At 40.2% G+C, this 53,772-nt stretch overlaps 2 protein-coding genes across 6 annotated transcripts; both read right to left on the bottom strand.

Moving 5' to 3' along the window:
• Positions 1-808: 808 nt before the first annotated feature.
• On the bottom strand, positions 809-39,082 carry fmnl1b (formin-like 1b). Of its 2 annotated transcripts, XM_030754731.1 has the most exons (27): positions 38,385-39,082; positions 25,967-26,050; positions 24,221-24,304; positions 23,170-23,243; positions 22,687-22,770; positions 22,433-22,558; positions 19,248-19,335; positions 18,830-18,906; positions 18,460-18,553; positions 15,522-15,596; positions 13,608-13,718; positions 13,326-13,475; positions 12,537-12,638; positions 10,946-11,171; positions 10,076-10,339; positions 9,563-9,687; positions 7,270-7,472; positions 6,924-7,158; positions 6,470-6,538; positions 5,687-5,767; positions 5,422-5,551; positions 4,966-5,129; positions 4,768-4,869; positions 4,559-4,642; positions 3,197-3,311; positions 2,482-2,561; positions 821-944 (listed from the first exon to the last, which is right to left on the bottom strand). In XM_030754731.1, exons 1-27 carry the CDS (start codon positions 38,535-38,537, stop codon positions 939-941), a joined length of 3,186 nt encoding a protein of 1,061 aa, XP_030610591.1. In that variant the 5' UTR covers positions 38,538-39,082; the 3' UTR covers positions 821-938. The 2 variants fall into 2 exon arrangements, with proteins under 2 accessions (XP_030610590.1, XP_030610591.1); XM_030754730.1 differs by lacking the exon at positions 2,482-2,561 and having other exon boundaries at positions 809-944; positions 38,385-39,081.
• Positions 39,083-42,405: 3,323 nt separating this feature from the next.
• On the bottom strand, positions 42,406-53,218 carry LOC115798897 (uncharacterized). Of its 4 annotated transcripts, XM_030755900.1 has the most exons (8): positions 53,065-53,214; positions 49,886-49,919; positions 48,454-48,530; positions 47,195-47,300; positions 46,103-47,086; positions 45,269-45,421; positions 44,387-44,479; positions 42,406-43,105 (listed from the first exon to the last, which is right to left on the bottom strand). In XM_030755900.1, the coding sequence occupies exons 5-8, from the start codon at positions 47,084-47,086 to the stop codon at positions 42,785-42,787; spliced, it is 1,551 nt and encodes a 516-aa protein (XP_030611760.1). In that variant the 5' UTR covers positions 47,195-47,300; positions 48,454-48,530; positions 49,886-49,919; positions 53,065-53,214; the 3' UTR covers positions 42,406-42,784. The 4 variants fall into 4 exon arrangements, with proteins under 4 accessions (XP_030611760.1, XP_030611757.1, XP_030611759.1 ...); XM_030755897.1 differs by lacking the exon at positions 47,195-47,300 and having other exon boundaries at positions 53,065-53,218; XM_030755899.1 differs by lacking the exons at positions 47,195-47,300; positions 53,065-53,214 and adding an exon at positions 50,414-50,677.
• Between the last annotated feature and the right edge of the window lie 554 nt (positions 53,219-53,772).

Raw genomic sequence — 53,772 nt, forward strand, 5'->3', positions numbered from 1 at the left:
GTTGTGTCTACATATAACAGAAAACTGTATCTTTAGACACTTTGTTACTAGCAGCCTGTCACACAAACATAATTTGTTCTAATTTATTTAGCTGAGTCTACAAAAAATACCAACAATAACAGTTTACAGGCATAAGAAGGTGAGTCTGGTGTGCACCGTACTCACCATAATAAGCAAACACAAAAAAGCCAGAAGAGTATAAAATGATTTATTTGTTTAAATGCAGAAGCAATGTCGAAGTTTGTTGTTCTTACACATCAGTATTAAAAATAATTTAAATATATTACATCTTTCCCATAATTTCTACTACAGACACAGAGAGAGATGCTGTGATTACAATTCATCTAAATTAAAACCTATTTAAAAAATAAAATAATGTCTCAAGCCTTTAAAAGAAAATATCAAAATGATTTATGATTTTCTGTCTGCTTCTTTAACGCCTTTGAGGATGAATTTTTAGGCGAGGCTGTGGTGTCTTCGTGGCAGCAATGAAGCACTTGTGCTACCTCTCAGCTGAATGGCTCATTCTTCCATGTAATTGTCTTGATTACCTCGTACGACATCCACTGTCATTAGCGCTGAGCACACTAATAATTCGCCCTCTTTAGCATTTAATTACTCAAATCACAGTCAGTGTGAAGTTTATCGTGAGAGGCCCTAATGCAGCAGAAATGTGTGTGAGATTCACTTTAGCTTATATGTTGTTGCCTCTTTGGGGATCTCGCTGCATGCACGTCCACCTCTGCGTTCGTCCGCATGCTTGAGAGCGATCAGACCGTCACCATAGGGAGTCAAATATGTTGTGCTTGTAAAGCTGCAACGATCAGTCTGTACTGTTGTTTTTCAGAGGGAGATGTCTGAGGATACCTGCAGCTGTTGTCCTGGTTTCCACCTGGCGCTGCGTCGGCTGCCGTCTGCCCGTCTGTACGGCTGATTCCTTAAATCTGAGGAGGAGGATGGAGAACAAACATAAATAATCCATCTGAGACAGCAAGCTTGAGAACGGCTCACTGAAAGATGTCAAAGGCGCTTTGTCACAGAACTACATGGGCTTGTGGGGTTTCGTTTACTGTGGCATAAAATACATTTTTGCTCATCAAACAGCTCAAAAATAACAGGAAAATGTGCAGATGTCTGTAAGTAAGGCAACAAAGAGTCACTGCCAGCCCATCCTGGCTCTATACACAGCTGATTTCCAACCCCGCAGTTTTCATATTGGACACTACTAGAATAGTTTTGCAGTATTCACAGTTCATAATAATAATACAGAATTTTGTGGATGTATTATCATAGGTGTGGCCATTTTGTGTCATTTTCTTGCATTTTGTGCCTTTTTAAGTTTTTTTTTTTTCTCACATGTACTTCCATCTTCCTATGCCCACAGATTTGATATGTCATAAATGAATTTTAAAGATGACCTATTCTGTTCATTTCCAGATCCATGTTTTTATTTATTTTGTCAGAAATCACTGGACCAATCATCTGAAAACATCACTGGCACGGCGGATGGACATTACACTTGATACTTGGACTCTATTAAAGTAGCGTTGCAAGATTCACAGTTCAATCTATCATCCATCTTAAGCTGCTGCAGCGCCCCCTGCTGTTTAAGCCTTCCTTCTTCTGATTGGCTAAACAGAATGTTTGACCTGTAGGTGGGTAGAGATATCTTAAACTGCTTAGAGAAGTTTGAACTGGTGCATACACAACCATCATGAACCTTACTATACATTTTAAAGGACTAATAGAAGTATATTTTAACAGCATTAAGTGGCACATCACAGCTCCCAGAATAAATAAATAAAAGCACATTAAACATGTAAACACCACACAACTTGGACCTTTTGTGGGTTTGAAACCAGTGCTAAATGCCCTTTACTTTAGGGTTTACTCTGAGCCCATTCTCTCCAATAAAAGAAGGATCAACCACCATGTAAGAATAAAATGAGCCCTGCTGAGTGCATTATTTACATTAGTACTGTAACAGTACATTTATGACAGGAAATAAAGAAAAGCATTACAGATCCCCTTTAATCATACTGGTGGGACACCAGTAAATGTTTGAATTGTTGTGCAAAGCAAAGACAAGCTCCCTACAATATGTTCTCGTGTTTTAGTTTCAGCTCTTCTCCTTCTCTTTGAAAGCCGTTTCAAGTGTGCCAGAAAATCTCTGGAGAAAACTCAGCCAGTAAATCCAGTAAACAGCACCCAAAATATTCCTTCGAGGGCAGACCGTCTTGGACACAGAGAAAGAAAAACAGACCATTTCCGTGCAGTTTCAGTTAAATGTAATGTAATTTCATTATTCTTGTAGTTACTGTTGTTAACTGAAGTAATTTGAAAGGTGAGTTTGACTGGAGCAGATAGTTCTGGGCTCAACAATTAGAAGTGACCTCTACACTCTGTGTATCCACCGTCTCTTCCTGGTTATAAATACGATGACAGCATCACGGGCAGCAGGGCCGGATTTTAAGACATCACCTCTTCACTGAAGACGGAGTCGCAGAAGAGACGAGAGGAGCGTTTGGCGGAGCGAGCCGTGAAGGGCACGGATTTAAGAGCTGAAGACGGCAAAGAAAAAACAGGGACAGGAAGAGAGGAGGGACAAACAAGGACACAGAGAAGGGACATAAGCCTTAGAAGTAGAAACTAGAGAAGGTTTGTTGAACTGAGCAGATTAAAAAAAAGAGCAGTCCAGAAGAGGAAATATGAGAAAATGTTAATAAGTGAAGATATGAGATTAACAGCGGCTTAAATGAGAAAATTAAAACACTGAGGCACATTAGTGTGACAAAGCGAAGGCAGGGGGTAGTCAACTTAGCATAGCATAAAGACTGGAATCAAAGGGAAACAACTAGCATGCTCTGAAACACGACACCTCCCATCACCTCTAAAGCAGTTATCATGTTGTATCTCGTTTATTTAAGGCCTCAGTCACATAGACCACGTAGAGACTGATAAGTCGCTGGTTGCTCAGAAAAAAACCTGGATTCTCCAACCAGTTGGCAACTGGTTGCTGCTGTTTTCTCTAGTGGCTGGTGGTGGCCGGTTTCTTCCCTGCACCTGTACACTATGCTAAGCTAAGCAAACCAAATGCCAACTCTCATCTCTTAAAGAGACACATTCTCAAAAACATCAAACTGATGATTGTTTCAGTTCACAACAGATTCAATATGAAAGCCAGGTTGTTGTGTACCTGTGATGATGTCCTCGATGGCTCCATCTTTCCCCTCCCTCACCAGAGGAGTCATCTGCCTCTTCTTCAGCTCTGCTATCAGGTCCATCTGGGGCAGTTTGGGCATCATGGGACCCTGAAACTCCAAACATATCTGAATCCAAATTTCTCCTTCTTTTAAGGGATAATTCTGCTTTTTTACAACATGATCTGAATTCATAACTTTGTGACTACAAATATATTATAAATGATAGAAACTGCAGACAAAAGTACCAGAACAATTGTCCTTTAATGTAACTGATCACCTACAAACTACTTAATTTGCCACCTAAATAGACCTGCTCTGCTTTACAAAAGCCTGAACTCTCCAATACCACCTTTTTAATATTTGACAATAAAAAGTTGCAGTCCCATAAGTTGAAAGTTGACGCTGCCCCCAAACAAGACTTGTTCCACATCCAATACTGCATATACTTTATCGTAGTTTATCCCTCTTTGGACTAGTTGTGTATACTTGAGATGACTGACTGGTAGCACCACACAAGGTTTTGTTGACACTTTGACCCTTTGGTTGCTTGGGTCTTTGTACCTATCCATTTTCCCTGGACCAAGAACCTTAATGCCCTTGTGGTGTCTGTACTGCTATATTAAACTCTATATATGTATGTATGGTTTCTTCCTTAAGGCCTGTATAGATTTAGTTCAAAAAGGGTAACTTGAATTCAGCGTAAAGGTTTGACATCAGCACAAAGGAATGCCCAAAGGGCCCCTTGTAGGCTCGCTTGCTTTCCATATAAGGAACTGACCATATGTCCAGCTGTAGGTTATCTATTTGGGGATGGTTGGAGCTGTTTCTTATAGCAATATATGGGAAAGTTAGGAATGTGGGGGGTTTGACCAACACTATATAACCTTTGTGATCTCTTTTCTGAACTGAGTTAGGAAGATTGGGCCTCCTCTCCCAGATGGCTTAAGAAGCATCTGTTTTGACACTGTCTGTTTTTTGCAATAAACTCTGTATATGCATCAAGACTTTGTCAGGGAGGTTTTTTTCTTCAAGAACACACCCATCAAAGATACGGCACCCATGTTTCCACCAGAACAGGGAAACAGGCTTTTTTCTCCATCTTTCACTGAGAAGAATCACTTTTTTAAGGTTCAGAAACTTTTAGGGTGACGTTTCCATTGATGAATGCCACTCTAGCATTTTATGGTTTTCATTTTTAAAAATGTGTAAAAAGGGACCAGGGATTGAGGCAGCAAACTACAATGAAAAAGTCTACTGTAAGATTTTAAGGTATTGCTGCCAAATGAGACCATAAATTAGCCTAATTATTCAGGAGCAAAACAACCTGTTAGAGCTTGTTTTAGTACTTGTCTCACCTTGTTCCCCATGAGTTCAGGTTTAGTGGGAGTCAAAGGAGCTTCGTGTTGTTTGTTCCTCTGCTGATTGTCCAGCTCTGCTTGCTGTCAAATGCAATAATAATGTTTTTAAGGTCAAACAATAAGCAATCCCCGATAGCTGCAGGTATGATGTAAATGCTGTTTGTTCATATCAGTGCATACGGCTGCTTTACTGTCTGTTATCTGACCTTGTATGCTTTGATGAACCTGACAAAAATAGGGAAGAACATGGAGGGCGGAGTGGACTTGGGGTTCTCTCCAAAGTACTCCACAGCTGAGTCATACGCATCCTGCAAGAGAGATAAAAGATTCAGTTCATGACTGTGATTGGCCATGATCTGACAGGTACTTTCTGTTTCTAACATCGACACAGATGAATCTGAGACCTGTGCAGTCTTTCCATCAGCTATGAGACAGCTGAGCAGCTCAGTGTTGCTGCTGAGAAAACTCTGCAGCACGGGGTTGTCTTTTTCTAAGGAGAACTCCCTCTTTGTCCCCTCCATGCCTTTCTCCAGAGCCTGCAGGTCCTGCAGAATACTGTCCACAGAAACTGAAAGACACAAAGGCTTCAGTGTCCTTTAAAGGTGAGGCTAGAGCTTCAAATGCTTATCACTGCTGATAAAGCAGTCATCAGATTAGGAGGCATTTAAGCTGATTTAAGGGTCACGAAAGGAGAAAGAAAAGATAACCTGCATGGATAAAGTGAAAGTAAAGCTTGGTACACACACACACACACACACACACACACACACACACACACACACACACACACGCATATATCTTTGTAAACTGTAATCAGGAGTTCAGGTATCATTATGGTTATTAATTACACCAGTGCTTACCAAGTGCAGCCTTATCCAGGAAGTGCAGCTCTGTGTAGAAGGACTGCAGCTCCGGGTAATTCTCCTGAATGATGCTGACGATGAAGTGCAGCAGCGTCTGTTTGCGGTCTGTAGATTTGGTGTCCAACAGCTTGGAAGAGCCAGCAAAGAGTGGAAAATATTCATTAAATATTCTAATATTCTTGGATTATGTACAGGAATAGAAACTGAAGCAAAAAGCCATCTATAGCTGCAGACAAAACAAAACAAAATTCATTTTCCTCACCAAGTCTAAACTTTGCAGACGGAAGCCGTATGCTGCGCCTCGCTTGCTGCTGTTCATGTAGTTTCCAAACGCCAGGATGATCTTTGCATCAGAAACAGAGTCAGAAAAGTATGTTGTCAGAAGTGACACAAAGTGACAACACGTGTGATAACAAGCCCACACTGACTTAAAAATACACCTGCAGTGACAAAGCATCTGTCACAGAACAGCAACTTTTATTTTGTAAAACTTTAAACCTGCCACAGAGGCGAGAAACTCTCCCTTTGCAGAAACAACTCTGTGGCTTTTTAAATGTCACCTGGAATGAAATTTGGGACTAACTTAAGAACTGATGGTGAAGAAGAAGCCACATAAATTCCTCAGGGTTAGAGACGCAGGTTGTTTGGTCTCACATTAAAGCAAATGTGTCCTTGTTAGCGTCTGCAACAAGCTAAGCTTTGCAGGCCACTTTCTCAGAAATGTTTAACTGAAGCTGAATTCTACCAGCATGGCTTTGTGCACATAATATTTCACAAAATAAAAAAAATAAATAAATAAAAAAAATTAAGCCATCATGGGAGCTTCTCTTATAGCCACTGAGGCTGGCTTTAAAACTCAGCCAATCCCCATATATGTTAAAATATAGTTTTCCCTCCATAGCAACTGTACACTGGATGAACATCCTATTGGAGTCAGGACCTTATTGAGACAGGGAATCAGAAGTGTGGCAGTTCTAACTGACAAACATTATTACTCAGTCCCAACCTGCAGCTCTCCAATATTTAAAATAAAACTGATCATCACCTCAAGGATTTTCTTCAGCTTAGTGGAAGATCTGATCGACATCGAGGCTGCGATGATGGCGTTCAGTTGCTGTAAGAAACGATGTAAAGATCAGTTTTTGTCACATCCACTTTATTGTACACTTTTAAATGACTACTTCTACATTTTGGAAGTGTGTGTATTTAACTTTCCTACACAGAGTCACATAACGGCACAGTAAATATGAAGCAACAGTGCTGATAAGCAGCAGTCCCCCCCCCCCCCCCCCCACCCCCCCACCCAGGTGCTCATCTTTATCCTAAGCTAAGCTAAGACTCTGAATAAATGTCTTTTATTGTGGCTTTGCTTTTAATCTGGTTATCTAACCAACTGCCTTTTCCTCCTGTGAAATCCCTGCTGTAAACTCTGCTTCAGTCTTTTTTCAAATACAGTTCAACTCAAGTATTCCCCTTTGGACCCCCACCGGCAGACTCACAGGCTGTATAAGCTGGACGCTGATGGGGAAATTGCCCATGAAGGTGAGAGTGCTGATGCGCTGGGAAAGCCGTGGGATCTTGCTGAAGCGCACCATGAAGCGGTCCTCCTCGCTGAGCTCGTCCAGGGGCTTGCCCTCACACTCATAGTTGTGGATGAGCTTCATTTCATACTCCGTGGGGATGAAACGCTCCAGCAGCTCGAGGAAGTCCAGACTCAGAGCTCTCTGGTTATACCTGCGGGGACGGCACTGATTTGAATATAACGGCTCTTCACTATATATTCAGATTTTATTGTTTTTATGGTCACATTACTCAGCTGATGCACAAACAGGGTTTAGCACGTACGTCTCAATGGCACAGCAGATATCAGAGGCAGCCATTCCTTCCTTACGCAGGGTGATGGCCAGGTTTTTGGCCCTGTTGGGCTCCATTAGAGACACTTTACTGGGACTCTTGTGGGCCATTTTCATCTTTATGGTGCCCAGCTCTACCGGGGCGGACTGGGCTTTGGTCTTAAACTGCTCCTCAAAGGCAGCCATGTTTAGCTCCTAATAACAGTTTAAATACAGAAAAAGAGGGAAATACTCAGAGATCAAACATTAATAACTTTGTTAAAGGCCAAAATGAAAGGTTATTCATGGAGCTAAATCCTGAGTTAAAAAGATGTGGAACACATGCAAATTCTTATGGAGCCATTCCTTTTGTCTTATGATGACAGAACTCTTAAAAAAAAAAAAAAAACATATAAATGCATATAAAGAATGACTTCAGTATGAAAAACAAAATGGTTGGCTTTAGAGTGCAGGAAACTAAAACAAAGAGAAAACATTTATTTTAGGGTTTTTCTGCTTTGCAAAAAGAAGAATTTATCAAAGATTTCTCTGAAAGTAAAACTTTTTGTTCACATTTATAATTTGTGTGTAACATCAAAACAATTCCTTAAATGAAAATGACAAAAAACACGAGTTATAACTTCTGCCTTAGTTTCATGGACTTGACTGGAGTATGAGCACCACCTAGCTGTTTATTTTGACTAACCAACTCTTAGTTATTACATATTACTTTAGTAGGAAGAAGCTGGCATTCATTTGCATTTTGTTTAGCAGATTTTTTCTGGATTAAAACCCAAGCTGCAACCTCCAGGGCTGAAAATGAAGCCAATGCAAAAGTACCAAAAAACTGCAGTTCCATTAAAGGCCACTTGAGACTTGGCACCAAACCCGAGTTAATCCCGACAGACTCCCATGTTAAAATGTCTATCCCAGCTGACGTAGGGTGAGCGGCAGGGTACACCCTGTACAGGTCGCCAGCCTGTCGCAGGGCTAACACAAAGTTCACAAAAAAGGGTCTCTATGGATAGTTTCCTCCTTCATATCATATGTTCAGGGGCTGAGTTTTTTTTTTTTATAACTCCTCCAACTGGATACTGGGAAGACTTAAAGTTTGAGGTGCTGATGAAGATGAAGGTATAGCCAGTCTGCTAGTCTTCACCCACATTATTCAAGTTACTGAACTGGACGTCTTCCTAGTGTTTGAGGTGCTGATGCCTTTTTGGAGCATTTAAAATTAATTAATACAATTATCTGACCAAACAACCAAAGAAATGTGTATTCCAGTTTTGATCATTTAAATTCTAATACTTTTTTTGGTATATTTAGTCTGTCACTTAGAGTTAATTAGCAGGTCAGCTTGCTCAGAGGTCCCCACCCCCTGGGCCGAGGATCATTTGGTACCAGGCAGAACTGAAAGAATAAATAACTTACATTTTTTCCATTTTATTTATTATCTGAGTTGAATTATGTTTTATTTTGGAAAATGGGTGGATTCTCTCCATTAAATCTGTCTATGACTCACTCTTGATGCATGTCAAGACACTTGTCTCAGTTATGATACGTTACCCACGAGCTTCACTGGTTCCTGTGCCTGTCTAACAAACTAGGTTGGTGGACCTACATAAGTAATGCTTGTATAAAGCGTCGAGTGCTTAACTAGAGCATCCATCCATCCATCCATCTTTATAAGAACTAGTCCATTTATATTTAGCAACACCAAAGACAGCAGTGAGGCAGACCCAACCAACCCACAAGCTAGCAAAAATGAGTTGCAGAGAAAACAAGCTCAGGGCTCACACTGATTTAAAGTTATGGTGATTTGAATTTTTCATGCACTTGTTTTTATGGTGTATCTTATTTTGAAAGCATGTTTAGACATTACCATGGCAACCAGAGAGCGTTGGGGTAGACAGGATGTTACTCGTGTTATATTGTTTGTGCGATGTTAGGAGGACACTGCTGATAAATTTGCATATGAGTACACAGTGGATTCACGTGTATGATTATATTTAGAAAATACAGTTTTTATGCCGGTCATATCTTTTATTTTGTTGTATTTATCCTTAAACTTAAAGGCCAGGAAATATTGTCTGACATTAAATCGGTCCATGGTGCAAAAAAGGTTGGGAACCACTGAGCTTGCTAACCAAGCAAGCTAGATTTGGCTGATACAGTAACTGAGCACAGCACCAAAATGAGGCTCCAAACCGTAGTACCTACAGTAAAACCAGTGGGTGCTGTCATGATGTCCATCACTTAAATACAGTCTATGCAGAAACCCCGGCCCAAACGTTTAGAGTACAAACCTCTAAGATTTGCTCATCATCCAGATCATTGAAGATTGTTCCTGCCACCTGGGTGGATTTGAGGGCCTGCCAGTTGAACAGTGGCATCCGGTATTTGGTTTGAATGGGCTTCTTATTTTTACTGTCTGTAAGAGAAATGATCTTCTTAAATATTGTTGGTTTCACAGGAAAAGACACTGAAATCTTAATGAGCAGGTCCCAAAGTACATTTGAAACATGATTGCCAAGGCATGATTTAGAAAAAAGTGTAACTTCTTCCACATTTCTCCACTCTCTGTAATATTTCTTGATTTTCTGTAAAGTTTTCAGGTCTCTACAAGCAGTTTGATAAAAACAGGAAAACTTCAAGAAACCTCGAGCAGGTTTTCTCTTACTGTAATCGTTTTCAAATTTACTGTAAAACAACAGTCTCTTCTTTGAGATTTATAACACAAGAAAATATGAATCAAATTAGCTTAACAAATTTTAAAAAGGCTTACTAAGACCATCATTTTACACTGATTGTGGACTCACTTGAGCTCCCACCAGTCACGTTTGTTGACGGCTGCATCGTACCACCTCCAGGAGGCAGGGGAGCTGCTGGCAGTGGTGGAGGATGAGGAGAAGGAGCTGTCGTTGAGGATGGAGTCGGAAGTGGAGGAGGAGGAGGAGGGGGAGGAGGAGGAGGAGGGGGAGGAGGGGCTTGTACTGCCTCTGCTGGTGGAGAAGCTTCTGTTGTGGGCTCTGAAGAGGTGGGAATAGCCTGATGGGGGTTCCCTGTACTGACTTCATCTGCAGCTGTCAGGGAAACGAACAGCACTCTCATTTTCTCCCATTCTTGTCTCAGTATATTTAGTAAGCAGAATCAGCAAAACTGACTTTGTCCTACTTCAACCTACATCAGTAAAATTAAAATGATCTGACAGTATAATTCTCCATCTAAATTAATGCAAAGACTCCAAAATATTATTTTCAAAGATAATGGCGCGGTTGCAGCCAAGAAGAAAAAACTGGGAAATGCAATGCAAGGATTTTAGACCTTCCTACTTCCTACTTAGACCTTCCTACTCAGAATTAACCCTGAAGTTACCTGGAGGAGCCCAAATCTTGCATGTAATACAGGCCTCTGAGCAATAATAAAGGGAAGTTCTGAATCCAGCTCATAAAACGTGAATTGCTCATACACAAAATGTAAAAAGAAAATATTCTGACAAGCTTTTTAGATATCATCATTAACTTTATTTCAAAGGATGCAAAAATAGTCCTTAAAACTGTTTTTTTTGTGTCACATTTAATGTATAACTCAGGGGACGGACAGTTTAAAGACTCTTAAGACTAGTGTAAGGGTGTGTATATGTGTGGAGCTTTATTTTAGTTTGGAGGTGTGATAAAAACAGCGCTGACCTTTCTGCTTCACGTTCTGCTGGACCACCTGAACGTGTAGGCGTCCAGAGGAGGAGCGCTCCATTTGGACAAGACCCTGCTCCACCAGAGCTTGAACTTTGACCTCGAGCTCTCTCAGGGCCCGAGCGTCTTCTTCTCTCTCTCGATCTCTCTTGCGCTCGAGCTCCCTCTCTTGTTCTCGCTGCTCGAGCAGAGTCACCTGGGAGCGAGACTCACGCAGACTCTCCTGTGACACGTAACGACATATGTCGCACACAGAACAAGTTGGAGTAAGTTTTTTTTTAACATGAAAAAATAAGAAAAGATAAACGGCAAAACAACATGTATGCTCACAGCACTTTGCCTCATTAATATGCAAATGTATGCAGACTGCAACACCAAAATCTAATCAGATCATCTGCACCCGATGGAGTACCTGCAGTGTGAGTGCTGCTATGTGCTTTTTCTTGACTTAGTCTCTCCCTAATTTAAGCCAATTAGTTCCTCCATTTTCAAAGACGTACTTTAAGGCCAACATGTTTGTCTCTGCATGTCTGCTATTAATCTGAACTCATCAGCCTGAAGTGAGAAAGAGAATTCAACATCTGAGGAAGCAGTTTCACCTCGTTAACATGCAAATTTATGCAGAAAGGTGCTTAAAAATCAAATCACATCATCTCCTTCTTGTGGGGGACATGCGGCGTAGGTGTGAGGTTTCTGAATAGTTATCGTGTTCATCAGAGTGGGTCACAGTTTTGGGATACAAAAAACAGGGAAAAATTAATTGGACCTTGATGGAAAAGAACAAATGACTGCAGGTTACTAAGATACAGGCAGGGCTGAGCGATTGATTTTTTCCTGTCTACATAAACTCAAGTGAAAAGTTGGCTCACAGAACAAACGAAAAGAAAAGCACCACACGGAGAGCCTTTATCCTTCCACATGTTGGGAATACAAAGGAAAACACCAGGACCGGCCGCCTCTGCAGAATATTTCAGACTCTGTGGTTCACAGCCTCAAAAGTTCATCTTTCTCACCTCATAATAAATACCAACAATTCTATAAAACAGAGTCGACTGCTGCTTACAGGATGCTGAGCAGAGGCCAAGCTCTGAGTTCTCAGTTACAGGAAAGCCAATCACAGTTATTTCAATCACCTATTATGATATCACAATTTAAGACTCAACATGCACAAGCATGAAGGGATTAGGGCCACATTAAGACAAAAAGAGGAGAATATAATGTATATATATACATTTACACACGTTAAAAGAGAGGATACAGAACTCTAACAGGGGTCTGTTTGAAGCCAGATTAAAAAAATAAAGTGATGACTAATGAACTATTTCTCACGGATGTTGTTGGAAAGTAGGCAAACATCTGGGTCCAAAATAAAAGCACAGAAACATTAAATGGACTTTTACACAACAAGCTACATTCAGCCCTTCACCTTGTTTCAGGCACTTTTATCCATCATACAGTGACGGATGCATCAGGGTCAGCCAGCCACTTTTTTATGTTGGATTTGGTGTTTCTACTATGATCTGACTGCTGGCCTCTTTATGTTCTTGCAGAAAAAAAAACAGGTAAGCATGAAATTGCTCTTCTCTACCTTCAGGAGCTCCACTTCCTTCGTGGTCTGAATGAGCTTCTTCTCGAGCTCAGACGCTTTCTCCATCGCCTCCCTCTCCGTGTCCTGAAGCCTGCTGCTCAGCTGTGGCACCAGAGCAAAGTGATCATGGGTAAAATATATTTACACAGAAAAAAAATGATGTTAAACTGTGTTACATAATACTATTTCTGTCATGTATATAGTGCCACAGTGGTTGCAGTTTATTAATACTGAATACACAAACCAAATGTCATTAAAATCCATGGAGTCAGTGACTATATAATCTCTCCCATTTGTAGCACAACACACTTTAATATTACATTAACTGAGTGAACAAAGCGGACCTGTTTATTCTTTTCTGTATTTTCAGTCATGCTCATATGAAACATGGCCAAAGGTTCAAATAATGAAATCAGTGTATGTACAAGTACATCCCTGAGAGCCAAAAGCTCAGCTTGCAGAGCATTTGATGTAGCATTTGACCGGTCACCTGACACACAGAAGCCCCACCCACCTGCTGTTCTAACCTTCTGTGTGTGAGGGGCAGCCAATCAGGGAAAAGGCTGACTTAAAGGGTGACAGAGGGGCTGTGTTTCTGTTAAAGTGTCTTTTGGGAGGTAAACACAAATATCAGCCATTTTTCTAAATGCACATAAGAGCAGTGACCTCAACACTTAGTTTTATTAAAGATCCATCCTGGCCAAACTAATGGAAAATGCTGTATACTGAAAATCAACAGAAACGGTCCTTCAGCTCAGTTTGTAGTTACTGCGTTTTGAACATCCACACCTGTGTGTTGTGTTCCTGCAGTTCCTCCATGTGTTCCAGCAGAGCGTTCTTGGTCTCTGCATCCTCCAGCAAAGCACCCACATCAAACACGTTGTCCAGGTAGGCCTGGATCTGCACCAGCAGTCTGTCGCTCTCCGTGAACCTCAGATTCTACAGCGAGAAAAGACCGGATTCAAGCACGCAGAGGTTTGAACATTTTTACCTAATCGTGAATCCATCTGAGTCTCAACTAAATTTAAAGGTGTTAATGTAACATACTACAAGGTCAAAGGTTACACTTGCCTCCAGGTAGTCATCCAGGCCGTGCTGAGTGAACTCGTACTGGAGGTGGACTCTGAAGTTCATGTTTTCCACTGAGTGGACCACGATGTTGATGAACTGCATACAGGCCACCTGGTGGGCAAAAGAAATGCATTTATGTGGCAGGCAGCATCCTCATCTGCACATTACTATGAGTAGTAATGATTAACCTCTCAACATCCACCAGGTCAGGTAAAATACTTTTAATTTTAAGGCTGTTTTTTTCTTGCCAGAATTCTCCTATTTAATATCACAGATTTAGCATTTTGCTAACCGAGATAGCTGATAAGTCACCTGGCCTACTCGTCTAATTATAGTCACGTTGGCAGCGACCAAAATGTCAAACTCAAGGCTTCAAAAAATAGCATCACAAACCGCTGAGTGACATAACAGTGGCTGCACTGAAATTTTCTATACAGTCTTTATTCATACGCTGACTGAAAGAAAGTCTTATGGAAGCCAGAACATTAAGATTTCCAGCAGCAGCAGCAGCAGAGCTAATGAGACTGAGGAGGCCAAACTGCCGATACTAGCAGCTGCATATTTGACATAAGCTCAGTCAGAGCATTTCACCATACCTGAACAAGCACACCTGACATTAAAAGCTTCACATCTGCTAACAACCTCATTGACATTCCCTTTGGTGGAAGCCGTACTTTATGACCTCAGGCCAGCTGCTCCTCAGTGAAGCTGGTGATTGTCCAGAGTTTCCCAGTTTGAGTTCCAACTTTAAGAGCTGATGTTTTTAAGTTTAAAGAGGCCAATTAAAAGTTCTGCAAAAAAAAGTCAGCCCGAGACAGCTGGCAGCCGTTCCTGCTGCTGACTGAGGAAAGCAAAACTGGCTTCTCTAATTGTTCTTTTTTTTTTTTTCTCCAGCAAAGAACTGCGGCCATAATCACGCGTCCTTTTCGTTTATCAAGAAAAATAAATAAATGCTGGTTTCAGCTTCTCAGGGGTCAGATCATGTTGCTTTTCCTTTGATTACTGCAAACTGATTCACTGTGGTTATTAGATCTGCACCTTGGGCTTCAGGAAGCTGCACTTTGCATTATTATTTGTTGCTGACTCATTAATTGATTAGTTGAAGACCTTTTTCACCTAAAGTAACCTTAAATAAACATTTTTTCTGCAGATTTGCCACACCATTAAACTGAGTCTGAATTCACAGCAAACTGTGGATGCTTTTAATCATCAGCAGCTGCTGTTCTTACAGTTCTGATCTTGTTTAAAGGAAAGTAAAGCACAAACTTTTAGGAACACGCTGCCAAGGCTTATTCGCAGCACTCTGCATATTATATATAATTGCTCACAATCTGTCTAATTAAAAGAAAAGCTGTCATTTTATAAAAAAGCTCAGCCTGAAAGCTTTCAATTATAAAAACTAATTAGCCATATTCTTTCTTTAGCTTGTCATAAATTCTCACACAAAGAAGATTTTTTTTTTCAGAGGCAGCTTCTTTTGTGTGCAAGACCAAATGTGCAGCTAAATCATAGATTTATTTTATTTTCTCTGGTGGTTACCAGTAACACCACCAGTTACATAAAGAATTGATTTTACACATTTATTAATCACTTTTGAAGCCTTAATGGTTTCACTCTTACCTACATGACAGATTTACTGACGCCCGCGTTACTCGGGTCACATCATTACCTCATTACAAAAGGAAATCAGAGTTCTGCAGCATCTACTCTTAAATCACCTCCCACAAATTGACCTATTAATTTAGCTTTATTGTATCTATTTATCTTAACTGTTGTACACACTGTTGTTTTTTATCTGCTGTTCATATTTTAACTGTGCACTTTTCTTTTTGACTGTGATCGATTCTGTACAAATAACGTTGTGATTATGTTGTGTAGCTGAAAATGTATATGAACACACAGTCAGTGACATACCATGAAGTCAATATTGCTGTCTTCATTCTGGAAATACTCCATGAGCTTCTCGAATCGGCTTTTTTCTCCACAAACCTGAAAGAATAACAAAGATCAGATCAAACAGCTTTTGTTTTTCTTATTGTGCTCATTGCAGGTTTATTAAATCCAGGTGAAGTCCCTGGAGACTCGCTGCTTGCTGTCTTCACCGTGTGTGCACACATGGGGGCAGTGTGCTCACACGGAAACATTATTCCCGCTGGCTCTGTCTACACTTTATGATGCAGTGACTGTAATATGTGGGTCTCTGCAAACAGCCCAGTGTTGAGAGAGGACGATCATTTGGCTGATGTTTGTGGGGAGTTTCAGCTCAGTTCAGTAATAAAACCGGTGCAGGATGATTGCAGCTCGCTCTGCAGGCACAAACAATCCTCACTGTTTGAGTGTCACATGATTGGCTGGGAGCAAAACAGAAAAAAACAGTGTTTTCCTAACTGCTAGCATGTCAGCAGGTTCCTTGTCTCATCCATTTCTGTGTAGTAATCGACCTGCCCCGCTCATGCCCACTCATGTCCGCTGAATAATGCAGCAGGCCAACCCAACAGCCAGCACAACCCCAAACAAAGCCCACGTTCTGCTACTGAAGGACACATGAGCCAGCTCCTGGCCCCGGGCCCGCCCGCCTCTATCACTCTTCCTATCTTCCTCCAGCTCTCGCCCACACATGCATGCTGACACTGCTGCAGCACCACAAACAAGCGTCGCACACGGCAACACTCGAGTCACCGCTCTGATAATTGACGCCGCACTAATCAAACAGGTGAGGGATGATGCTGCCAGAGGGTTTACAAATGGGCAGGGGTTTAATTCATCGCTTCATCTGACCCTGATGAGCGAGTCCACAAACAACCAATAAACAATCACATTCCCATGAACACACACGGAGATGACAAAGATCAAACAGGACTATTATGTTTTCCCTTATTTTCTCTCTCCTATAAACTGTTCCTAAGGTGGCTGCTTATTAAACACGGCCAAGGTTTCAAATAATGAGGTCCATCTGAGCCAAACTCTGCCTGCTCAGCAAAACTCATTGTCCTGTATTCACTTTGAAACCTGGAAAAGTCATCTTTCAAATTCAGTTTTTACTAGTGCAGGTTTGCATCAGTTACAAAATAATTCTGAACACAAACAAAAAAGTTGAAAAGTGAAAATACATCCGTTCCTCCACAACATCTCTCCAGACTCCTCAGATGAGCAGCAGGTTTACTGTGCGGTAGCAGAGCTAACCACTGCACACACGCCATACAGTAGTATTAGTTAAATCAAATGTTAAATCAAATGTTTTATTAAAAACAAAGGCACTCATGTGTTTGCATATTAAAACATGTGTGTTCTGAACCCACTAAGATTTCCCTTTAGAACCAAATTTAACTTTTCAGCCTTGACAGCCAAACACAGTTTGATGTTTAATCAACATATAATTGATCATTCAATTTTCTATTAGCCCAAAAAGATTAATTTTTGTATTTTTTAATGTTGGAGGGGTGCCAACCAAACAACATCCAAGAGTGTCTGATGGTTGGTGGGTGAGGCTTCAGACTGCTGCAAAGACAGTGGGTTTTTTTGGTCTCAAGAACATCCATCCATCCATCCATCCATCCATCCATCCATCCATGCCCTGCCACTTATCCAGGGTTGAGGCAGCAGCGGCCTAAGCACAGATCCACCTTTGATTTCCACCTGACACATCAGCAGATCCATTTTGTCTGTTCAGCTGTGCCCAGCCAGGCCCCATGCCACTAGATGCTCTCCCACAAGCTCCCCAGGCCTGGCTCCAGGGTGGGGCCTTGGTGACTCTACCTTGGGCAAAGTAAACTGGTCCCTAGATTTTTTGTTTTTCCACAGAGGTCATCTGAATCACACTTTGTCTGGCTCCTCATCCTGCATCAATTTGCCTTGGGAGACCCTCCCAGGAGCAAAAAGCCCCCAACAGTATAGCTCCTGGGATAACTGGGATACACAAACCCCTCCACCACAATTAGGTGATGAAATACAGCGGGAGCTGAAAGAGCTTGCTTTAGGCAATGACCAAACAATTTAATAAAAGTAGCCGATTAAGCAAAACTGATCTGTAGGCTACTTCAAAGGAAATCATTGCACTGAATGGTGCCACTTGTTGTAGGGCAGCTTTCTAACCTTTCTAACCTCCTACAGTAGATGTTTTCTAATAATAAGCGCTCCAAGCTCAGGTTTATGCTTCTGTGTCACTGCAGCCGCAGGAAGCAACAGGTGCTGCCTTCTCAGGCAAAGACAAGAGAAGGCCAAGGAGAAGTGAGAGGCCGCTCAGCAACTGTTTCACATATTTACACCTCTTTAGTCAGTTTTGTATGGCGGAGGAACAGCTGGACGGAGCAGCTGATGGGGGGCAGCGCGGCCTGGGGTCCCCCTCCCTAACCTGCTGGTATATGGGTGCAGTGACATGGGTCTATGTTAAGCTTCAGATCACTTAAAAAGATGTGTGAATGTGAGATGAGTCATCACTGGTCATCACAGAAAGAAGAAACCACTGGCCAGCTTCGTCTGATCTCCCTGTTCCTGTGTGGGTACTCCAGTTTCCTCCCACATTAGTAATATACATTACAACATCTGTAATAAAGGTCTCAGAGTATCTGTGATCACTGTAGGATCAGGGGTGCAGAAGGAGCACTTCTGATCACTGTTAGTAATGTTCCCTTGACTATAAAAATCTGGCTAAAATAGCACAGGAAATTACAGGGAAATCTGTTTCTTTTATGTATCTGGAAGAAAGAAAAATCTCATTGTTGATTTTAAAAATCATATATTGGTTGGGCTTAAATGAATATTAACCACACAGAACAGGAAGCTCTTAAAGTGGCTCAGCTACCAACCAAACCCCTCAGAATTAGATGGCTGTCACCGCAGCGACCCGTCTGACCTCTTTGAAGTTGTCGAAGGCAGCAAGGATGATATCGTGACCTCCCCTCACCAAACACACGGCTGCCAGCAGCTCCAGCACCAGAGCTTTGGTCCTGAGAAGGAGATTTATTTCATAGGTTAAGTTACTTTACAAGTTCATATTTTTGCAAAAGAAAATTAATAGTAATCTATTTTGATTGTAAGTTTTTCCTTTTTTTAAACACCAAAGCAGTCATGAAATATCCAGCTACAACTTTAAAATCCCTCCTGAACACTAACACCTTTCAGACAATCACATCAGTAAAACTACGGCAAAGGTTTTTATTTTCATAGCTGATGTAATTTTTAGTTCAGTATAACTGTGTTTTCAGGCTGTGCGTGGTGTTAACCTCGGGTTTCTGTCATTGAGGCTGAGTGTGATCTCGTTGACGCAGGAGGGATGCTTCATCACTTGGTTGAACCCCGACTAAGGAAAAAATACAAATGGAAAAAAGTGTGCCAGCCATTCATCTACTGTAATGAGATTTAAGAATTAAATGAAGCACATGACTGGATCAAGTGCCCGTAATCACATTCAAGCATTCTTGTGTGCACCAGAAAATAATATGAACTGTTCATATCAAACACTATAAAATTCAACTTACAGTATGACCAGTCATCAGTATTTGTCCTAATTATGATCTAATCTGACCCTCCGTTTGGAAATCTGACTTTCACACGTTTCTCCCCAACGTGTAAGAAATATATGGAAGTCCAACTCCGCAGATAGATAATAATATTAAACTGTGTGTAAGTGGCTTGAAGTACCTGGTAATTCATGATGGCACGTAGACACATGATGCAGAGATGAACATCATCTTTCTGGCTTGCAGCACGTGAGTTCCTTGAGGCTTTCCTGTTTTAGAGAGAAAATCAGCCATGTGAGTCTCACCATAGTAATAGAAGTATATTTAATGGATATAATAATGTGTTAACCCCCCCACCCACCCCCCATTAAAAAAAAAATGGGGTTCAACAAGATGTACCCCAGTATTTCATGAGCTATCTTGCCTGATTTCATTCCCTATGCTGACAGTATGCTGTTTATTCTGACTTTATGATGTAAGCTGTGACTCTGACCGTGAGCACCACAGCTGCTCTGCACCATCCAACACAGTTACTGTAAACTCACCACAGCAGGACAAGCTGACCTGTTTATCCTGCACTAAACTGCAAAGTATTTGAGTGACACACAGTACACCTGAAAAAACCCTTCACAACCACATCATATACAACACCAACATCTGATTTAAAAAAAAAAAGAGGACATTACATGTAAACTTTAAATTTCCAGTTTAATAAATGTCCCTGAGCAGTCCTTCCCTTTAAATCTAACCTTTCTGCTTCCTCTCCTGTCCTCTTTCTTCCATCCTTCTCCCTCGCTGAGTGAATTTTCTGGACCTTCAGCTCGCAGACACAAAACTGCACACAAACAGTTTGTGTGTTTGCTGATAGAAACGATGCATCTGAAATGACCTGCCGCTTTAAAAACATTTCTGCCTTTATGCTCGCTCCTCTTCTGCAGCACAAGCTAGATGCTGAAGTACCAGGACCACAACTTACAGACACGACCTGAGTACAGCGCTATAAATGATGCATGAATTATATTTTTATACATTTCATCTCCTTGCATGTGATAAGCTCCAGTGATGGATACACCAACAGGACTGTCTTTTATGTGTTGTTGTTCCTCCATTTAGGCTCAGGTCAGTTAAATGTTTGAAGGCAGTGACATGAAATAAAAGCTTCCCTCAGATGTTAAACCTAAAGTAACGAGTCGGTTTTGAAAATGTGAGGAGTAGATAGTACAGATATTCGTGTGAAAATGTGGGGAGCAAAAGTAAAAAGTAGTTAGAAAAATACATATTCAAGTGAAATAGAGATACTTTACTAAACTCTATTTAAGTACAGTAATTAAGTATTTGTACTTTGTTACTTCCCAGCTCTGCATACAAGATCTTGAATAATCAGGCCCCATCTTATATCAAAGACCTTATAGTCCTATATCACCCCAACAGCACACTTTGCTCTCAGACTGCTGGCTTACTTGTGGTTCCTCAGATACTTAAGAGTAGAATGGGAGGCAGAGCCTTCAGCTTTCAGGCCCCTCTTCTGTGGAACCAGCTCCCAGCTTGGATTCAGGAGACAGACACCCACTCTATTTTTAAGATTAGGCTTAAAACTTTCCTTTTTGATCAAGCTTATAGTTAGGGCTGGATCAGGTGACCCTGAACCATCCCTTAGTTATGCTGCGATAGGCCTAGGCTGCTGAGGGGTTCCCATAATGCACCGAGTGTTTCTTTGTCATTCACCTCTTTTTACTCTGTTTATACTCAGCTCTGCATTTAATCATTAGTTATTAATCTCTGGCTCTCTTCGACAGCATGTCTTTTGTGCTGTCCCCTCCCTGAGCCTGGTTCTGCTGGAGGTTTCTTCCTGTTAAAAGCGAGTTTTTTCCTTCCCACTGTCACCAAGTGCTTGTTCATAGGGGGTCATTTCGACTGTTTCTCGGGTTTCTCTGTATTATTGTAAAGTCTTTATCTTATAATATCGCCTTGAGGCGACTGTTTGCTGTGATAAAAAAAATCTAATTGATCAGAATGATCTATAATCCCACTGAATCCCTATTTTCAAACCAAATTCTTTAAACATGATGGAAAGCAAGAAATGAAAATAAGGCCAATGATTATTACCCATTTCATCACATTTTTCAGTTCTTATTTTCAGGAGAAATTATGGCAAGAAATCTCAACGATATCATGAATTAAGATTAAAATAATGGATGTATTTAAAGATCAGCCTTAGACACTGTGATCGCCACAGATTCTCTTTTAAGATGTGCTGTGAAAGAAAGTGGCACCTGCAGTAAATGCTTTAAATCACTCTGCTGACGACAGCAAAACCACTGAGCACCAGTAAAAAGTGTGCACACATACTCTGATAATATTTAGCATCACTTACCGAAATGTCTCACATTCACACATAAACACAGACACCATCTGAACAAAAGGCCACTAAATGCTTACGTACTGAAGTATCTTCACTATGAGAGGAATGCAGCTGCTTCCCATCAGAAAGATAAGAAAGATGCATCTACAGCTGCTGTGGGACGTCTACACACAAGCCAGCATGCCCACAGCGTAGCGTGGTTTATCAGCCCAAACTACCCAAACCAACCTTAGACGCCTGGACATGGATTTTTTTTTTGTCCTATTATTATTATTATTATTTAATTAGATTTATTTGATTTGAGATTAGTTTGGACCTTATTAAGATATCTGTTAAGATACTGAGCCTTGCACCATTTTACTTTTTTAAGCCATTTTATATGTGGCTGTGGCTCCCTTATTTACAAGTTAACATATGATTTTTATATTTAAGATGCTTTTTTTCTGGGATAAATAAATGATCCAAACAACTTGGTGAAGGTCAGGAGAAGGTCATGGCTAGGGTTCAAACAGGCCTCTTAAGAATAGTAGCATTCCCTAGTGGCCTGTTGGGAGTGACTGATACAGTAACTCCCACTTATGCATTAAACCAGTGCATCACAGCACACACGCCAAAGGACACTTGTGTAAATTAGCTCCATTGGCAGCTTTGATGAAGCAGTACTAATTGACACCCCGGGGATGAGAACAAACTGCTATGATTAGATCAGCTTAATGGAAGCAGGTCCCTGCAGCCATGTTTAAAAAACTCAAATAAAATTTGAGATGAGATACGGAGGATGGGGCTGCTGTCCACATACCTTTGGATATTTTTGGTGAAAACAGTTATTATTGAAAACTTTATGGCGATCAGAGTTAGTTCTACATTTTGCTTTTCTCATTTTTGTTCTGAATAGCATTAACATTAATAAATCATTATTAGATAACATAACCTACATTTTAATGTAATGCACAGACATTCAGACAAATGGAAGTCCGCTGTACATTTATCAGCATCGATCATACCTGACTGTGAAGCCTTTGCTGCTCCTCAAAGTGCTGTGTGTTGGTGAGTTGCTGGCACTTCTTCTCAGATCTTCCACTGGTTTGTCTGCGGGCTGCGTGCCATTGTCCAAAGTCTCCACCTCATACCTGGGAGCCACAGTCAAAGTAATGTTAGCTTTTATGGCCTTCTTGAGCAAGTCAGTTTCAATCAGTGGCTGTGTGAGAGAAACAGCTCAGCTGTGATTGCTCTGGGACGTTTTTGAGCTGATACCTACGTGACAGCGCTGTGGGCGACAGACAGATAATCCACGAGAATGTCCAAACCCTGGTTCTCCTCATTTAGGAACTCCTGAGCCCAGCTGCAGGAGGATGAAACAAAAAGAATTTAACTACAGTAACATTTACGGATTTAAAATCTTTTAAAACCTTCAAGAAATAAGGAGAGCACATGACTCAGAGACACAACCTATGCTCTAACATTCACTCTCAGGCAGAGCAAGGAGAGAAACGATGAAGGAAGTGTTTTAAATAATATTTACGTTGTTATTTATTGTGTTTGTATAAAGTTTAAGGTCAAAATTTTGCTCATAGCCAAAAAATGTTTCATTAAATGTGATGCGGTTGGTTGGAATATTAAAACTTTTATGTCAGGCTCCAGTTTAATTTGTGTGATATAATCAGCTTCTTAACTCCAACAACAGTACAATATTATTTTCTCCATGTGTGTGTGTGTGTGGGGGGGGGGGGGGGGCACTCACCCGATATGATTGGTCCTCAGGGAAATCTCCAGCTCTCTCAGGATCTGTGTGGATTCCTGGACACGTCTCTTAAACTGATATAGCACATATGCTGAGTCTGTGGTCAAGAAATGCTTAAAGAGATCTTACACTCATTAACAGCTCTATAGATTAACTGCTGGATTCTGGGGATTCTAAAAATGACGTATATATTTATTATTTGTCCTTTAGGTGCTGCTAATCAAATGCACTTGATTAAGTCATCATCAGCAAGTATGAGAACCTCTATAAAAGCATAATTTTTGCAGTGTGCTGGTCTGGAGCATTCAGATGTGTGTTAACGCAATCACACAATCTCCCTGGGAAATTTAAAGCCACAAAAATGCTCAAAGAAATTACAAAAGACCCAAGAGCGCCATCTCAGACTCCACAGGCCTCTGCAGGTGAGGATTTGGGCTTGAGCTGAAGCACCAGTGTGAAGGAGAGTGGGCCAAAACACTCTTATTAATGTAGTTGGACGTGTCGATAATGAGTGTTGGAATTACTTAATAAAAGCTTGGCTTGCAAGGGCAGCTTGGTGGTTTTCTTTTATTATTTTTTGCTAAATTAAATACAAACATTTCAAGCAAATCACAGGTTGGCTAGTTAGTGAAAATGTTAATGTGCCTGCTCTGTGAAGGCTTTTCTTGGGTTCTCTGCAAGACTTAATACAGGATTACTTTATATATTGTCTTTATATAACATAATGAAGATATTTGATGTATTTGCTGCTGTGAACATGGGTGCCCAACATTTTTAATAAGCACAGATGAATAATAACAGCCCACAAAATAACTGTGCCTGAACACAGAGGCCCAACTTTATCAAACAAATATTTGTGTGAATAGTTAATCAGAAGGATTTATCAGATAAGCCTGCAGTGAAATATTTGTGGTGCTCTTCTATTTCCTGCCACAAAAAGCTCAAGAATTTTATCAAAAAGTCAAAAATCGATAAGGCCTTTTTAAAGGTTTTTTTTTTTTTAAAGCCAAAGAGAAATTGAAATGTTTGGTTTGAGTTTGCTCCGGTGTACCTTTCGACTGACTCCTCCATGATCCACGTAGCTTTTCAGCTTCTCCAAATAAGCAGATGGTGGATTCTTCACTTGAAAGCGCTCCTAAAGATGGAGAAAAGAAGCAAATAAGAACTGTAATCATGTTTGATTGCAGCGCTGCAGCCACGGGCAGAGCTCAGCCGGAGCTGCACGCAGGCAGTCTGATTACACCGCCTCTCTTATGCAAATGCATGAAATGATTCAAGCACCGTGCAGCAGCTACAGTCACACACACGGTTCAGCTGAAGCAGCTCCATTCATGGCCTTTAATTCAAGAAAAGAACCCGTCAGCTTGTTTATGTGTTAAAAGCTGAGCGAGAAGCTGTGTAACAGCGACAGGCTTCCTCTGTCACTCTCACATCAACGCACACAGGTTGTTATGGTCCATCCTGTAGTTACTATGGTGACATACAATATTGATGAGCTTTCTTGTGTGCGTGTATTTATATATGTGTGTGCGTGTTGCTTTCTTATGTTTGCTATTCAGCCGTCCTGCAAGACGTTATAATAGAGCCTCATTTATCAAACAAAACTTCTTGTATTACACCATCGCATTACATTTTACACCGTGCCTGCAGCCTGTAGCCTGGCAGCAGTGCGTGTCACAGAGAAAAATTACCCACAGGGCCTTTGGGTTTTGGATTGTGAGAGCTCTTTTGAGCATTTGCACCAAAAATGTAACAGCCTGGAAAGAAGTTTAAATCTCTGAGGCATGAACGACATCATCAGAGTTTGAAGCCTTGAAAGCTGGCGTCTGCGCTTGTGTTTGAGTTTGACTGGTTATCGAGTTGTCGTCTGATGTCTGTTTACACTTCAAGCCTATTAAAATGAACTGAACTACAGAGCAGGATTTAGAGCGGCGAGGGAACCTCATGTTTAAATGAGGGATGTCAGATTTTCAAAGGTGGACCACTCCTTACATCTCTATGAGAAGATGCCGCACTGCAGACACCTTATGTTTGAGAAAAGCGATCGGTTTGAAATAACTGCCTACTGACTAGTGCAGGGGTGGCCAACTCCAGGCCTCGAGAGCCGGTGTCCTGCAGGTTTTAGATGTGTTCCTGATCCAACACACCTGAATCACATATAGAAGTCATTAGCAGGAATCTGGAGAACTTGACTGCATACTGAGGAGGTAATTCAGCCATTTGATTCAGGTGTGTTGGATCAGGAACACATCTAAAACCTGCAGGACACCGGCTCTCGAGGCCTGGAGTTGGCCACCCCTGGACTAATGTATTCTAAAGTAGTGTGTCCACTCATGGAAAAGCCCACAGACCTCAGGTAGGTAGTAGGACGGTCTGAGGCAGTCTTTCCCTGATGAGCATTAATAAGAATTTATACATCTTAAATGGTCCTAAATCAGAGCAGCTTCTGCTTGTAGACCTTTTTTGTTTATTTGTTCAGTACTTGTTCTCTGACCATTAAAGGCCACTGGGGCTACAGCAGAGAGAATAAAACTAAAACTGTAATTGTATGAGGGTCCAGCCCATGTCCTATACAATACTGATATTGACCTACACAGTCAGCATTCATATAGTCCTTTTTAGTCTTTTTGTCATTTATTTCTTATCTGTTTGGGGGAAATAACTGCCAGTGATATGTAAAGTAACCCCCCTAAAACATGAAAAAAAAAAACATTTTAAGTTAATATAATTAAGCACAATAAAAATGAAGCAAATAAAGGCCATTAAAAAAAATTGCAGAAAAAAATTCTAAATCTACCTGGTCACAAATCAGCTCCCACTTCTTCTCGTTGTCATACTGGTTGAGGATCTTCACCTTGTCTGGAGGAAGATTCATCGTGTTCTGGAAGCAGAAACAGATGTTAAAAAGGTGAATCTGTGTATTGGATGCAGAATTATAATCATTCTGATTACTTCCAAGTCCGTCTGAAATCACAAACGTCACCCATTTTGTCAGTCAAATGTTAATGTGTGTTTTAGGAAAAAGGTGTGTCCCACATTGAAGTTTGTGATTCTAAAAGATGCTAATCAACTAAATTATGATGGTGAAGCTGGTAAATGTTACTCAACACAGGCTGTTCATAGTTTCAGCATATTAACATGATGCTACATTTAAAAGTGCACACTCAGACCAACAAAAACCAACAACACTATTCCAAGTTTTTTTAATGTAAATGTGCCAGTTTTCCTCATAAATCTATGACTTTAAACTCAAATCCTGAGTTATTATCGTAGGATTTTTACTCCCATTCCTCCCTCAAGTCATTCTCAGAGATAAATTTATGGGACAAACTGTCAGAAATGTGTTTGTTTCTTTGTGTGGGTTTTGTTTTGCTTTTCTAAAGAGACCAAATAATGATATTTTGTGAGGTTGGACCAAGCTCATCACACACAAAGACACTGCAGCTGTACATTATATCTGCAGTAGATAACGTAATAGCCTTCAGCCTACTTTGCAATCAGATTTATCAATAAGGAGGCACTGAAGGCCAGAATCAATGCACCGTCAGAAGGATCAGGACTTTGAAAAGGCAGCCATGTAACTGGCTCACACTGAGTTGGGTGTTGCCTTCAGGGCTGAAAAAATTAATCACTGACATGCCAAAAACTGCGGTTCCTCCGGTGGCCACTTGGAGCTGTGAGTCTGTGTGAGAATGTGGAGACTTTAGATGCACCCATTTACATTTTAAAGGCTTAACACAGGCTATTGTAATCAATCACTGGCTCCTGGGCTTCATCTGCAATAGCTGGAGTCACTAAGCTGAACCTGTTGGTGCACTTTAATGAAATGATTTGATTAATACTGCGGCTTGCTGTGTAGAAACAGACCATCCAGGAAGCTTGTGATTCAGTTTTGCTGAGCCAAATTCTAGTATTTCATTAATCTGTTACTTAGCACTAAATAACAGGAATCTGTGTCCCCGCGTTGCTATTGTGCAGGTACTGGATGCCGTTTGCTGGCAGTGCTTGCTAGCATTTGCTTTGAAACCAGCGGATGATGTCATGGAGGCTACTTCCATCGTTTCTACACAGTCGATTGGCCCAGTCCACAGTAACCTATATAATCATTGATCTCGTTGTGCTCTGAATTATTTACAGACGCATTCTGTGCCTAGAAACAGTCATGTTAACGTCTGACTATGGAGAAACAATATGACCACAAACACTGTCTCTCCTCAGGGCCCCTGAAAACATTTTCAATAATTAAAGACTTTGCTACAAGCCCTGTTATAAGCCTGGCAGTGAGTCACTCTGAGAGTCAGAGGTCTTTGGCATTATCAGCTGTTTGTTGTCGTGTTACACTGCAGCATCATGCTCACATTACTCACGTATAACCTACATTTCAAAGGAGGATTTGAGGTCACAATTGGTTCTGAAGAGCATCAGCTGATCCTGCACTTTGATAAAAAGCAAGCCAGCAAACTGCTCGTCCTGAACTCCTGTCAGCCGTTTGAAAGAGCAGTCAGACTTGCTTGTGTTTATGGTAACTGACATCAAATTATAAAGGCTTCTGAGAAAAAGACAGAAAGGATAAGAGAGTGTCACCGCACTCCTTCCTTTTTCAAAACTGAAAGCATGGGTGGTGTCCCACATAACAAAGACAGACACATGAGCTGCAATAATTATAACCCAGACGTGTGAAACATGATACTCCCACTCAAGGATGACACAAAGCTACTCATATCTAATCTGACATCCTGAGACACTCATGCCTCATCACCCAAGTCAGTGACAGAACAACAGCTGATCATCAGCTGAAACACAGCACCAACAAACACATTCAGACCATTGTATCTATTAAATGTAAGTCATAGGTTTTTGTTCGTCCAGAGGCCTCTACTTCTGCGACCAGGCGCACTAATCTGAGGAATGGGGTCAGTAGATCAATGCTGGACCTAAATCTGATAAATCAAGCCTGATGAATGAAGTGATAGATCAATAGCTGGTTACATGTGGCCGGATGGAAACCAATAAAAAACGCTGGTGTTTTCCAGGGACCCCTTTAAAACACAACATCAGCAGTCAACAACAAAACTGTGGTGTAGTAACATCACACTGAGGATGTGTCACCCATCTGACCCAAAAACACAGAAGCGGTGTCGTTCTCAGAGCTGAAATCATAGCGTCTTCTTTGCCTTTTAGCAGAGAAGTCGCTCCTGATGTAATCGACCACATCTGATGAACCAGTCCCAAATGCCTGACTTGATTCTAGTCAGACTGAGACCACAATCCCAGCCCTGCTTACTAAATCCTGAAAAAGAAATTCCTGGCTTTTTCCTTCTCATCCTAGACTGATACGCATACTAGACTGGCTTTGTTGTATTTTGTTCTCTGCCATCGTGCAATGACCCGAATCCTTGTGGGTGGCTAACTGCATGGTTAAAAAAAAAAATCAAGCAGGTGTAAAAACTGCAGTTCCTCTATTGGCCACTATACTGCAAACTACTGGATGTTTCTGTTGTTAGTCATCTACTTGGATATTAGTCAGGTGTAGAGTGAGGGGAGTGGCCACTTTCAGATGTGTCAACACAAGCCATTGTGTTTGAGGTGTTGGTGCTTTGTGGAGCATTTTAATATGAATTATGGTGTCAGAGGTGGCAAAAGTACTCACATTCTGTACTTAATTAGAAGTACAAGTACTTGTGTTAAAAACTACTCTGGTAAAAGTTGAAGTACTGGTTCAACTTCTTTATTCAAGTAAAAGTAAAAAAAAGTACAGGCTCTGAAATGTACTCACAGTAAGAAAGTAAAAGTAGTTCTTTGGAGGATGTTTCTACCTGCTATTTTTCTGTAAAGCTAAATGAACCTCATTATATATTATTGTAATAATATAAAATAATATTAAATGAGAACACAAACATTATTCCGATCTAAATTTGAATTCTATTGAATGCACTCAGCTTGAATCTGTTATGTAGGACACAAACGGTGAAAGGGAATTTAAACACACTCTATTCTCTGTGTCCTCCATAGCAGAGGGTGACTGTGCCTCCACCTAAACACCAACATGAGGATACTCAGGGGTTACAGTGGGATTCAGAAGGTGGAGGAACCCTAAATTCAGCTGTAGTGGTTCTGCATGGGGAGAAGAATCACAACTTTCTATTGTGAGCTGCAGTAAATGATGTTGGTGTGCAGGCTGTGATCAGCTGACCTGCTGCTGCTGCTCTCTCCTTCCTCTCCTCTGATGGTGGTGAATTACACTAACAAATGATGCAAGAAGTATGTTCTTCACAGAGGTGGGAAGTAACAAAGTACAAATACTTCATATCTGTACTTAAATAGAATTTTCTGGCATCTGTAATTTACTTGGTTATTTATTTTTCTGTCTACTTTTTACTTTTGCTCTCCACAGTTTCACACACATATCTGTACTTTCTACTCCTCACATTTCCAAAACAGACTCATTATTGTAGGTTTAACATCTGAGGGAAGCTTTAATTTCCCATCACTGCCTTCAAACATCAAACCAATCTGCGTCTAAATGGAGGAACAACAACACATAAAAGGCAATCCTGTTGGTGTATCCATGGAAGGAAGAGGACAGGAGAGGAAGCAGAGAGGTTAGACTTAAAGGGAAGGACTGCTCAGGGACCTCTGATAAACTGGCAATGTCCTCATTTTTTTTTTAAATCAGATATTTTATATGATGTGAAGTTGTTGTTGTTTTTCATATTGTGAAATGTCCTACAGAACAAACTGAGGTACGCTAACTTTGTGGTGTTCAAATACTAGTCAGCATAAACAGGTCAGTTTGCTGTACTGTGGCGAGTTTACAGTAACTGTGTTGGGTGGTGCAGAGCAGCTGTGGTGTTCATGGTCAGAGTTACAGGTTACATCAGTGCAGCAGAGATGAATTTGAATTTAAATAAATCTGTTTTATTTCATTAGTATGTTCCTCAGCACTAATTAGCTGATGCACGTGCGCTCCATTTCAGTATTTCTATGTTGTGTTTCTTAAGCAAAGGGATAATATCTTCCAACTCTGACTGTGGTAAACATGAGTTTTAGACTTTTGATGACATTGATCCAGATTCTGATCAGTTTATTGTAAAGATACAAAAACCAGCAGAAGCTACTGCAAATGCACCCATTTGCACTTGCACACACACATGCATGAAAAGCAATAGAGAAGAAGTGAGGTTTCAGGCAGAATTTTCCAGTTCTGGCCTCCAAATGTTTTGATTTTGATGTAGTAAAGTAACAATATTCCCACAAAAATACTAACCTAGGTCCTCATTATTCACACAGGTGCTGTTTCAACCATGAAAAATTTTTAAATCTTTAACGGCAACAAAAGATTTTTTGCTCGCAGCTAATAATATAAACAGGCAGTCTACGATGCTCAACATGGACCTAGGCAAAGCTATAAAAATACTTTACATAAGTGAGACATTGTAACTACACCTAGTACAGAAATCATCTGATAGTGCAGAAAGATAATGAGAGGCATATCATGATGATATAAACAGACGTGCTGTCTAATGTTTTTTTCCAGGAGGAAGCAGCCTTACAGTCACATTCAGACCCTGGAGATCAAAATTCCTCTTTCCATAAACAGCGACACAGATGGGATGAACTTTTTTCCAAGCAACATAAACCAAAAATAATTTATACAAATTACAATGATTTTTTAGATATTTGTTGATCTGATATTTTTAATTCTTGGTTATATTTGACCTTTAAATAGCAGAAAACAAATGATTAAACGATTAAGATTAAAAATTGGTGACTTTTCTCTGTTGATCTGTTACATTTTTAACCTGTTTTTTGCAGTTTAAACAAACTTTATTTTTTATGTATTTGTTTTTGTAACTCTAATAATTATTTTCCTTTGTCAGCTCTTGTCATTATCTGTCCTTGCTTGTGATGATGCAGATTGTGTTCATCTAAATAGATTTTGTTTCGTCTCCTGTTAGCAGGATGAATCTGACTTTGGCCTTTTAATGTGATTTGGTAATAAATATAAATGCAACAATATAAAAAGATAATCTTGTTAATAACCAGAAACAGCCCAGCTGGCAGTCTGCACAGCTTGTTTGCCAAAAGACTAGAAAGTCTCTTAATTTTATTTTCACTGAGTATGTTCACCTGCACAAACAATGCAATATTCAATCTAATTGGATAATCATGTCCCCGGTGCATCGTTAACGGCCCGATCCTCTCTAACATCACTGGGTCAGCAGGGAGTTGTGTTTGTGACAGTAATGTGAAGCACAACCTGTGAGGGACTGCAGTCATCAGGCTTCACATGTTAATGAGTTTAATTTTCATCTCAAGCTTGCTGCTGGCTGCATGCCCTCTACATCTCATTTTTATTTCTTAAGACATGTTAAGTGTGAAGGCATGTGGCTATCTCCATGGCAACCTGCACCAAAGCTGCCTCAGTACTTTGTAGGCTCACGAATCCCTCCAGCCATGGTTTAAAATTAAGTGCCTTTAAAAAATAAAATCAGTGACCTTTACACCTGCCACTACACCACAAGAGAATTCAAGACTCTGAGGCTTAAAGTGGTAGCAGAGATGGAGGGTAGGGTGCCCTGCAGGCAGAAGAAAGCTAAATGATGCATGATGATGACTTCCTATTTTTATCCTGACTATGCACTTTTCAGTCAACCACCTGTTGCAGTATTATTTGATATTATTTGCACTGGTTGTCTCTTTATGATTTGTTCACAGTTGCTAAATGTCAGGATGTTTGAAAAAAACAATTACATTTGAGACAAGATATATACACTGTTGTAACTACACTTTGTGGAGAAATGCTAATTTAATAAATATTGTCTTTGGAGGCATGTGCCTCGGTGCAGCGGCACATTTCCCTCCAACTGTTATTTCTTTTTATCGTCTTTATTAGCCCGTTCTCTCTCCCTCATTTATTCTTTGTGTTAATTGTTTTGATTGTGTTGATAGTTTTATGTGGAGTTCACCTGCCTCACATGAACCCAGAGGAGGCAAAGTGCTCTGTCTCTCCTCCATCATTGCACGTTTGGGAGCGGTCCTGTTTCATTAGTTTAGTTTATTAAACTCATTTTAGAGGAAAATCATACTGCTTTTTAAATATTTTTTTTGTATTATAAGAACTGCAGCAACTATATGGCACCCTGTATGCTGCATTCCTCTGAGCCATGAATTTAGAGATCGTAACATTTTTGGGGGCTTGTCCAGGATTGGTTGGATTGGATTCAGGACCACTTCCATCCAAAGCACGGCTCATACCCACCCAGAAATTTTAAATTATTGTAAATTAATTGTTAGTGGAAGAAAATGGATGAAAATGGATGTGATGGATGGATTGTTACATGGTGGAAAGGTCACTAGTCTGTCGCAGGGTTAAAAAAGAAAGTCAGGTAACCATTCACACTCACATTCAGAGCTATGGACAATTTAGAATCACCAATTAACCTAACCCCTAACTAACTGCATGTCTTTTGACTGTGGGAGGAAGATTCAAACCCAGGACCTTCTTGCCATGAGACAACAGTGTTAACCACATTGCCACCATGCTGCCCTGTAAACAAACAAAATCACGATCAAAATTATTTTAGTCAATATGTCATGGTCCTGGGCTGGTGGCCCAGTGTTTTATGTGCCTTTTGTGCAGTTCTGTTTTTGCTGTAGTTTCTGTTTTTATTTCTTGGTTTTTCTAACTGTTTAGGTTCTCAGTTTGTTGTACTTTTGTATTTCAGCTTTGAGTTTAGTTGCTTTTCATTCTGTTTTCCTGGGTCCTTGTCTTCCTGTGTCTCTGTGTTTGCTCCTCCCTGTGTTCTTTTCTTTCCTGTGTCTTGACCCCGTTTAGTCTTTAGTTCCCTTCGAGTTGTTTCTTTGCGTGTGTGGTGTTTAGGTGCCCTCTCCCGTAGCTTTAGAGTTTAGTCTCCCTCCCTTGTGTTGGGGTGTCTCTTGTGTCTGTTATTCCCCATGTTCTGTTTAGTCTGCCTGTGTCATGGTTGGTCACTTCCTGTTTTATTTTGACAGTCTTGTGTTCCCTGTACTTTGTGTTTAGTTTTGCGTCCTCTGTGTTATTAGTTTCATTTGTTTCACCTGTTGTTTCCACTTGCCCTGATTACCAAGTGTGTGTATTTAAGCCCTCAGGTTTTCTCTGTTCTTTGTTGTCTGTGTTTTTCCCTCTTAGCTGTGCGTTCCCCAGTTTAGTGCTTTGTTTTCACCTTTTCTCCCAGGCTTGGGTTTTTGCCTTTTGTGTAGCCTTGGTTGAGATTCTGGTTTTTGTATTTTGTGTTTTTGTTCCTTTGTGCCTTCAGCAAATAAATGCTGATTTGAGTTTAGTTTTGTCTCCATTTGGGTCCATCCCTTTCTGCCACACAGCCATACATGACACAATATTGAGATCATGATTATACAGCAAGACACTGCACCAAAAACCAGAAGAGTTATTCAACTTTATAAAAAAGAAAGTTGTCTTTAACTGAGTGGATTTCCCTGTGCTTTCATTAGAATAGAATAGAAAAAATAGATAAATAAATGTAATAGAATTAAAGCTCACAGCGTGGGAGTGCCTGAATTCATACTTCTACAGAGGGGCAAAGGGCAAAAATAGAGGAAAAAGATGTGCTGAAAGGTGAAACGAGAACATTACTGCAAGATGATATGACACTTGATTATCTTGTTTTAATAATGGTTTGAAGGAGAAAGTGTACTCTTATTTGAAATTGGATTAATTACACAAAAATGCAACTTACTCTAAAAAAACCTCACCAGAAGGCAGGAAATGAAATGTCTGAGAATCGAAATGAGTTAGAGCTGAACCCTCAGACCCTCCAATTAATGCCCCCCCAACACCAGAAAGAAACCTAAACATATAATTTCTAGTCCTGCAAAAAAGTGAAGACCATCTAAAAAAAAAAAAGAGACTTCCTTGTTTTTTTTTCTCAACTTTGTGCATCAGTCTGTAAGTACAGTACACAAATCTGCAGATGTACATTTACAATTCCACCCACTTGCTGCACTCCCTGTTGGGAAATATGCAAAGTGTTATGTAAAACACTGAAGGCAAAAGTGCTCCCTGTAAACTTGGACGTGACTGAAGCCTTTGTGCAGTCACTTTATCAGAGTCACTCTCTGCTGCATGTTCACTGCAGGTTTCTGCTGCTTTAGCATCGATTCTTTCATTTCAGCCTCACTTCAAAGCATCACAATGTGAGTAAAGCGTCGATAAATGCTGACTCACAAACAAACCTGCTGGCTTATTTTACACACAAATACTTGGTGATTACATGCAAATGCACACGTGTGGCTGCACACACACAAAGCATTATCCACCTCCCATCCCCAAGCCCTCTGACACACTCTCTGCTTGTTCTTCTGAGGCGCTGCAGACACAAACTAGCAGCAGTTTGCGCACAAACAAGCAGCAACTGGTTTGTATGCAGACAGAGTATCTTCACCACTAAGCACAGGAGATTTGATTTGTTATGCACACTCAGCACAAGACATAAAGGTGGGAGAGATAATCTGTATTTGGAAGGACAGAGAGATGATTTAGCAAAAAGGCAGGGAGAGTGGGGACACCTGAGCATTCATACAGTGCTGCAGTAGCTGGCACACTTGCCGCTGGCACATTAATTCATTGCAGTAGGCATCCCACGACCCCACTGTATCTTACACACAAATCCTTCCACTGCAACGTTGGCTGAGTTTACTCTGACACAGTAATGCTATTCAAATGAAAGCAGAGACGCAGACTGTAGTTTAGGTTTAGATAGGGATATTCAAATCCTAAAAAAAATGGTTTGTGATTCAACGTGACTTTTTGATAACTGGAGGGTTTACAAAAGTGAAAGTGAAATCATAGCTACGCATAAAGTGGCAAAAAGTTGCTGTTCAGTGTTTTAGTAAAGAGCTGAGTTATCAATATAGACTGTACATGAAAGATATAAGGACAACATGTCACCACCCGCTGGCCAATTTGGACTCTCCTGTCTTCAGAAGTGACTGTGTTTGTTGTCGCTTCGTTATTAAGTTGCACAGTTGCTTCATACAAACATGGATGCCTGCTAATTAGAGCTAACAGATGAACAAAATACCAGCATTTTACTCCAAAAGGTGCCCACACTACAAGCACAGCTGAGAATTGATGTTCAGTGATAAACTTTAAATGGAGGAGCTGCAGCTGTTTGGTTGAGCATTTTAACATATCAGTCTCTGGGGGGTGAAGATATCTATTAGCAGAAATCGGTGGGCTCTTGTATTCGAGCTGAAGATACAGTTTAAGTTCCAGATCAAGACATTCAGCTTTTTAAAAAATGTTTTGTGACATATGAAGTGTCAAAAAAAAAGGTTGTATGAAAGTACTCAGATCATGCAGGCTAAACTGGGTAGTTCGTAGAGAGGTTTACAGTAATACATTATGTTGAACTAGTGCAGCATTAACTGTGCTGTTCACGGTCAGTGTTAAGTTACATCAAGCTTTATACTCTCTAGAGTTTGGAGCCTTGACAGCTCATGAATTAATTGGCTAAATCCACAAAGAGTTGTTAATCTCAGAGCAGCAGCAGCTCAGGTCAGCTGATCACAGCTTGTACACAAAGAAAACAAATCTACTGGCACTGCTACTCCGGCTCTTCAGTTTTCCTGCTTGCCAGATCCGACTTTGACCCCTTGGCATCACCCATTAGTCACATTTTGAAGCTTGGGATTTTGCACTTCGGCCACAATTTCTGGAAGCATTGCTGAAACTGCACTTACAGCTCTGCTCTGAGCTGTTGTTAAACTCTGACATCACAGGAAAATTTAGGGTCAGTTAATCGGACTCTCGGGGCTGCGGTTCATGTGATCCTGCTGAGGGAATTTCATCCCATCTGTCCACTAAATATCAAATAAATCAGCTGAAGTGTTTTGGAGATATCTCACTGAAGGAAAATAAAGCATTAGCTTCTTAGCAGAGGTAATTACAACTCCGTCTCTCACAGGCAGCATTTCCTGCTCGCACACATTGATTGAAGTGCTTCACTTGGAAGGGAGTGGCATTTATCAGGGTGTTAACTGATTGCCTGCCACTTTTAGGAGCCGGTTCTCTAAGTATGCTCACTGACAGCACACCTGGGGCCTGTTACATTTCAGACTATCAGCTCATCATTGCACAACCCATCACTGTGATAAGACTGAGAGAAATGAGAAATGCGGTTAATCATAGAGGAAGCTGTCCGACCACATACTGATCATAGCTGCTGTTTCTCCTTTGCTTTGAACACGTCACTGTGTAGGCATGTTTAGCCATTGCCATTCCTCATATTGTTATTAGAGGTAATACGCAGCAGCTCAGTGATGAATGACGTTACAGTCCAGGAACACTTTGGAGACTTTTGTCATTCTGACTCTCACTGAGTCAAGAAAACAGGCAAGAATTTCCATGAAAACACAGGATGCTGCTGAAAGTGAAGAAAATGACCTTCAAACTATAAAGACCGAAAATGTTTGCACACCACAACAACAGCCTTCCCTCTACTGGTTTCCACTAAACTAGAATTTAGTCCAGTTCAAGCTGAGGAGCATTAGTGAGGCCCGGGTACGAGGCTGAGCTCCCCAGGAGCCAACGTGGAAGTGATGTTACCAGTAGAGGTGTCAGAGATTTGCACTTTTCATCAGCTTTATTTTCATTTTAGCTTCAGCTAGTTTAGATTCTTAGTTTCTTTTCAGTTTTCAGAAAACACTCTGACATTCAGTAAGTGTCGGCTCGCTTTTCTCAAACTCTAGTCTTGGTTAAAAAAAAAAAAAATCCTTGTTTTAGACTTTCTAGTAATGAGAATTTGTGTTCAAGAATGGTTTTTATATTTTCTTTTTATTGATTTGAATAAAAAAAAAAAACAATTCTTGATACAGAGAGAAACCTCGAGGAAAAAAAGCACACTGAGTGGAGGACTCACACTCCCTGCAGTGTCTCATCATCTGAACGAGCTGAGACTTTTCAGTGTTGACATCAGGAGGCAGGTTAAGTTTGTTAAGTTCACCACGCAACAACACTCAGTAGACTGAAAATCGCTGTATTAAGAAACCTTTAATTGTTTCATTGCAATGATCGGATTGATATTCCTTGTGTTGTCTGATTGTACCTCTACTGTACATGGAAACAGTCTCAACACCCGCCTGCTCACAGTCCAGTTTTTGCCAGTTTTGACCGGGGAGATAACACTGCTGTGTTTGCTCATTCTAGTCTCTGTTGTTTGATTTTAGTTGACTTTAATATCCCAAAATGATTGTGTTTTCACTGACTTTGTGTTGAGTTGTGTGCTAATTCTAAAATGAGCTACTCAAAGAAAGATCACCTGCATGTCCTCCTCACTACTAGGATAATAGTTTAAGTGGACATGTGGGCAGGTCAGAAGCTTAGTGTGAACTACTCTAACTAACGTAGGAGCAAAGCAGTGAACTGTTTTCTGCAGGGACTAAATAAGTGAAGCACAACCAGAACACAGACTTTGCTGTTGGGGTGTCTAAGAGTTGGGAATCAGTAACTCGGAGCTTCTGTGAAGCCAAATCCACCACAGGAAAACCATCTATGATCCAAAATACCACATTAATCTAAAAAAAAGGCAATATATTTATTCTACATTATTTTATCACGTGTATCCATTTAATATCATAGTGTAATTAGATTTTAGGCCTGTGTCTACTGAATTAATATCCCTCTTATTCATTTTCGCTTACTGCGCTCCTTTCTCTGCTTTGAGCTTTTCTACTTTACACTCATTCCTTTGATAAGCGCCCCCTACAGGAATTAGTCAAGGTAGGTGATGCAGGATATCGCCTTATTGTCATTATACCTTTCCCCATGCCTAGGGGTGTCCTCATACTTTTGGCAACTCACTGATCTTCTTGAATTGGTAAAACTATGAAATATTGGATTGGTTTATACGCGCTCAGCTGTTTGTAAGCTGAGATAGAAAAGGAAAGAATAGAGGTATATTTTGCTAAGTTGTAAACAGATCTGACTCCCTTGTGTCGTTCTCTCTCCAACAGAGAGCAGCGAGCCTAAAGCTGCAGTAAGCCTGAGTATAAAGGAGCTCTTATGTATCTTTCCACAGTGGCATTGTGTACCTGGCACAACGATAAGCTTGTCCTCAGGACGTGCACATTTCCAACATATTCCAAATTCTTTGTCTTTCTATTGTTGCACTCTTGTTTATCATACTTGCAGCAGAGTCATGCACTTACTGACTCACCAGCACGACACTGAAGCGCTCCTCCAGCTCTTCTTCAGGTGGCATCGGGAGTTTGACCCCGGCTGTTGGTTTCTGGGGTCCCGTGGACCCCGGGCCGGATGTCTTGCTCTCCTTTCCCTGAGAAACCTCGAGACTTCCTGCTGCATTCCCCATGACTGTCAGTCCAATAGATCCAAAAAACACACATATACACAAAGACTCACAAGCAGTCAGTGCCAGATGCTTATAAATTAAAAGATGAGGGACTATCCAGTCATCCAAAGTTAAGTTCTGTGTAACTTGTGACCTTCCATTATCACCACAACTCTTCTGTGCTGGTTTACATTCATGACTTTTCAGTTTTCTCTGACAAACAGAAGAATGAAATCCACCCCAGCCTCAGAATGTCAGGTCAGACCTGGCTCAGATCCCTGTGCATTATGAAACCCTAGAAAGAGGGAAGGGGATATCCTGACAGGGACGGACAGACTGACAGCTGAGCGAGTGACAGAGGCAAAGGCGGAAGAGCCCGAGGCAACTGTCTGGGAGGAGGCTGCAATAAAAAAAAAAAAAAGAAAATCAGCAGAAGAATCTAAAAAACAAAATAAAGGTAGCACTTCTATCTGGAGGAAACTCAGGAGGAAATTACTCCCAAAGCTGCTGCAGGTAAACACACTCAGCTGGGGATGCAGGTGATCTGTGGAGGGTCTTCATCTGCTGCTGGATGCTGGCATCAGCGGGCCTCTGAACTCCATATCCAGAGTTAAAGAAGAAAAAAAAAAGAGAGAGATGAAAGAAAAGGAGGGAAAGGCAGAGATCCAGCAGGCAGCGACTCTGTCTGTCCGACAGGAGAGACTGAAGGCAGCACTGGCATTCATTCTAACAGCACAGAGCACTCTGGGTCCTAATGCCTCCATGTTCACCTGATGTTAGCAACCTTCACGGCAGGTGTGTCAAACTCATCTTATTTCATGGCTCACATGCAGCCCATCTAAGCTCACACCAGCAGAACCACAGAATAACACAGAATGTGAAGAAGTACATCCTGAAAACCACATTTTCACATTTAATGAGCCACTCATTTACAAAAAGATGATGAACCACTAATGTCTAACTAACGCTAATGTCTTAGAAAAAAATAAGATGAACTGTATTTTATCCAAAAGTTGGGAAATTCCTGTGCTACAGCCAAAATATTAAATATTTATACCATTACAGCTTTTCCTGGCGTAGACTCATCTTGTGTTAGGTGTGGGCACAGCCCTGCTGATCTCAGTCATATGTTCTGGCTTTGCCCCAGGCTCCTCCCCTTTTGGGAGTCAATCTTTAGGACGATTACATTTATATGCAAGAGGAATATTGATCGAAGTGCACTAACTGCCTTATTTGGGGTTGTCCCTCCGACAACACCAATAACAACGCAGCAGGCCAATGCCACAGCATTTGTTACACTACTTGCAAGACGCCTAATATTGGTCAATTGGAAGAGAGCTGCTCCTCCGTCTCATAAGCAATGGATAGAAGATGTTCTGTTCCATCTGAAGCTTGAGCATCTGAAACATACAGTTAACGACTCAATTCAACAATACAACATCACCTGGCAGCCATTTCTTTTGTATTTTGAGACAAAGATCTCCTGAGCATGTAGCCCTCCCACCTGCCCTCCCCTCCATATCCTCCTCCTCCCTCCTCCCTTCCCCTACTTCCTGTTACATATATGATGTCAGCACCTGTTGTCATTTTGTTTTTGTTTCATTGTTGTTATTACATGTTTAAAACAAATAAAAAGATTTGAATAATAATAATACCATTACAGCTTAAACAAGAAATATAAAAACAAATCATTTCTCATTAAGATCAAAACAACACAAGAAAATGGACCTTAATTAAAAATAAATGAAGTAAAAAGTGAAATAAATTATATCAGAAGGAGCTCAACATGTAAACATCTAATGAATCTACAATAAAAATAGCAAAAAACTATTTTTTTTTAAATAAAGATATTATGTAACAGGGTGTATATAATACACTACTGCACTAGAATCTATTTAACACACAACAAGCATAAAAGTAAGAATTCAAATGTAAAAAAACAAGTAAAAAAGTGAAATCAGGAAGTGTGCAGTAAAATATGGAATCTAAAAACCCAAATATAAAAATAAAAAAAATAATAAAAATGGCTGACAGATGTAATTTTTTCAGTACTGTTTCATAATTTCCATATTGATTCTTTTTGTTTGGTTTAAAAAGGCGTTTCATTGACCATTTCCCCATTGTTTCTTATTTTTTCTGCCTCTAAGAATATTTCTGATATGCAGAAGCTTCAGTCCGTCTCGCCTGACGCTCCGAACTTTGTGCTGCAGGACTTTGACCATGTTTCTCTTAAAAAGGCATTTCCTAACTTTGCCTGATGTGTTTCATGTCCCATCAGGCGGGATCAGACTCTCGACCTGCGTTATGTGGCATACAAATGCTTTTCTACCTCACCTGGAGACCTCAACTGTGTCCACCTTCCAGCCTGATACAGATCAGTCCTGAGGAGGGAAAAGAATCAGGAGATGAACCCTTTGGAGGGTTTTGATTCCGACTCTGAAATAGCAAAAGCTCTGAATTGTTTTTATTCTCGATTTGATGTACAGAGACAGGAAGTAAGTCATAAGCTTAAAGCTGGATATTGAATGCAAAGACAAACAGGAGTCAGGGACCAGATAAGATCTGTGGTCGAACAACTGCGCCCAGTATTTTATTCTATTTTTAACAAGTCTTTACAGACTCAGCACGTCCCAAAATGTTGGAAGGATGCTGAAGTCCTCCCTGTTCCAAAGAGCAACTGTCCAAAAACCTCGAATGATTTCAGACCCATTGCACCGACATCCATTGTGATGAAATCATTTGAAACATTGATGAAGTCTTAAATCTTAAAGAAGACCGTGTAAGAGCTGGATCTTCTGCAGTTTGTCATGGACCACACCGAGGAGCTGAGGGAAACGAGGACACACTCTTAACCCAAATTAGTTGAGTTTACTAGAAAATCGCGTGGAAACTCGTTGCCTTAAACCATTCTAGTTTTTACACAAAGATGAAACTAAATATGTTTAGTAGTCTTTACTAAAATTGATTACCTCATATAAATTTCTTCCCATTTATGTGAGCTAATCAATTTTAGTAAATACTACTAAACATGTTTGATACATTGTACTAAGGTTCTAAGTTAACACAACTAAACATGTTTAGTAGTCTTAACTAAAATTGATTACCTCATATAAATTTCTTCCTATTTATGTGAGCTAATCAATTTTAGTAAATACTACTGAACATGTTTGATACATTGCACTAAGGTTCTAAGTTAACACAACTAAACATGTTTAGTTTCATCTTTGTGTAAAAACTAGAATGGTTTAAGGCAACGAGTTTCCACGCGATTTTCTAGTAAACTCAACTAATTTGGATTAAGAGTGAAAATTACTTTTAAGCTAAACTGTAAAGCAAATAAGCAATTTAACATTTAAAGCTATTTATATTTTGTTAATATAATTAATAACATTTCCTCTTACCCTCTTCCTATTACCCTTTTTATGTTCAAGTTGTATTGAATGTAACACTAAATTGTAAAGAGAATAAATCAAATACATTTCAACATTCCAATATTTTATTTTTTGCAGAATACTTACGCAAAAGACAATTTTAACTGTAGTTTGTCATGTTTTTCAGAAGTATAAAAAAGTATCAAAACAGTAGCCATTCAAAAAAAAGTTTGCCATACAAAAGGCAAGTAAAAATAGGCATATGTGCTTGAACTCAATTCTAACATGTTTAGAGAAGGAATACAAATGCAGCAGCATTCAACAAAAATATTTGCATCCTTTTGAAAAAACTGGACACCTTAAAATAGGACACAATCTCCAACTTGGAAAATGAACAGATCAACTATGTTTAAGGGAAGATTTTGCATGTTTTATGTAAATGTACAGTTTGTGTTGTTAGTAAATGTAATCAACTGAAGCAATAAATTCCTGTGCTGCTATTGACTGAAAAAACCTGTAAAATAAGCAGTAATGTTGCTGTTGAGGAAGAATTACATTATTTTGAATTTACTGCTTCAAATGACTACATTTACCATCAACACAAACTGGACGTTTACATGAAAAGTGCTGAATTTTCCTTTAACTGTATCAACTAAATATTACTATGGAGCCCTGAGCATACACTTCTAAATCCTGTTTTTTAGAGTACAAGTGGCTGGACACTGATGTCTCTTATAACACTGTAAGCTGAACATTACAAACTTTCTTAAGAAATAAAAGTTGTGGCAGTACTGCTGCACTGAACTGCATTAGATAAGAGCAACTTTATCAACTCCATCTGCATTGAGTATATTTTCAACCCCCTGACTGTTCACTGACAACACACAAGACATTTCGTTACATCGCAAGCTGGTTTTTCAATGTTTGTAACTTTGGTTTTAGTTCAACGTGGCCCAGCTCAAGAAATACCTGTTGGATGAACTGGAACGTGAACTTCATAGAAATGGGGTAACTGAGATGCATTGCATATGCAAGTCCAAAGAGAAGACACATAGCTTTTGGCAGGTCTTGAATGTTGTCCATCACCACTTCTCCCTCAATGACAATTTTTAGTGAGGCTGGACTGAGATGCAGGGAGGATGAGGGCACAGCACCTTCAGGTTCAACAAGGAGGATCCCAATGTCAATGTTGCGGAAAGAGTCATCATCATCTGAGTCCTTTATAAATGACAAGAGCACAACAGTGATATTTCAGTGACCATCAATAATTGATAAAAAAAAATAACTTCCACAATCAAATTGAAATTTCTGTCATATCTGTTTTATCATGCTATGCAGCCCTAGTTTCCTAGTGTAAATGTTGAATGAGTTGGAGCTCCACAAAAGAACATCTATCCAGCATCTTCATGTGCTAGTGCTAAGTGGAACAATACCTTATCCTTTGAATTGTTTAAAACTATGCTCACAAGTTTTCTTCAATCACTGGAACTGCCATCTGTTTTCCCACGCCTGTCTGTCTATGCCCAAATCCTGACATGAACCCAACACAGCATAGCATAAGATATAAATTAAGATATATATATAAAAAAAAAAAAAAAAAACTATCCCTTTAAAGTGGGTTGCATGAGGTGCTTACAGATGGTCAGCATACTTACCTACAGTAGATGGTGGTCAGCCTTTCCCCACTTTGGAGAAGCAGCAGGTGGATCAGTGTAGGTAGATAAGCAATGTACTGCTGCAACTTGTATTTTTAGATAAGTCAAAAAATTTATATCAGTTTTAGTGGACGCATACTATTTTCAGCATCTCAAACTGCTGTCCAACGGACCTATCTGACTAGAAAATTAAGTTACAGCACTCTCTTCATGCCAACCAAATGCCATAGGAAAAATTAGTAATTTTACCTCACAGAACACAAGAGTTGTTAGTCTAGCATGTCCTTGATCCTTAAATGTGTGCTACTGTGTGATTTTAGTGAATCCAAACCAATCAAATAATAACACAATCGAACAGACTGAGGCAGCAGTAGAAGAGCCGTTCCTCTGTTCAGCAAAGTAAACAGATTTTGTCTATGAAGTTTGGCAGGAGAAATCTATATACAACTTATATAAAAGTAATTTTATGTCAGAAGTCTGACTGACAGTAAGGTAATGCAGTGAAAATATTCTGTGTATAGTGTACATTTCACTGATCTAGATTTTTTAGGTGGCTAAAATAATGTTGTTATAAACACTGATCACAGCAGTATATTGCTTAGTTTCCTACACCAGTACCTCTGCTGCTTCTCCAAACCGGGGCCGTGTCAAATGGCACTTAATTCAAGTAATACACTGACTTTGGATAAATAGGTCATACAACACAGCTGCAAAACATTATTGCAAAGTAAATATTAAAGAATTTAAAGTATTTCAAAGACCCATGAGAACCGTGTATAAGAGTGAAAATTCAAGATTGAGTTGTTATTGTTCCTTTAGGTAGTCTTTAAGTAAAATTACTTACAAAGGCTGGTTTGTAGAAGTCTGTGGGGTTGTCACCAAGGATAACAGGAAGTCCTCTGAGCACCAGTGTTCGAATATCAGTTGGCTCTGCAGTCTTTTGGGCAGTAAAATGACAAAAATAAGCAAGTAACTAAGCACAATTGATTGTATCAAAAAATATAAAGTCCCCACATCTTCTTAAGCATCGTTATTACGAATGTACAATATATCGGCATTAACATCGGTATCAGCCAATATTAGTCATTTGTTAACATGTGAGTATTGGTCCGATAAACAAAACTGGGCCAATATTAACAACCCATATCTATTTCCATCTTCTTGTCATTTGATTCCGGACGGGCAGGGGAGGAGGTTGGTCATGTGGTATTTGTTTGGTCATGTGACAGCAATGCAGCGCAAGATTGTGAGGAGTTCATCTGAAGCAGAGAATCAATGTCAGCTGTGGGATTGTTTTGTTTTTTCCAAGGTGTCGAAAGGGTAGTGAAATATATATATTGTATACATTATCAGTTATCTGCCATAACAGCAATATTAATATCGGGTATCGATATCATCCCACATTTTAATATCAGTGCATCCCTAATGGTAATCAAGGACTTTTGAAGGCACATTCCCTAAAATTTAAGAAATACATGGCTCATGGTTAATTAACCCACTGAGACAGTAACACCCTTAACACTGAGAAGAACTAGCAGGTTTTACTGAAGTTCTCTGAAAGTTTAAGTGAAGTTCAGAAACTCAGCCTTGTTTTTCCATCCCTAAATTCAAAATCTTTTAATCATTTCAACAATCTATGTGAAGCATGAAAATAAATACAGTTGGACTTAAAGCCAAGTCATTACATGAGCTGTTGCACACAATGCAAGTGATTAATAGGACCAACCTTTGTTTGTTGGGAAAGCTGTGTCAACATTTGGCCAATGTTCCCTCTCTTGGATCGAAAAATCTCGATAAGACGAGGACTGTGCCGATCAATGCTCTCATAGAATTCCTGTTTGAGATTCTTGCCAACAATCCTGTTGAACTCCATGCATACCTGCAAAATACAGAAAATGCTCCAATATTACATCTTTACAGCTAATAACTGAAGGTGGAAGCACCAGAGTGAGGACAGCAATAAAAATTGCACAGGTGTGGACATGGTCAGCTGTAAAACACAAAGCCCCCTTCAACTCACTCACTTAACACTTTAAATTTGGGGATATTTCAGTTATTCTAGTCAAACTTCTTTAACAAAAACTTTGTACCGCACACAACACAGGAGTTGCTTTTCTACTGCCCTGATTGTTTGTAGTATTGTGTTACTTTTGTGTAGCAGACCATTGCTACATATAAACAGACTATTAATATTTTGTGTCAAATTATATATTTTTGTTGGCAAGTAACCTTTTAATAAGCAGGATAGCGTACCGTGAATAGGGAATTAATAGATGATAAACCTCTTCAGAATAATCTGAAATCAGAGTTCTGCATCAGGGTGTTGATTTCACAATAACGACCAACTCAATATACAATATTCCTTACCAAAAAAAGATAAAGGCAGCTGTAGATAGCAACTACCATGTCCTGCATGGTAAAATTACTTTTTTTTTTGCTGACAGTGGGAATGGCTAACAGATAAATATTTTTAGGTTTTATAAAGGCAGTTTCCTAAGAGAAACACAGACACATATTTAAAAAAAAAAGTTCTCATTATTTTATTCATGAATGAACTAACCTGATCTTCTGTGAAAAGAGCAGGCCAACGTTCCACCATCTCACATACGGCAGGTTCTGACTCCACCACCTCTTTTCTTCTCAATGCAAACGTCAGATCCATCTTCTCTTTTACAAGCTGTCCATTTGGTGTTCTCTTCTGCATTTCATTAACCAAGTCTTTGCGGGCACCCTCAAGGGCTACCTGATTAAATCCGTCTGGAAAGTTGGGTAAGAAGTTGATCTCGCCTTTCTTTGCCTTCTTGATGTTCTTGTTGGCTGGTTCTCCTTCAGTTGAATGCCCTCCTCGTTTCCCTGCATTTACTGCTACATCAAGGCACCCTGATCTTCTGCGCTTTGTTCTGTAATTAGCCATTTTAAATTTTAGACTATTTTTCCAGCCGCTACAGCGACTGGTTGAGCCTCGCTCCTGGAGAGAGGGGTGCTTGCTTATGAGGGCTTGTGCAACACTTTCGAACTGAGCATTATTTGGGTATGCTGTGTAACTATACATGCTCTCTGCCAATCTTTCAAGAATCTCATGTTTCAGCTCTTTTGTTACTTTCAGGTGCGTACCATCACGAAGAAACTGAAGATCTGCTTGCCTAAGTCTATATGCTACATCAACAGAAAAATCTGGGATATCAAAACAATCTGGCCACTGTTTCTGTCGCTCCTGCGAGGATGTAGAGAGGATCTCTGTATCTGCTACACTGGGTGTGCCACTCAAAATTTCTTCAGATGTTGAGACAGATACCAACTCAAGTAGAGGGATGACCTTGACTGTTGGTTTTTCAGGAAGATCTTCGATATCTGTCAGATTGCACACTTCATAATTGAATTCAGGATCTTGGTACTGGAGACTGAAGTTGAAATTAAGTCCCAGTGATTCTTTAAGCTTGCCTATCAAATCCTCCACTGTAGTAGGTCTTGTATTCAGAACAACCTTTCTTATATCTGTCTCTGTGAAAATTACTCTCAAGGTCATCTTCTGGTGTGCTGCCATCTTGGAAATAAAAAAAATAGCTTATTAGAAATATATACACAAAGACATAGATATTCAGTTTAACATATGGCTTATCAAAAAAGATACAAAATTACCAATTAGGCTTACATTTAGACTCTATCCAGAGCAATGCTAGTACTGACAACACTTGTGGTTTCTCAACACAGAATATAGCGAGTGAGTGTCACTGCTGAATTTTCTCCAAATCTGTATGCTGACAGAGGGAAAACATCATTCAGCTCTTTTAGTTCCACCACACACAAAGAGGGATTTGCGCTGCCACAGAGTTCAAATGATCTGAAATGTTCATGGTACCATGCCGTCATTGTATTGCACACAAACAAGATCTCTGTGTTTATTGCCACAATCTGCTTGATCTGTTTGAAATTTGGGAGGCCTGAACATGAACCGACAGAGAGTATCATATCAGCACAATATCTAATTCCATCTACAGAGACTGATGATGCAACCAGAACCTTTGTAAGCTGGGGTACTCTCTTGCAGAAAACTTGTTGGACATTCTCGGGGAAAGATGTGATCAGTGCTGTGGTAACTTTGTCCAGCTCAACTGAGGGCTTGAAAAACGAACTTGTGTCCAAACAGTAAGCCATCATTTTCTGATGCTTTACAGCCAGTGTAAGTGCCACATGTCTGAAGTTGTGTGCATTACGAATGACCCGCTTGAAGAATTTATGTTTTCCCTCGAAACGCATTGTCCAGACATCTGACAGTGGGCCAAATGCCTTAATCATCTCAGGATAATGCTCAATGAAGTGGTGTTTTGGACGCAATTTGAAATTTGGGAATGTAGTTTGCAACAGTTCTCTGTGTTCTGACACTTTGCAGTCAAAGAAATGTATAGACTCTTCAGTGTGCCTTGTTGCTACAGCCAATTCAACAATATCTTTAAGGAGCATCAGAACGTTCCAGGCATCGTCCCCTTCAGGCACTTTATGGCCAATGAGAAGTGGGAGCAACCTGATTAGAGCCCAGTTCTCATGGCCATTTCCACCTATGGTCCCTTTGGTAGAGAAGCCTTGGGCAATAGGCTGAGGCTGGTCAGTTTTGTCATGAAAAGCATATGCAAAAGATTTGATAGCATGGTTCAGTGTTTCTAATGTGAAATATTTCTTAGAAATCAGTTCTGAAATGCAGAGTGATAACTCAACAGGAACAACCCCTTCAAAAAGGTCGTGTAGGATGTCAGGGGGATAGCCACGAGCAACATGAAAGTGCTCCAGACTGTCAGTTAGTACACATCGTCCCTTTACACCATACTGTTTTGCCAAAGTGGGATCCTGCTGTACCTCCTGTACCTGTTTGTTGTGAATGTCTGCAGTTCGGGGTTCAAAAGAGCCCGAGCTTACCTCCTTGTCTTGGATCTCACTCCTCGTTGCCATGCAGAACCTGCAGAACTTGTCCACTCCAAAGCTCTCAAAGAATCCTGCAAAAGAATGAGCAGCCAAGTTATCAGCAGCCACATACAACACTGTGCCTTTGACACATGCTCCCAACTTCTCAACATATAGGCCATCTTGCTCCAAAGAAACCAGATCCTGGATCAGAGGATGAAGAAATTTAGCATAGCCATATTCTTTTACATCAGAGGCTTTACATAAAAGAGCAAGTTGAATGGACTGGAGTGTGGACCTATATTTTGATGGCACATTGGCAAGCACCCAATACACTGCACTCATTTTATGTTTCTTCTTAGATGTCCCTAATGGATTGGACACTTCAAAATCATCTGTGTAAAGTCCAACAGCGATTCTGAATTCCTCGCTGTTAAGGAGGCCATTTCCTTTACAGTACAAACCATCTCTGTATGTACTGTACTCATGTGGCACATGTTTTTGTACTGGAAGAGCTTTATCTAAAATGTCTGCCCTGTTCAACATTTTCTGTAACATGGCATTTATAGGAACATATACAGCACTAGATTTCTTTTCCCTGGCAATAAAGTACTCAACTGGCATAACCACATCAAAGTTTTGTTTACATATGCTGCTCTCCTTTTAGAGGTTGATAAGGAGCCACCCTTGCCACAATACTTTAGTATGATATTGCTCTCTGAGGCAGCCCTGACTACCTGTTTCACAGTTGAATCATCTACATCTGTGTGTAGCTTCAAAATGTCCTTGACTGAATTGTGCAGCAGTGGTTGGGACAGTTCACTTAAATGTAGGAGCTGTTGTATAACTTCATCGATAGAACTTTGTGGAATGTGGAGGATGGTTTGCATCTTTAAAAAAAGAGCAGCTAGGTTGTGCTCCAACTGTTTCCCAAGATCATGATGCTCTTCATTGCTGGACTCTTCGCTGCCTTCTAAATCAACAGTGTTGTTTGGGGGCCCATGTTCCTCTTCTGCCACTTCATTGGTTTCACTACCAGACACTATTTCTGGTTTGAACATCTTCCAATTGCCTGTTCTGTGCTGTTTACTTCTGTGTGCATTGAATGTGGAGTACACAGTAGTATGAAAGTTACACCCATTATATGGACAGTGGACTCTGTGATTAACTTTTAAATGTGTACTCCGCAAGTGAGTGATAAAAACTGCCTCTGTGCAAGCAGCAGAAAAATCACAGGACTGACAGTGAAAGGTCAGTGTTTCACACAGTTGTGCATCTTGGTCTTTCTGGTGAATTTTGGATAAGTGGACCCTAAGTGCACTGATGGACTTAAATGTGCATAAACACTCTTGGTGTAAGCAAGGAAATGGTACAGTTCTGGTGTAGCTTCCATGTTTTAGCCTGTAATGTTTTAAGAGGTAACCCCTTTTCTCTGATGTAAACTCACAGTATTTGCACTTCCACTGCATCTTCACACGGACCTGTAAGAACAAAAAATAATAAAAATTTTAGCACACTTGTCCACAACCATGTCATCAGTGATCAAGGAAATATGGTACTTTGAAATACTGTCTCCCTTTGAAATTTCTGTTCTCAGCCTGAAAATTTTGTTTTCCCATTTCACATTAGAGTTAAAATATTGCCAAATGAGTTAGGCTTACCCTTCTGTCTGCAGACAATTGACAGGTTTAATAACGTTTCTAACTTGTTGTCAGTTCTGTATTTTAAGAGTCTGGAGATCAGAGGTGGAGAAGAAGAACTGGCGATAACCTCAGCTTCAGCTCTTTAGTCATACAAGATTTCAACCTTTGTGTCCGACCATTACATTTCAGTACATACGAAACCGTATAGAAAAAAAACGTGGACTAGGTTAACACAAGCACATGCTGTTACGAACGATGTGAAACGCTAAGCTAACGATAGCATTTAGCTGTCTTGACACTACTGGAGCGGCTTTTTCGATTAAAAAAATTACCCTCAGAGACAGGATACACTCGGCTTAAACTTGGTGTAATAAAGGTTTATTTCAGCAAAGTACATCTCTCCTAAAGTAACTGTCCGTTATAAACTGAGACTCGTCAGTATGCTAACACTAAGCCAATGCTAACATTCGCGCTCGCCACTCCACTCGCGATATTTAACTTCGATTCCAAAACCCCTCACTTTACCAAAGTGTCGATAATGGTGGCGGTAGGCTGTAACTATAATTTTCAGTTATATCTGCACATGGAACTCAGCTATCTTTTAAGCAAAGAAATAGCTAGAATTATTTAACCACTTAACTGGCGGCTAAAAAAAACAAAAAACGCCTGAAAAAGCATACCCAATTAAATCAGCTGCTGTTCCTGAACTCTTTGGGTACACACAAAAGTTTAGTGTCTTTGCGAAGCAGACAACCTATATTTTTCATTTATGTAGTCAAAAGCACTGTAACTGTAATGAGTTTGTAGCTATTAAGTTTGGAACACAGAAAAAGTAGACAATTTTTGCCTCGCCTAGATTTTTCCTGATTGTTATCATGTAACTACACACTGAATATAGAAGGTAACGACTGGAAAATACATTGGAGCTGTAGAATGAAGTCTTTTGTCGTGCATTTCGAATTTCATCAAGATAGCACAAAAGCCTATTGTTTTGTAAAGGTTTTTGTGCATTGATGCCCTGGCGTGCTCTCTCATGTGCCATTTGGATAGTCCAAGTGCCGCATCTAAGCCCCCTTGACATGCAAATTTAAAGGGCTGTAACTCCTCAATGCTTCAACATACAGTCATCAATGAGGGCTCTAATCAAAGATACTGTCCTGAGGAATCCTGTACTACACACAAAATTACTGAATAAATCATAAATAAAGCCATATTAATCCAATAAAATATGAATGACACTATTGTACATTGTAAAAAAAAAAATAGTCACAAAACAAATCACCATTTCTGTAAATGCTATTTTATTTTTCAGAGTAATGTAAAAAAAAAAACACAGCACAGCAAACTGCAACTATTTACAATTATTCTGCTCTACCCCCACCCCCCCTCACATGGAATTTTCAATGTGCCACTGGTTATAGCAGTCTCTGTTTGGGACAAAGCACAATGGCTTGTCACATGTGGTGCACTGGCCCTTCTGGCCTGTGCTGTAACAGGCATTAGATCCTCTTCATCAGATGAAGAAGCCTCTTCCACCATCTTCTCTTTGGCTGGCTGCCACTCATGATCAGAGGTTCCCCTAATTTGTAAAAGAAGGAAAATGTCAGGCCTTCATGCCCCAAAAACCCAGTCATTTTTCAGTGATTCCCTTACACACACAAATAAATACATTGTATATCAAAAAAAGTTACAGTAAATGCAGACAGTGCATACACACATAAAATAAAAACCACACAATCCTCCCAGTAGTCCTTGTCTGATACAAAATGTACAACCTCCTCCCATACAATAACCCCACCCCCAACTTGTAAAACTTTAGACACTTACTGGGCATCTCCATCGGAAAACAAATCTTCTTCTGATGTTGGATCATCAGTTGAACCCAAAAAGTCTGATGCTGAAATGTCGCTCTCTCTCCGTGTGAGCAATTCCACAACCTCCTGAGCGCGGAACTTGGTCTTGCGGCGGCCCGCTGTGCCATTTCGCAAAACTCCAAAACAACGATGCGATCACGACGAATCTCAAATGAAGCTCTGAGACGTTGTCCACCTCACCTTGCCCTTTTATCGGGTGATGCTGACGTAATAGAGAAGCCCACGAAACCCCCAATCGATACTTACAGTACACCTTTCCCTACCCCCAAACACCTGGCACATTTCAATGCGTAAATCACACCACTATACAGCGCCCACGCAAACACACAATATAAGTGGCGCCACAGCGGCGCACGGTTATATTTTCTGTGTAATGGTGCATGCCAAGCTCAGCATTACATACATATTTACATCAGAACGGCATATAATACGAGGACGAGCTGAGAATAAAAACTTACCTTCTGCCTTCTGAGTAACAGGTGTTCATTTGCAGCGATAAAACTGGTCAAATCAGCGACGACATTCTCTAATACAAAATAATCCACTCTCGTGAGTCATTTAGTCACTTCGTATAATAAATGTAGTCTGTTTTTGATGCATTCTGACAATCCATTGCCGAGAGAAAACATTGTAAATACTGTTTATGCACGTCAGCGCATAGACTCCTACTTCCTGTTTGGTTTACGCATGGAGGACGCAGCAAATACGCACTGAATACGCAGGGAGTTTATGCCTTCATGTGAAAACACACCCCATAGTGCCATATACCCACGTGTCGGGAATTTTATTGGCTATCCATCTGTGGTTTTAGATTTCAGGTTAGAGTTGACCAATAAGAACGATTGGAGAACATTTGGGGGCATGTCCTTAAATGTCACATGACGCTCTCTGGATATTATTGGCTCTGGAAAATCCATTTCATAACATGATTGGCTAAATGAGGTGTCAATCGAATTCTGAGGGTCTAGTCTGTCATATAAAAGCATCGTGAGGGCGAACGGCAGCGTTACTGTGACGCTATGAGGCTTCAAAGTCGGAAATCGCTACAGAGGGCCCGCGGGCGGGCCCTTGCCAGTTAACAGGTTAAAATAGTTATTCTTCACACTTACCAGTCAGGAGTCGTTGAACTTGCCACGGTGCATGTTGCAGCAGGACTGAGTTTGAATATGCCCCGCCCCTTCACTTCAAAAACATAATATCTTTAGTAATCTCTGCTTAACAAGTTCATTACACTCTATATTTGTGTAGAAAAGTACAGTTAACTAATTTGATTTAGTAATGGGACAACATTTTACCAAACACGAAAGAATAAGTAATGATTACTAAAACGTTTAATTACAATTAATATCTGGGTTAAGAGTGCACATGCAAGACTTTAATTCATTCAGCTCCACATTCTCACACAGAGGCTTTCAGAACATTTTCATCTAAGTTTTAATCTTGTGGCTGGATTTTAGATTTAATAGGTGAATGGCACTCTGATCACATCTCCTGTTCATTCTTTACACAAACACGTGTCTCACAAGCAGCAGGAGGGCAGATTCATCTTAAAGTATGTGGACGAGTCTGTTATTGTCAGTCTGCTGATGGACAGGAACGTACTTTTATTAAGGGTCAGACAGTAGAAACATATGAATATCTTGGCACCATTATTGACAGTAAACTGACTTTGGAGGCAAACTGTGAAGCTGTATAAAAGAACCAGCACCTGCATTTTATCATATTTTTATTGAATCGGTTTTATCCGTCTGCCTGGTGTCCTGGTTCAATAATCTGTCTCTTAAAAATAAGAACTGCCTGAACCAAACAGTGAAGTG

This window comes from Archocentrus centrarchus, chromosome 19 (genome assembly GCF_007364275.1).
Source record: "Archocentrus centrarchus isolate MPI-CPG fArcCen1 chromosome 19, fArcCen1, whole genome shotgun sequence".
NCBI classification, from domain to species: Eukaryota; Metazoa; Chordata; class Actinopteri; order Cichliformes; family Cichlidae; genus Archocentrus; species Archocentrus centrarchus.

Excerpts from the sequence above, each read along its gene's own strand:
- fmnl1b (XM_030754730.1), bottom strand. The coding sequence starts at position 38,537 with ATGGGGAATGCAGCAGGAAGTCTCGAGGTTTCTCAGGGAAAGGAGAGC. Across the intron at positions 12,639-13,325 it reads TGCAGGAACACAACACACAG|CTGAGCAGCAGGCTTCAGGA; the intron begins GTGTGGATGTTC and ends CTGGTGCCACAG. Across the intron at positions 5,552-5,686 it reads GTCTGCAAAGTTTAGACTTG|CTGTTGGACACCAAATCTAC; the intron begins GTGAGGAAAATG and ends GGCTCTTCCAAG.
- LOC115798897 (XM_030755897.1), bottom strand. The coding sequence starts at position 48,486 with ATGGCAACGAGGAGTGAGATCCAAGACAAGGAG. Across the intron at positions 47,087-48,453 it reads GTGAGATCCAAGACAAGGAG|ATGGCAGCACACCAGAAGAT; the intron begins GTAAGCTCGGGC and ends TTTATTTCCAAG. Across the intron at positions 44,480-45,268 it reads AGCTTTCCCAACAAACAAAG|ACTGCAGAGCCAACTGATAT; the intron begins GTTGGTCCTATT and ends ACTGCCCAAAAG.